Source organism: Doryrhamphus excisus, chromosome 11 (assembly GCF_030265055.1).
Source record: "Doryrhamphus excisus isolate RoL2022-K1 chromosome 11, RoL_Dexc_1.0, whole genome shotgun sequence".
In the NCBI taxonomy this organism is placed as follows: domain Eukaryota; kingdom Metazoa; phylum Chordata; class Actinopteri; order Syngnathiformes; family Syngnathidae; genus Doryrhamphus; species Doryrhamphus excisus.
In genome coordinates this window covers 19,615,086-19,687,174 of record NC_080476.1, presented here as the reverse complement: position 1 = coordinate 19,687,174, position 72,089 = coordinate 19,615,086, and the positions used below count along the sequence as shown (strand labels likewise).

The 72,089-nt window shown below is 37.7% G+C and overlaps 2 protein-coding genes and 1 long non-coding RNA gene across 9 annotated transcripts in view; 2 read left to right on the top strand and 1 right to left on the bottom strand.

The window, feature by feature from the left end:
- lonp2 (lon peptidase 2, peroxisomal) overlaps positions 1 to 14,288 on the top strand; it is a 28,201-nt gene extending 13,913 nt beyond the window's left edge. The window contains exons 8-17 of one of the 3 annotated variants that reach the window (XM_058088150.1): positions 3,227 to 3,345; positions 3,449 to 3,588; positions 8,869 to 9,010; positions 9,096 to 9,246; positions 10,174 to 10,300; positions 10,770 to 10,909; positions 12,418 to 12,503; positions 12,790 to 12,997; positions 13,063 to 13,253; positions 13,882 to 14,288. In XM_058088150.1, coding sequence (XP_057944133.1) covers positions 3,227 to 3,345; positions 3,449 to 3,588; positions 8,869 to 9,010; positions 9,096 to 9,246; positions 10,174 to 10,300; positions 10,770 to 10,909; positions 12,418 to 12,503; positions 12,790 to 12,997; positions 13,063 to 13,253; positions 13,882 to 14,112 — 1,535 coding nt within the window. In that variant the 3' untranslated portion in view covers positions 14,113 to 14,288. The remainder of the gene's footprint in view (positions 1 to 3,226; positions 3,346 to 3,448; positions 3,589 to 8,868; positions 9,011 to 9,095; positions 9,247 to 10,173; positions 10,301 to 10,769; positions 10,910 to 12,417; positions 12,504 to 12,789; positions 12,998 to 13,062; positions 13,254 to 13,881) is intronic. The other 2 variants (XM_058088149.1, XM_058088151.1) reach the window with 2 other exon arrangements.
- On the bottom strand, positions 7,838 to 16,346 carry LOC131138872 (uncharacterized). Of its 4 annotated transcripts, none has more exons than XR_009132146.1 (5): positions 16,304 to 16,346; positions 15,877 to 15,968; positions 14,476 to 14,566; positions 13,850 to 14,152; positions 7,838 to 13,004 (listed from the first exon to the last, which is right to left on the bottom strand). It is a non-coding gene; the product is annotated as an uncharacterized LOC131138872 (long non-coding RNA). The 4 variants fall into 4 exon arrangements; XR_009132143.1 differs by having other exon boundaries at positions 15,877 to 15,965; XR_009132144.1 differs by having other exon boundaries at positions 16,242 to 16,333.
- Positions 16,347 to 18,989: 2,643 nt separating this feature from the next.
- On the top strand, positions 18,990 to 68,459 carry btbd11b (BTB (POZ) domain containing 11b). 2 transcript variants are annotated; one of them, XM_058088146.1, is made up of 17 exons: positions 18,990 to 19,975; positions 45,352 to 45,495; positions 48,685 to 48,889; positions 53,030 to 53,182; positions 53,253 to 53,418; positions 54,789 to 54,878; positions 56,399 to 56,500; positions 57,953 to 58,046; positions 58,147 to 58,282; positions 59,575 to 59,795; positions 59,878 to 60,056; positions 62,389 to 62,494; positions 62,687 to 62,789; positions 65,426 to 65,507; positions 65,595 to 65,663; positions 68,051 to 68,164; positions 68,233 to 68,459. In XM_058088146.1, the coding sequence occupies exons 1-17, from the start codon at positions 19,108 to 19,110 to the stop codon at positions 68,440 to 68,442; spliced, it is 3,042 nt and encodes a 1,013-aa protein (XP_057944129.1). In that variant the 5' UTR covers positions 18,990 to 19,107; the 3' UTR covers positions 68,443 to 68,459. The 2 variants fall into 2 exon arrangements, with proteins under 2 accessions (XP_057944129.1, XP_057944130.1); XM_058088147.1 differs by lacking the exon at positions 56,399 to 56,500.
- Positions 68,460 to 72,089: the final 3,630 nt, after the last annotated feature.

The following is a 72,089-nucleotide window of genomic DNA, read 5'->3' as shown; positions in this document are numbered from 1 at the left end:
TCAATAAGAATTCCTACTTTGCTGAAATTCACTTATCACTGTTGGGTCTTGAGCAAAATAAGCACAATTAACTCTTGTTACTAAATTGTGGATTATGTATGATACAGTTAACAAGATGTCCTCATCACAGATGAGAAGTACTTATATAAGTATATATAAGTATAAAATATAAGATTTGTGTATTAACGGAGATAAAAGAAAATACAAAGGAGAAAAAAAAATAGCCGTCTCAGATGAAAAGCCCGACATTGCAATGAAGTCCACAACCCGACCTCTGACCCTGACTTCATGACCCCCCCTTGTCATGAGGTTTTACTGGGACTGAGAACAACAGCTGTCTCGGAGATGTGAGGCCGCGTCCAAAAATTAGAGCAGTAATGTCATATTGAACAAGCCTGTTGACGTTTTCATATTTCATAAATGTCCGTTTTCCAAGAAACACTTAACGGGTCTTCTGGGCGCTATTGTGTTTTCTACACCATTACCCAATGCCCAGTGCAAGCGTTTTTGCACCATGTGGAAAAAGTTGATTCATGTCATTGGAGAGTTACTGCAGTGTTGAAGTATTTGGCTGCGTTGTTTGTAGTTCTCACTACTGTTAAACATGTGGTTCTCTAGAGTGTGACTGCGGGGGCCGATGGAAGCCTTCAAATTTCATAAAAACATGTCCGGATTTCCTGACCTCATCTGTCATTCCGCATGGCCGTGAGTGGCTGCTGACATGTGATTCATAGATACGTACATTAGTATCAATGTTCCATATTGATGCAGTATATGCATATATTCATATATATCGTACTTGCCTGTAGAAAAAAGTTACCATATTTTCCGGACTATAAATCACACTTTTTTTATAGGTTGGCTGTTCCAGCAACTTATACTCCAGAGCGACTTATAAATGAAAAAAAAAAATATATATATATATATATATATATACTGTATTTTCCGGACTATAAATCGCACTTTTTTTATAGGTTGGCTGTTCCAGCAACTTATACTCCAGAGCGACTTATAAATGAATAAATAAATAATATATACGATATTTTCCAGACTATAAATCACACTTTTTTTCATAGGTTGGCTGTTCCTGTGACTTATACTCCAGAGCGACTTATGTTTTTTTCTACCTAATTATGCATTTTTGGCCTTGTGCGACTTATACTCCAGTATGACTAAAATAAAAGAATAAATTAAAAAAAAGAGAATAAAAGAAAATAAACCATCAATTTTCTTTTTTTGTGGTTAAAAAAAGAAATCAATAAATTAAAAAAATAAAAAAATAAAAAATCCATCATTTTTTTTTTGTGGTTAAAAAAATAAATACATTTAAAAAAGAGGGGGTAAAAAAAGAAAAAAATCCATCAAGTTTCTTTTTTTCGGGTTTTTTGTGGTTAAAAAAATAAAACAATAAATAAAAAAAGAGAAAAAAAGAAAAAAATCCATCAATTTTCTTTTTTTTGTGGTTAAAAAAAATCAATAAATTAAAAAAAGAGAAAAAAAATCCATCAATTTTCTTTTTTGTGGTTAAAAAAAGAAATCAATAAATTAAAAAAAGAGAAAAAAATCCATCAATTTTCTTTTTTTGTGGTTAAAAAAATAAATAAATTTTAAAAAGAGGGGGAAAAAAAGAAAAAAATCCATCAAGTTTCTTTTTTGGGGGGGTTTTGTGGTTACAAAAAAATAAAACAATAAATAAAAAAGAGGAAAAAAGAAAATAAACCATCAATTTTCTTTTTTTGTGGTTAAAAAAAGAAATCAATAAATTAAAAAAGAGAAAAAAAATCCATCAATTTTCTTTTTTTGTGGTTAAAAAAATGAATTTTAAAAAGAGGGGGGAAAAAAGAAAAAAATCCATCAAGTTTCTTTTTTGGGTTTTTTTTGTGGTTAAAAAAATAAAACAATAAATAAAAAAAAGAGGAAAAAAGAAAATAAAGCATCAATTTTCTTTTTTTGTGGTTAAAAAAAGAAATCATTTAATTAAAAAAAGAGAAAAAAATGCATACATTTTCTTTTTTGTGGTTAAAAAAAGAAATCAATAAATTAAAAAAAGAGAAAAAAATCCATCAATTTTCTTTTTTGTGGTTAAAAAAATAAATACATTTTAAAAAAAGGGGGAAAAAAAGAAAAAAATCCATCAAGTTTCTTTTTTGGGGGGTTTTTGTGGTTACAAAAAAATAAAACAATAAATAAAAAAAGAGGAAAAAAAGAAATCAAACCATCAATTTTCTTTTTTTGTGGTTAAAAAAAGAAATCAATAAATTAAAAAAAGAAAAAAAATCCATCAATTTTCTTTTTTTGTGGTTAAAAAAATAAATAAATTTTTAAAAGAGGGGAAAAAAAGAAAAAATCCATCAAGTTTCTTTTTTGGGGGGTTTTTGTGGTTAAAAAAATAAAACAATAAATAAAAAAAGAGGAAAAAAAGAAAATAAACCATCATTTTCTTTTTTTGTGGTTAAAAAAAGAAATCAATAAATTAAAAAAAGAGAAAAAAATCCATCAATTTTCTTTTTTTGTGGTTAAAAAAATAAAAAAAATTTTAAAAAGAGGGGAAAAAAGAAAAAAAAATCCATCAAGTTTCTTTTTTGGGGTTTTTTTGTGGTTAAAAAAATAAAAAAATAAATAAAAAAAGAGGAAAAAAAGAAAATAAGCCATCAATTTTCTTTTTTTGTGGTTAAAAAAGAAATCAATAAATTAAAAAAAGAGGAAAAAAATCCATCAATTTTCTTTTTTCGTGGTTAAAAAAAATAATTAAAAAAGAAAAAAATCCATCAATTTTCTTTTTTTGTGGTTAAAAAAAGAAATCAATAAATAAAAAAAGAGAAAAACAATCCATTAATTTTCTTTTTTCGTGGTTAAAAAAAATAATTAAAAAAGAAAAAAAATCCATCAATTTTCTTTTTTTGTGGTTAAAAAAATAAAACAATAAATAAAAAAAAAGGAGAAAAAAAAGGAAATAATCCATCAATCTTCTTTTTTTTTTAATATTACAGCAAAGAGAGCTCTGATATTCCCATTTCTTGTTCCGGCATTCCTACATAGAACTTCCTTAAGGTCCAACAGTGCAAAATGGGAATTGAAATTTTGATCAGGAATGGATACCTGTTCAGCTGTACGGTGGAAGTTCTACTCATTCATTCGCCGTCATTCATTCATTCATTCATTCATTCCAATTGGAATGATGACATCATAGTGTGATGCTATTTATAGCTTTGTCTGCACCTTTCAGACTGCTTGGATATCCGAGCTGCCCGGACTTTAATGGATAATGACCACTACGCGCTGGACAAGCTGAAGAGACGCGTTCTGGAGTACTTGGCCGTTCGACAGCTCAAAGCTTCACTAAAGGTTCCACTTTGTTTATTATTATTATTATTATTATTATTATTATTATTATTATTATTATGATTTGGATGTTACAGTTTTTTAAAGACTTTATGCGTGTTGCTAGGGTCCCATCCTTTGCTTTGTGGGACCACCAGGAGTTGGTAAGACCAGTGTTGGGCGTTCCATCGCTAAGACTCTCGGTAGAGAGTTCCACCGTATTGCCCTCGGCGGCGTGTGCGACCAGTCTGACATTCGGGGTCACAGGTATGTGTTTTTTTAAATAGTAACAATACAAACCCAATTCAAGACTACATTGCTACGTTGGGGGATATCGAATAAGCGCCATAAAATAGGAGAAAGTAACAAACAAAAGGTCTTTAGGCCACATGTTTGGCCGTCATATAAACGTCTGAGAGGACCATAAAAAACAAACATGGCCATCATTTGGGTCACGCCGACCGTCTTTGTAGCTCTGCCAAATCAGCTGTTAGCTTGACAGGCTTTTGAATGGAACCATCGACATGGCAGCACTATTGGACCATAGCGTTTAACAATGACAGTCGTTCTATCCATCTATCCATCTATCCATCTATCGTTCTATCTATCTATCCATCCATCCATCTATGCATCTATCTATCTATCTATCTATCCATCTATCGTTCTATCTATCTATCCATCCATCCATCTATGCATCTATCTATCTATCTATCCATCTATCGTTCTATCTATCTATCCATCCATCCATCTATGCATCTATCTATCTATCTATCCATCTATCGTTCTTTCTATCCATCCATCCATCCATCCATCTAGCTATCGTTCTATCTATATCTATCATTCTATCTATCTATCTATCCATCCATCTATCCATCTATCGTTCTTTCTATCTATCCATCCATCTATCGTTCTATCTATCTATCCATCCATCTATCCATCTATCGTTCTTTCTATCTATCCATCCATCGTTCTATCTATCTATCCATCCATCTATCCATCTATCGTTCTTTCTATCTATCCATCCATCTATCCATCTATCCATCTATCGTTCTTTCTATCTATCCATCCATCTATCGTTCTATCTATCTATCCATCCATCCATCCATCTATCCATCTATCGTTCTTTCTATCTATCCATCCATCTATCGTTCTATCTATCTATCCATCCATCTATCCTTCTTTCTATCTATCCATCCATCTATCGTTCTTTCTATCTATCCATCCATCTATCGTTCTATCCATCTATCGTTCTATCTATCCATCCATCCATCCATCTATCTATCGTTCTATCTATATCTATCGTTCTATCTATCTATCTATCATTCTATCCATCCATCCATCTATCCATCTATCGTTCTTTCTATCATCCATCCATCCATCTATCGTTCTATCTATATCTATCGTTCTATCTATCTATCATTCTATCCATCCATCCATCTATCGTTCTATCTATCATTCTATCTATCGTTCTATCTATCTATCATCCATCATTCTATCTATGTCCATCGTTCTATCTATCCATCCATCTATCGTTCTATCTATATCTATCGTTCTATCATTCTATCCATCCATCCATCTATCGTTCTATCTATCCATCCATCATTCTATCTATGTCCATCATTCTATCTATCCAGCCATCTATCGTTCTATCTATATCTTTCGTTCTATCTATCATTCTATCTATCTATCTATCCATCCATCTATCCATCTATCGTTCTTTCTATCTATCCATCCATCTATCGTTCTATCTATCTATCCATCCATCTATCCATCTATCGTTCTTTCTATCTATCCATCCATCGTTCTATCTATCTATCCATCCATCTATCCATCTATCGTTCTTTCTATCTATCCATCCATCTATCCATCTATCCATCTATCCATCTATCGTTCTTTCTATCTATCCATCCATCTATCGTTCTATCTATCCATCCATCCATCCATCTATCCATCTATCGTTCTTTCTATCTATCCATCCATCTATCGTTCTATCTATCTATCCATCCATCTATCCTTCTTTCTATCTATCCATCCATCTATCGTTCTTTCTATCTATCCATCCATCTATCGTTCTATCCATCTATCGTTCTATCTATCCATCCATCTATCTATCGTTCTATCTATCCATCCATCTATCGTTCTATCCATCTATCGTTCTATCTATCCATCCATCTATCTATCGTTCTATCTATCCATCCATCTATCTATCGTTCTATCTATATCTATCTATCTATCATTCTATCCATCCATCCATCTATCCATCTATCGTTCTTTCTATCATCCATCCATCCATCTATCGTTCTATCTATATCTATCGTTCTATCTATCTATCATTCTATCCATCCATCCATCTATCGTTCTATCTATCATTCTATCTATCGTTCTATCTATCTATCATCCATCATTCTATCTATGTCCATCGTTCTATCTATCCATCCATCTATCGTTCTATCTATATCTATCGTTCTATCATTCTATCCATCCATCCATCTATCGTTCTATCTATCCATCCATCATTCTATCTATGTCCATCATTCTATCTATCCATCCATCTATCGTTCTATCTATATCTTTCGTTCTATCTATCATTCTATCTATCTATCTATCCATCCATCTATCGTTCTATCTATATCTATCGTTCTATCTATCTATCGATCTATCATTCTATCCATCCATCCATCCATCTATCGTTCTATCTATCCATCCATCATTCTATCTATGTCCATCGTTCTATCTATCCATCCATCTATCGTTCTATCTATGTCTATCGTTCTATCTATCATTCTATCTATCTATCCATCCATCCATCTATCGTTCTATCTATCCATCAATCTATTGTTCTATCTATGTCTATCGTTCTGTCTATATCTATCGTTCTATCTATATTTATCGTTCTATCTATCCATCCATCTATCGTTCTATCTATGTCTATCGTTCTGTCTATATCTATTGTTCTATCGTTCTATCTATCCATCCATCCATCCATCATTCTATCTATATCTATCATTCTATCCATCCATCCATCATTCTATCTATATCTATCGTTCTATCTATATCTATCGTTCTATCTATCCATCCATCTATTGTTCTATGTCTATCGTTCTGTCTAAATCTATCGTTCTATCTATATCCATCGTTCTATCTAGCCATCCATCTATCCATCCATCGTTCTATCTATCTATCTATCTATGATTAGAATAAAGAGGATGAGAATGTCACTCATCATTAATGTCCTCAAACACCTAAAAAAAAGTAAGAACACCAAAAAACACCAAAAGAAATGTAGAAAATATAAAATAGTCATGGAAAGCCTGCGTCTCTGTCATCCAGGTTGACCGTAATGAAGACTAGAAAGCACCTCTTGCTTCAGAAAGCATAATTGTAATTGTAATAATAAAAAATGTCATCCCATATCTCATTGCTAGCTACCGCTTTGCTAGCCAAGGCTTAAAGAAATCAAAGAGAAGCTGAGGTAGTCTGCCCACGTCTGCTTTAGACGTCTTCCGTACTTGAAAGCAACGTGAAGGAGACTAGTTCCAAATGGAAACCATGTGTGGAGCACACCAACCGTGTGTGACATGAACTTCCAAGATCTTGCAGGAATCAAGCGTGGATTTATAGGACCTTTAAATGCCATCTTACTCGGCCTTCGTCAAATAAAATTTGACACTTATGAACGGTTTCTCAACACAGAATGTGGTCTTCACTCGCCTATTATTAAGGGTATCTCTTAATATTACCGTTGAAAGCAGGGGTGTCAAAACTACCGCCCGCAGGCCAAATGCGGTACACCGTGCATTTTTTACTGGCCCGTATTCAAGTGTAAAATTAGAATAGACTATGCCGCACACATAACATGTGCTTCTCAGTTCAAACACTAGGTGGAGCTAGCGTCTCCACGAAGAATGCGATCACAGAATAAATAATAAAATAATAAAATAATAAAATAATAAAATAATAAAATAATAAAATAATAAAATAATAAAATAATAAAATAATAAAATAATAAAATAATAAAATTAAATGATTAGATCATTAAATACAAATAAAATAAATAAAATAATTAAATGATTAAATAAGATAATTAAATACAAAGAAAAGAAAATAAATAAATAAAAAAAGAAAATTGATTTTTCTCTTTTTAAAATTAATTTTAACCACAAAAAAGAAAATTGATGGATTTAAAAAAAAAATCCTCTTTATTTATTGTTTTATTTCTTTAACCACAAAAAAAAACAAAGAAAACTGATGGATTTCTTCTTTTTTTCTACTCTTTTTTAATTAATTTTATTAACCACAAAAAAGAAAATTTATGGATTTGTAATTTTTTTTCTCTTTTTTTATTTATTGATTTATTTTTTTAACCACAAAAAAAGAAAATTGATGGAGTTTTTTTTCTCTTTTTTTTAATTTATTGTTTTATTTTTTTAACCACAAAAAACAAAAAAAAGACAACTGATGGATTTTTTCTTTTTCTTCTCTTTTTTAATTAATTGTTTTTAACCACAAAAAAATATAATTGATGGATTTTTAATTTTTTTTCTCTTTTTTTATTTATTGATTTATTTTTTTAACCACAAAAAAGAAAATTGATGGATTTTTTTTCTCTTTTTTAAAAATTTATTGTTTTATTTTTTTAACCACAAAAAAAACAAAAAAAAGACAACTGATGGATTTTTTCTTTTTCTTCTCCTCTTTTTTAATTAATAGTTTTTAACCACAAAAAAATATAATTGATGGATTTTTTATTTTTTTTTCTCTTTATTTATTGATTTCTTTTTTTAACCACAAAAAAGAAAATTGATGGATTTTTTTTCTCTTTTTTTTTAAATTTATTGTTTTATTTTTTAACCACAAAAAAAACAAAAAAAAGACAATTGATGGATTTTTTCTTTTTCTTCTCCTCTTTAATTAATTGTTTTTAACCACAAAAAATATAATTGATGGATTTTTTATTTTTTTTTCTCTTTTTTTATTTATTGATTCCTTTTTTTTACCACAAAAAAGAAAATTGATGGATTTTTTCCTCTTTTTTTTAATTTATTGTTTTATTTATTTAACCACAAAAAACAAAAAAAAGACAATTGATGGATTTTTTCTTTTTCTTCTTCTCTTTTTTAATTAATAGTTTTTAACCACAAAAAATATAATTGATGGATTTAAAAAAAAAATTTCCTCTTTTTTTATTTATTGATTTCTTTTTTTAACCACAAAAAAAGAAAAAAAGACAACTGATGGATTTTTTCTTTTTCTTCTCCTCTTTTTTAATTAATTGTTTTTAACCACAAAAAATATAATTGATGGATTTTTAATTTTTTTTTCTCTTTATTTATTGATTTTTTTTAACGACAAAAAATAAAAAAAATTTTCTCTTTTTAAAATTTATTGTTTTATTTTTTTAACCACAAAAAACAAAAAAAAGACAACTGATGGATTTTTTCTTTTTCCCCTCCTCTTTTTTTAATTGATTTATTTTTTTAAACCAGAAAAAAAAGAAAAATCTGTCTTCATCCTCTTATTGGAGTCAACCCATCCTTGTGTCTCCAGACGTACGTACGTTGGCAGCATGCCGGGCCGCATCATCAACGGCTTGAAGACAGTGGGGGTCAATAATCCAGTTTTCCTCCTGGATGAAGTGGACAAACTGGGGAAAAGCCTCCAAGGCGATCCTGCAGCTGCACTGCTCGAGGTCAGATTCCTTTTCATCACCTGAACCTAACCCTGAGATGACCTTTTCTGGAAAAGCTAAGCTTCGGATCTGGATCTCCCCGTAGGTGCTAGACCCGGAGCAGAACCACAGCTTCACAGACCACTATCTCAACGTGGCGTTTGATCTCTCTCAAGTTCTTTTTATCGCCACTGCCAACACCACGGCGACTATTCCCCCCGCCCTCCTGGACAGGATGGAAGTGCTGCAGGTGCCGGGTGAGTTCAGCGTTGGGGAGGGGGGGGGGGGGGTCGCGCCGCTCACAACGTTAGCACGAACATCAAACGTGTACTGCGAGTGTGTTGTCCAGCTGTGTGTCCAATCACGATTCGATACGCCGATGTTGCGTACGTTATGCAACGTGATGTGCTGCAAGGTCAGATTTGGAACCGGTCGGTGGTAAAGTGTTGATTAGGATTTGATTAGGATCAGTAACTGTTACATTTGTTCACTTCCTGCTTTCCATAATATAGTTTTTTTTTTATTAAATTAAATTAAATTAATTAAATCCTACCCCTCCATCTGGTACTTTTACAATCAGTAACTGTTACATTTGTTCACTTCCTGCTTTCCATATTATAGTTTAATTTTGTTTTATTAAATTAAATTAAATTTTTTTGGTTTGTTTGTTTTGGACCTCTGAACCCAGCAGCTTATTAAATTAAATTAAGCTTATTAAATCCTACCCCTCCTTCTGGTACTAACTGTTACATTTGTTCACTTCCTGCTTTCTTAATACAATTTGAGTTTTTTTTTTTTAATTTTTATTTTTTTTGTCCCATACCGAAGTACGAGGTGATATGACATTTTTAGCTAATTGTTTATTTTTAGCCTTATGCATTATTTTAGCTGTTTGAAGATGAACTATATCAGCAAGTTGAAGGATTTGTGATTTTAGAAACAAGTTAGTATGTTCTCTGTAGGCGGCATTATGAATTATCCTTACTGGCCTTTTTTTGCAGTACATTTAGCGAGTGAAGATTGCTTTTACAGTTATTTTTATAGTTATCCGTCACACTTTCAATGTCTACACCGTCTATTAGTATTCTTAGTCTTTTCTGCTGTTACTAAACAACATGATTTTAGTTTTACTTAAGTTCAAGGACAAAATTCATGCGAATGAAATGACGGGATTTGTGTTCCAGGCTACACCCAGGAAGAGAAGGTGGAGATAACTCACCGGCACCTGATCCCAAACCAACTGGAGCAGCACGGACTAACGGATAAACAACTGCATATCCCGGCAGACACTACAAAGGAAATCATAAACAGGTACACGCTAACTTCAGGAAGACGTCCGGGACACCTGTCTATTCCCGAAACGTATCAGGATATTGGGTTGGAAGAGTCTGTGTGAGGCCTCGCTTCCATGCGAGCACAGCTGGTAGCTCGCATTGGAATTCCGCAGAGTCGTTATCGGAGGCCGTCATTAAGTTGTCAAGGGCTTGATTGACTACTTGTATCTCGCTGGCACGGAGCGAGAACATCTGTCAAACTAATACGCAACCTTCATCCATTAGACAGGTGGTCTTCCCGTTTATGGCGTTCCCTGGTTCCAAACGCACGCCCATGAATTCATTAGAGACTTCATTTTGGTTTGGAAGCACTCGACTGACTTGGGAATTAGCTACTAGCATGCGTAGCGGGTGGCTGCACGAGCGACGATTACAGGGGTGTCCAAAATGCAGCTCCGGGCGCCATTTGTGTCCGGTGCTCCTATTGATGTTGTTTATCCCGACAGGTACACGCGTGAGGCGGGCGTGCGCTCCCTGGAAAGGAAGATGGGAGCGATCTGTCGAGCCGTGGCCGTGAAGATCGCTGAAAACCAGAGAGATTCCAAGAGCGAGGATTTGACCTCTGAGAGTCAAACACAGCAAGGAGGTAAGATGCCGCAGATGAAGATGATGACCTCCGCTACTTGATAGGGTAGACTTCCACCCACTACTTGATAGGGTAGACTTCCACCCACTACTTGATAGGGTAGACTTCCACCCACTACTTGATAGGGTAGACTTCCACCCACTACTTGATAGGGTAGACTTCCACCCACTACTTGATAGGATGGACCTCCGCTACTTGATAGGGTGGACCTCCGCTACTTGGTAGGGTGGACCTCCGCTACTTGGTAGGGTGGACCTCCGCTACTTGATAGGGTGGACCTCCGCTACTTGGTAGGGTGGACCTCCGCTACTTGATAGGGTTTACTTCCGCTACTTGATAGGGTGGACCTCCGCTACTTGATAGGGTGGACCTCCGCTACTTGATAGGGTGGACCTCCGCTACTTGGTAGGGTAGACCTCCACTACTTGATAGGGTAGACCTCCACTACTTGATAGGGTAGACCTCCACTACTTGATAGGGTAGACCTCCACTACTTGATAGGATAGACCTCCTCCTCCTCTACTTGATAGGGTATACTTCCGCTACTTGATAGGGTATACTTCCGCTACTTGATAGGGTATACTTCCGCTACTTGATAGGGTATACTTCCGCTACTTGATAGGATGGACCTCCGCTACTTGATAGGGTGGACCTCCGCTACTTGGTAGGGTAGACCTCCGCTACTTGATAGGGTAGACCTCCACTACTTGATAGGGTAGACCTCCACTACTTGATAGGGTAGACCTCCACTACTTGATAGGATAGACCTCCTCCTCCTCTACTTGATAGGATAGACCTCCGCTACTTGATAGGGTGGACCTCCGCTGCTTGATAGGGTAGACTACTTGATAGGATAGACCTCCTCCTCCTCTACTTGATAGGGTGGACCTCCGCTACTTGATAGGGTATACTTCCGCTACTTGATAGGGTATACTTCCGCTACTTGATAGGATGGACCTCCGCTACTTGATAGGGTGGACCTCCGCTACTTGGTAGGGTAGACCTCCGCTACTTGATAGGGTAGACCTCCACTACTTGATAGGGTAGACCTCCACTACTTGATAGGGTAGACCTCCACTACTTGATAGGGTAGACCTCCTCCTCCTCTACTTGATAGGATAGACCTCCGCTACTTGATAGGGTGGACCTCCGCTGCTTGATAGGGTAGACTACTTGATAGGATAGACCTCCTCTACTTGATAGGATAGACCTCCACTACTTGATAGGATAATATCAGGTGAGTTTAAACAGACCATTTTCTTGGTTAGCATGAGAGCCGAGGAAATACTGCTGGATTAGGTGCACATTCTAGAAGATCTAGAAAGCTTTGTGTGCTTGGTTATTTTGTGTAGCTGCTCTATAGGAGTCCACAACTCAATACAAAGCATCATAGGTCCCCTTGAACTGGAACCATGTGCTTCAGATAACGTTCTTCTTGGTTCAGCTTTGTTGAAGTTCCTGTCTGTGAGGGGGGGGTGGAAGCTGATGCGTTATTATTTACTGAACAGATAAGACGGCACCCCCGGAGATGCCCATCGTGATCGACCATGCGGCCCTCAAAGACATCCTTGGAGCGCCGATCTTCGACATGGAGGTAATCGGATCATTCGGGTTAAGTTCGTAAATCCTCGGACATGATTGAAAGTCGATCTCCAAATGTTGTAATCCCCCCCCCCCAAAAAAAAAAAAAACAATTGTTGTTGTGAGTCTTTGAGCTCGACATCTGCTCTAAATCATTTTTATTTCGATGCGCCTCCTGTTATGTCACTCTTTTTTACACATTTATGACCTCATTTGGAAAAGAGGACTTCTTTTATTGAGGTCTGCCCCCCCCCCCTCATAAAATGTATGTGTGGGTCCTATATGTGTATGTGGTTTAGGTGTCGGAGCGTCTCACCCTACCCGGCGTGGCCCTCGGTCTTGCCTGGACCCCTTTTGGCGGGGAGATCATGTTCGTGGAGGCCAGTCGCACGGAGGGCGAAGGTCAGCTGACGCTCACGGGGCAGCTCGGAGACGTCATGAAGGAATCGGCGCATCTGTCAATCAGCTGGCTCCGAGCCAACGCCAAAACCTACCAGCTCACCAACAGTGAGTCCTGTAACGACACACGACATGCGGCGATACGAGTGTGGACGTTTGTTTGTCGCCGACAGTGGCGGGGGGGCCGGACCCGCTAGAAGGCACAGACATCCATCTCCACTTCCCCGCCGGAGCCGTCACCAAGGACGGCCCCTCTGCCGGGGTTACCATAGTAACCTGCCTGGCCTCTCTGTTTAGTGGGCGACTGGTGCGATCCGATGTGGCCATGACCGGAGAGATCACGCTTCGAGGGTTGGTGCTGCCGGTGGGTCACCACACACACACACACACACGCATGATGATGTACGGTCACCCCTCGCCGCACCGCAGTTTGAGGATCGCCGCCACATTCCGTCGCTCTTTTTCAAAAAAGAATGCATAAACGATTGCGGTTGTCGATGGAATCGGGAGTCACGGCGTGCCAAATCCTAGCTCACAACTATGGTGCGTTCAAGGACCACCAATTGAAGTGGGGAAAAAGGATCATCAGACATACACATGTAAAAATGGCGGCCATTACAGCAGTGGGAAATTACATTTTTAACATATTTATACATTTTATACATTTTCATAGACTTATGGTAATTGTGATGTTTTCTATTTTTTTTTAAAATAATTATATTTTTAACAAAAATATGCATATTTTCGTAATCCTGTATGCTGTATGTCGCCTACTTTATTCTCTTCTTTGAACGTTCCAAACAGAAGCGACCTTTCAACCAATCAAAAGACTGCTGTGCGTAGCTCCACCCCTTAAGTGCAGTACCCATGCCGTCCACCGACAGAGGGAGCCAAACATTCGCTTTGTTTCACTACGTTGCTTTTAACAACCCGGAAACGTCACAGAATGCGTGTCAATACCTCGACCAATCAGACGTCTCTGCCTTCCTCAGGTGGGCGGGATCAAAGACAAGGTCCTGGCGGCGCACAGGGCGGGCGTGAAGCGAGTCATCCTCCCCAAACGCAACGAAAAGGACCTGGACGAGCTGCCGGCGAACGTGCGGGCCGACCTCGACTTCGTCACCGCCGGCGACCTGGATCAGGTGCTGAACGCCGCCTTCGACGGAGGCTTCCCGGGGACGGTCGGCACGCAAGCGCTGCCTCAGCTGAGTAGCAAGTTGTAAACGCAGCCGCTGGTGCTGCGCGCCACCTAGCGGCCGACGGCTGTAATGACACACATGTAAATCTGACTAGGGATAAAGAGCATATAAAAGATGAGTCAAATGGAATCAAATAAAAAATGTTTTAGAGGTTTGTGACGAAAATAAAGACGTTTGAACTTCTTATATTTCCTGATGAGTCTGTCAGCGGAAGTGTTTTTGTTTTCCCATAAAACACACACAGTAATGTCAACCATGTGTAGTCGGGGTGTTTTTAAGAGAATATTTTATATCAAAAGTTTATTGGACTAAACAATGTAGTGGTGTAGAAATATGAAAAACAAATGTCATTTTATGGGAATAACAATATAAAGAAAATGTACATACATATGTGCGGTGATTGGCTGGCCACCAGTCCAGGGTGTACCCCGCCTCTCGCCCGAAGACAGCTGGGATAGGCTCCAGCACCCCCGCAACCCTTGTGAGGAAAAGCGGTAGAAAATGAATGAATGAATGTACATACATATACATACATACACACATAAATATATACACACACATGTTCACATCTACTCTTAAACACACACACACATATATATGTATATGTGCACATACAATACATACATACACAAACACACATAGTACATATATATGTTCATATCTACACACATCTATATATGTATGTATGTATATATATACACATACAGATATGTTCAAATCTACACACACACACACATATATATATATATACACACAACATACATACATATATATGTTCAAATCTACACATACATAAATGCATCCATATATAAACATATATACCTACATATACATACATACACACACATATCTATATATCTATATATGTATGTATATATATATACATACATATATCTATATATGTATGTGTATATATATATACATACATATATCTATATATGTATGTATATATATATACATACATATATCTATATATGTATGTATATATATATACATACATATATCTATATATGTATGTATATATATATACATACATATATCTATATATGTATGTATATATATACATACATATATCTATATATGTATGTATATATATATACATACATATATCTATATATGTCTATATATGTATATATATACATACATATATCTATATATGTATGTATATATATATACATACATATATCTATATATGTATGTATATATATATACATACATATATCTATATATGTATGTATATATATATACATACATATATCTATATATGTATGTATATATATATACATACATATATCTATATATGTATGTGTATATATATACATACATATATCTATATATGTATGTGTATATATATACATACATATATCTATATATGTATGTATATATATATACACACATATCTATATATGTATGTATATATATATATATACACATATCTATATATGTATGTATATATATATACACATACACATATCTATATATGTATGTATATATATATACACATATATCTATATATGTATATATATATATATACACATATCTATATATGTATGTATATATATATACACATATATCTATATATGTATGTATATATATATACATCTATATATGTATGTATATATATATACATCTATATATGTATGTATATATATATATACACATATGTCTATATATGTATGTATATATACATACACATATATATATATATAGTACATACATACATACATATATAAATACACACACATACATACGTAGGTATATATAGGTCGTATGTGTATGTGTCTCCACCTGTTGATGCCGATCAGAGACGGCTTGTCGTGCTGCCTCAGTCCCTTCCGGAACCAGCGGATGGTGTTGACCATGACCATGTTGCCAGCCTGCTTTAAATTAGGAGGACAGAGAAAGTACCCATAAATAAACCTCAGAAACAAAGAAGTCTTCTATGTTGTTTCGGTGATATCGTCAATCTATGTATTCACTGAACAAGTGGAGTTTTCAGGCTAATGTTAGCGCCAGGGCTAAAGTTAGCCTAGCTTCATGAATTTAGCCTTACACTTATAAGCCTCTTGACCAGCCGTGATTACATGTGTGGCCAGCGGGTAACCACGGCCTGTAAAGGGAACACACACGAAAACGAAGCGTATCCAAGTCACCTTCGGAAGGCGTGGATAAATCAGCAATCTTCCCAAAATAAGGCTTGTCTAAATCAACGTACCCCAGACGGACGTCCATTAGCACAGAAGCTAATACCGGTCGGCTGTGCAAGACTTCCTGTTGCTCGTCAAAATTCCCGCCCACTCCAAGACTGGAGAAGAAACGGAGCGCCGTGATTGGTCAGCACGCGTCATGTGCTTTTTGGCCGCCATTGAATGGCTAGCTGTCATTGGCCATCCCACCGCGTGGGAACGTACACAACTTTAGCTCGGCTAAAAGAAGCTAATGGCTAAAAGAAGCTAATCAGAGTTTTGGAGTTGAGTTCCGGCTGGAGTTCCGTACCAGTTACACCCAGGGGTGCTGACGGGAATTCTGGGTCTCATGAAAAAATAGTTTTTTAATAATGGTATATTATTCGTACATACATGGAATTGCACTAACTTGTTCCTGGTTCTACAAGGTACCCGGATGAGCACGTACCTCTGCGCCGATTTATCGATACTGTTTACGAAGTATGGCCACTGTTTTACTTGCTTAGTTCCAACACAGTTTGTGTATCTAAATACAGTACTGATGTACTGATTTGCGTAAACTTTTTATAACCTTTTAAATGTGCTTTTTTTTCCTACCGTTATTAGAGCCCTGCAGACATGAAATTGTTGTTCAACCTTCCAACACCAGGGGTCACTGTTACTCCAGAATGATCATGGCGTGGACTGCAGTGGTGCTGCATGCATCAGGGACATCAACAAAGGTGAGTGAGCAATCTGCTATGATGTGACTGTTTTACCATCAATTTAACTGTTTTCACTATCCATGTCTTTTGTAAAAGAGCCTACTAAAACTCAAATTACATGTGTTTTCATAAAAAAGTCACTGTACATAACCAATCAATGAAAAGTTAGTATGTTATGGTGTTATACAATGTGTTTACTCATTTCAATTATTTATTTCTCCTCGTGCTGCCCAGTTGAATAATTTCTCATTTATTCAGGGTGATCAAGTTTGTGGTCAAGTTTGGGATCATAACAAAGCGGAAAGACCCTTTCGACGTGCCGTGAGATCAGAGGTTAGACGCAGCAAATGTCTTGAATTCACATCTTCCTGGTGGGTCACCCAGCAATGCAAATCAATGACACTTTATGCCTGTCATATATTATTAATGGTCATGAGTCATGTTACGATGACACGTGGCCATGAAAAACGTATTGGGAAAGGCCTGATCCTCATGGGAAATACGTGTTCTATTCAAGTACTTTAAATAATCTATAGCGGGGGGGGTGTCTGGCTGCATACTAACTAGCGGATTAAAAGGTAAAAGAAGTTGTAAGAATATATGCAGTGTATATATATATATATATATATATATATATAAGTTTGATATGTATGCTGTATGGTATCATGTACCCAGAAAAAAATATTACGTTTGATTAATGTTCATGTTAAAGGTTAAATAACTGTTAATAGTTGTCCTCCCTATCCGTGTGGAAGTGGTAAGTTTTTGGCTATTTAAGTTGAAAGGAAATAACTTGAAGGCTACCGTTTAGGTCGCTAGCGCTCTAGTTTGCGAGTTAGCATGTGTCTCAAGACCCCGCAGTTGCGCAATATGTTGTAAATAAAAAAAGTATAAATGTGACTATAGTCGTGTTTTGTCATGTCTACAGGGCTCTAATAATGCTTTGTTCATTTTAATGTGCAAAAAAATAATTTGTCTACCCACCAACTATATGTGGTTTATTAAGTTTTTATTATTTGCCGTTTTATTATTATTATTATTATTATATTTATTTATTTATTACTGATTGATTGATTTTCTTTATTCTTGATTTGTTTATTTACTTTTCATCTTATTTTGTGTAGAAAAACGTCATAATCTTCTCCAGTGGTCCCTGTTTTTCACAAAAATAAGAGCGCAGAACAGGAAGTATGGATTGAAATGGTTGGAAAATTAAAAAAAATATTAATTTTTGTATAATATACAAAATAATAATGTATAATTGTATAATAATATTATTGTATAATAATATAAATTATTTTGATAAAAAAATTAATTCATGATATTATGATGAAATATGATTATTTTGGTAGAATAAAAAAAAAGAAAATATTAGATATTATGATAAACATTCTTTCATTTTCTATCGCTTATACTCATGAGGGTCACGGGGGTGCTGGAACCTATCCCAGCTGTCTTGGGGAGAGGCGGGGTCCACCCAAATAACCCCCCCACCCCCCACACACACACATTCATACCTATGGACAATTTGGAGTAGCTAATGAAGCTAACATGTTTTTGGAATGGGGGGTCGGGGGTGAGGGGGGCATCGAACCTGTGTCTCTTAGCTATGTGAGACATATTTCCACACCTCAGATTGGGTGGGGGGGGGGGGGGGGGTAGCTCTCAAGCAAAAAGAAAAATGACTGCTTCCAGATGAAACCAATCATCTTCTGCCTTCTCCTGCTCTGGGTCACGGGGTCATGGGGTCACGGGGTCACACCGCCTGGCCCGACCACCCATCAGAACGGGGGGGGGGCACACATAGACTTAAAAGCATCTACAATGTCGTCTACGTGACATTTTCTTTTTATTAATACCTGCTTCCTATCGATCACTAAGAACGGTCCAATCAGGCAGCGTCACTGCTTCATCCTCAATGCGGATTGGCTGTCTCCCTGGCGCCTAGTCCCGCCCCCGACTGTCAGGCTGCTGGTGCACCGAGCTGGTCCTCTTAACTTTACATCACATCATCGGATGCCACTGACGTGTAAAAGTCCACAGCGTCGCGTTCAGACGTGCATGGAGTCCGCATATCCACTCCGAGGCGTCGTCACTTTTGCTTTCGCTTTCCGCGATGAAGCGCAGTCATGGCGAGGAGTAGCAAGTCAGCAGCGGCGAGGACCCTGGAGGATTTGACTCTGGACTCGGGTTATGGTGGAGCCGCGGACTCCTTCAGGTCTTCCAGCGCGTCGCTGTGCTGCTCGGAGGCTCATGGGGGGAACTGCTGGCAACTGACGGACTCCATGCACAGCCGGAACAACAGCCTGGATACCGTCAACACGGTCCTGGTGGAGGACGCCGAGATCCTGGAGTGCACCGGTGCACAGTGCGCTAAACTACCCGAGCTTGACGATGTGCCGTGGAGCCTCGCGGAGGTGGCCAGAGCCCTGAGCAGGGACGAGGGCTCCAGCCCGCCGAGCTCGCAGAGCCCGCCTCAGGACGTCCTGCTTCGGCTCTCGGTTCTGGTCAGCCGGGCCCTCGTCAGGGTCGCGAAGGAGGCGCAGCGTTTGAGTTTGCGCTACGCTAAATGCACCAAATACGAGATCCAAAGTGCCGTCAAGATGGTCCTGTCGTGGGCCGTGTCCGTGAACTGCATCGGGGCTGCACTCGGAGCTCTGTCCCTCTACAACATGACCACGGAGGAGGACAAGTTCAGCCGCGGCAAGTCGGTGCGCTGCGGGCTCGTCTTTAACGTGGGTAAATTCTTCAGGTGGATGGTGGACGGCAGGATCGCGGTACGGATCCACGACCACGCAGCCATCTACCTGGCCGCCTGCGCGGAGAGCCTCTTCCGGGAGATCCACGCGAGGTTGCTCCGCAGTGCGCTGCTGGAGAAGGACAACGGCGTCCCCAAGTTGAGCGTGGAGAGCCTGGAGCAGGCCGTGGGCGGCGATGCTGAGCTGTGGGGGTCACTGCAGCCCTGGCAGCACCTCATCTGCGGGAAGAATGCCAGTGGTGAGTACCAGCCAATCACAGGGCACATATAGTCAAACAACCATTCACACTCACATTCATATTTGGAGTCAAAGCTAATTAACCTAGCATGTTTTTGGAATGTGGGAGGAAACCGGAGTACCCGGAGAAAACCCACGCATGCACGGGGAGAACATGCAAACTCCACACAGACATAGCCGAGGGGGGAATTGAACCCTGGTCTCCTAGCTGTGAGGTCTGCGCGCTAACCACACGACCGCCATAATAATCATAATATTATTATATTATTCATTAGCCTATTATTATTACTATCATTCTTCTTCTTCTTCTGATTATTACTACTACTAGTAGTACTAGTACTAGATGCTGGTCTAGATGCTGGTCTCGATGCTGGTCTAGATGCTGGTCTAGAAGCTGGTCTAGATGCTGGTGTAGACACTGGTGTCGACGCTGGTCTAGATGCTGGTCTAGATGCTGGTCTAGATGCTGGTCTATATGCTAGTCTAGATGCTGGTCTATATGCTGGTCTAGATGTTGGTCGAGATGCTGGTCTAGATGCTGGTCTCGACGCTGGTCTAGATGCTGGTCTATATGCTGGTCGAGATGCTGGTGTAGATACTGGTGTCGATGCTGGTCTAGATGCTGGTGTCGACGCTGGTCTAGATGCTGGTCTAGATGCTGGTGTCGACGCCTGTGTCGACGCTGGTCTAGATGCTGGTCTAGATGCTGGTCTAGATGCTGGTGTCGACGCTGGTCTAGATGCTGGTCTAGATGCTGGTGTCGATGCTGGTGTCGATGCTGGTCTAGATGCTGGTCTAGATGCTGGTCTAGATGCTGGTCTAGATGCTGGTGTCAACGCTGGTCTAGATGCTGGTGTCGATGCTGGTGTCGATGCTGGTCTAGATGCTGGTCTAGATGCTGGTGTCGACGCTGGTCTAGATGCGGGTCTAGATGCTGGTCCAGACGCTGGTGTCGAAGCTGGTGTCGACGCTGGTCTAGATGCTGGTCTAGATGCTGGTCTAGATGCTGGTCTAGATGCTGGTCTAGATGCTGGTCTAGATGCTGGTCTAGATGCTCGTCTAGACCAGCGTCTAGACCAGCGTCTAGACCAGCCTCTAGATGAGCATCGACACCAGGTCTAGATGCTGGTCTAGATGCTGGTCTAGATGCTGGTCTAGATGCTGGTCTAGATGCTGGTCTAGATGCTGGTGTCGATGCTGGTGTCGATGCTGGTGTCGACGCTGGTGTCGACGCTGGTCTAGACGCTGGTCTAGACGCTGGTGTCAATGCTGGTGTCGACGCTGGTGTCGACGCTGGTCTAGATGCTGGTGTCAACACTGGTCTAGATGCTGGTCTTAACGCTGGTGTTGATGGTGGTCTAGATGCTGGTGTCGATGCTGGTCTAGATGCTGGTCTAGATGCTGGTGTCGATGCTGGTCTAGATGCTGGTCTAGATGCTGGTGTCGATGCTGGTCTAGATGCTGGTGTCGATGCTACAAATGCTGATTCTGCCGCCGCTAACCCCCCCCCTCCTTTTATACTTTTCACCCCCCCTCCCCGGTTCTACTTTTCCCTCCCGTGCTTTGGAAGTAATTGTGTTCAGGCTTTAGGGCTGCTTTACTGGCAATACATCACACAGCTCTCTAATACTCTAATACTCTAATACTCTAATACTCTAATACTCTAATACTCTAATACTCTAATACTCTAATACACGCTTGTTGGGTTGATGGATGGAGCAAAACCGCTGCTGTGGCTCTTCTTGCAACAGGTTTACATAATGGAAGGGCCCCGGGGGGACCCATGGGGCCGTCATCCATTATGCAGAACAGCGTTAAAAAAAAAAAACAAGCCGGTTCTCAAGTGAGGCAGATAAACCGAGAGAAAGTTTGAGGGTCTGGACTGAATCCATGCGTCATCAAACCACGTTTGTTTGTTTGGTCCGAGTCTCCAAAGCTTTGCTTGCGTTTGCATCTTTCTTCCCCGCGTACGACGTTCCCACTTCACTTCACTTTCCCACCGGGATGCATCCTTCAGTCCGGCTGAGTGGCAGGATATGCTGCCGGGTGTCCGACCGGGTCAGAACTGTCACCCTGCAGGCTTTGGTTTGTGACGGGGCAAAGAGGGCAGATGTAATATTTGGGGATTGGATGTGGTTGATGACTGTGGCTTTTTTGTTGGGCTGGTGGTCTAGATGCTGGTCTAGATGCTGGTCTAGATGCTGGTCTAGATGCTGGTGATCTTCACGTCTGACTCGTTGTTCCTGTGCGACGTGAACAAACCCGACAATATCGTCGGTACCTTACGTTATAATGTCTGCTCTCACCTGCTGCATCGTTTTCCGTAATGCCTCATGGAGCATATGGTGGGCCTCCTACGCACACACACACACACACACACACACACACACACACACACACACACATCAAGATGTCAGTGGCTCCTCTCCCCACATGAGTCAGTGTTAGTTGCAGGTGGGTGTTGGGTTTCCCTTCTATGGCGGTGGTGTCAGAGTCAGAACAGGAAACGTAGAAAAGTATTAGTATTAGCATAGCGACTCTTTAATATAATATACGGGAAAAATGTAGCATAATGTTGAAATATTATATTATATTATATCATGCCGTTCACATTTTTAACTTATCTTTTATACATTTTAAGAAATTTTAGTTTTTGTGTTACTACCCCAACCTTCCATAAGTGGGTCAAAAATGACCCGGTCAGGTTGTTTTCTTGAAATATCTTTGTAATGAAAATTTTCATCATTTCATATTCCAGGTATTCCTCAAAAATCATATTTTTGATATCATGCCATTCACATTTTTAACTTATTTTTTTATAGATTTTAAGAATTTTTTGTTTTTGTGTTACTACCCCAACCTTCCATAAGTGGGTCAAAAATGACCCGGTCAGGTTGTTTTCTTGAAATATCTTTGTAATGAAAAATGTTTATAATTTTATATTCCAGGTATTCCTCAAAAATCATATTTTTGATATCATGCCGTTCACATTTTTAAGAAATTTTAAGAAATTTTAGTTTTTGTGTTACTACCCCAACCTTCCATAAGTAGGTCAAAAATGACCCGGTCGGGTTGTTTTCTTAAAATATCTTTGTAATAATTTTTTTTTATAATTTCATATTCCAGGTATTCCTCAAAAAACATGTTTTTGATATCATGCCGTTCACATTTTTAAGAAATTTTAGTTTTTGTGTTACTACCCCAACCTTCCATAAGTGGGTCAAAAATGACCCGGTCAGGTTGTTTTCTTGAAATATTTTTGTAATGAAAATTTTTTTATCATTTCATATTCCAGGTATTCCTCAAAAAACATATTTTTGATATCATGCCATTCACATTTTTAAGAAATTTTAGGAAATTTTAGTTTTTGTGTTACTACCCCAACCTTCCATAAGTGGGTCAAAAATGACCCGGTCAGGTTGTTTTCTTGAAATATCTTCATAATGAAAATTTTCATCATTTCATATTCCAGGTATTCCTCAAAAATCATATTTTTGATATCATGCCATTCACATTTTTAACTTATTTATTTTATAGATTTTAAGAATTTTTTGTTTTTGTGTTACTACCCCAACCTTCCATAAGTGGGTCAAAAATGACCCGGTCAGGTTGTTTTCTTGAAATATCTTCATAATGAAAAATTGTTATCATTTCATATTCCAGGTATTCCTCAAAAAACATGTTTTTGATATCATGCCGTTCACATTTTAAAGAAATTTTAAGAAATTTTAGTTTTTGTGTTACTACCCCAACCTTCCATAAGTGGGTCAAAAATGACCCGGTCAGGTTGTTTTCTTGAAATATCTTCATAATGAAAATTTTTTATCATTTCATATTCCAGGTATTCCTCAAAAAACATATTTTTGATATCATGCCGTTCACATTTTAAAGAAATTTTAAGAAATTTTTGTTTTTGTGTTACTACCCCAACCTTCCATAAGTGGGTCAAAAATGACCCGGTCAGGTGGTTTTCTTAAAATAACTTTGTAATAAATTTTTTTTATAATTTCATATTCCAGGTATTCCTCAAAAAACATGTTTTTGATATCATGCTGTTCACATTTTTAAGAAATTTTAAGAAATTTTAGTTTTTGTGTTACTACCCCAACCTTCCATAAGTGGGTCAAAAATGACCCGGTCAGGTTGTTTTCTTGAAATATCTTTGTAATGAAAATTTTTTATAATTTCATATTCCAGGTATTCCTCAAAAAACATGTTTTTGATGTCATGCCATTCACATTTTTAACTTGTTTTTTTATAGATTTTAAGAAATTTTAGTTTTTGTGTTACTACCCCAACCTTCCATAAGTGGGTCAAAAATGACCCGGTCAGGTTGTTCTCTTAAAATATCTTTGTAATAAATTTTTTTTATAATTTCATATTCCAGGTATTCCTCAAAAAACATGTTTTTGATATCATGCCGTTCACATTTTTAAGAAATTTTAAGAAATTTTAGTTTTTGTGTTACTACCCCAACCTTCCACAAGTGGGTCAAAAATGACCCGGTCAGGTTGTTTTCTTGAAATATCTTCGTAATGAAAAATTGTTATCATTTCATATTCCAGGTATTCCTCAAAAAACATATTTTTGATATCATGCTGTTCACATTTTTAAGAAATTTTAAGAAATTTTAGTTTTTGTGTTACTACCCCAACCTTCCATAAGTGGGTCAAAAATGACCCGGTCAGGTTGTTTTCTTAAAATATTTTTGTAATGAAAATTTTTTATAATTTCATATTCCAGGTATTCCTCAAAAAACATGTTTTTGATATCATGCCGTTCACATTTTTAAGAAATTTTAAGAAATTTTGAGAAATTTTGAGAAATTTTAAGAAATTTTAAGAAATTTTTGTTTTTGTGTTACTACCCCAACCTTCCATAAGTGGGTCAAAAATGACCCGGTCAGGTTGTTTTCTTGAAATATTTTTGTAATGAAAATTTTTTTTATAATTTCATATTCCAGGTATTCCTCAAAAAACATATTTTTGATATCATGCCATTCACATTTTAAACTTGTTTTTTTTATAGATTTTAAGAAATTTTGTTTTTGTGTTACTACCCCAACCTTCCATAAGTGGGTCAAAAATGACCCGGTCAGGTTGTTTTCTTGAAATATCTTTGTAATGAAAATTTTTAAATAATTTCATATTCCACGTATTCCTCAAAAAACATGTTTTTGATATCATGCCGTTCACATTTTTAAGAAATTTTAAGAAATTTTAGTTTTTGTGTTACTACCCCAACCTTCCATAAGTGGGTCAAAAATGACCCGGTCAGGTTGTTTTCTTGAAATATCTTCATAATGAAAATTTTTTATCATTTCATATTCCAGGTATTCCTCAAAAAACATATTTTTGATATCATGCCGTTCACATTTTTTACTTGTTTTTTTTTTATAGATTTTAAGAAATTTTAGTTTTTGTGTTACTACCCCAACCTTCCATAAGTGGGTCAAAAATGACCCGGTCAGGTTGTTTTCTTGAAATATCTTTGTAATAAATTTTTTTTATAATTTCATAATCCAGGTATTCCTCAAAAAACATGTTTTTGATATCATGCCATTCACATTTTTAACTTGTTTTTTATAGATTTTAAGAAATTTTAGTTTTTGTGTTACTACCCCAACCTTCCATAAGTGGGTCAAAAATGACCCGGTCAGGTTGTTTTCTTGAAATATTTTTGTAATGAAAATTTTTTTTATAATTTCATATTCCAGGTATTCCTCAAAAAACATGTTTTGATATCATGCCATTCACATTTTTAACTTATTTTTTATAGATTTTAAGAAATTTTAGTTTTTGTGTTACTACCCCAACCTTCCATAAGTGGGTCAAAAATGACCCGGTCAGGTTGTTTTCTTGAAATATCTTCATAATGAAAAATTGTTATCATTTCATATTCCAGGTATTCCTCAAAAAACATGTTTTTGATATCATGCCGTTCACATTTTTAAGAAATTTTTGTTTTTGTGTTACTACCCCAACCTTCCATAAGTAGGTCAAAAATGACCCGGTCGGGTTGTTTTCTTAAAATATCTTTGTAATAATTTTTTTTTATAATTTCATATTCCAGGTATTCCTCAAAAAACATGTTTTTGATATCATGCCGTTCACATTTTTAAGAAATTTTAAGAAATTTTAGTTTTTGTGTTACTACCCCAACCTTCCATAAGTGGGTCAAAAATGACCCGGTCAGGTTGTTTTCTTGAAATATTTTTGTAATGAAAATTTTTTTATCATTTCATATTCCAGGTATTCCTCAAAAAACATATTTTTGATATCATGCCATTCACATTTTTAAGAAATTTTAGGAAATTTTTGTTTTTGTGTTACTACCCCAACCTTCCATAAGTGGGTCAAAAATGACCCGGTCAGGTTGTTTTCTTGAAATATCTTTGTAATAAATTTTTTTTATAATTTCATATTCCAGGTATTCCTCAAAAAACATGTTTTTGATATCATGCCATTCACATTTTTAACTTGTTTTTTATAGATTTTAAGAAATTTTAGTTTTTGTGTTACTACCCCAACCTTCCATAAGTGGGTCAAAAATGACCCGGTCAGGTTGTTTTCTTAAAATATTTTTGTAATGAAAAATTTTTATAATTTCATATTCCAGGTATTCCTCAAAAAACATGTTTTTGATATCATGCCGTTCACATTTTTAAGAAATTTTAAGAAATTTTAGTTTTTGTGTTACTACCCCAACCTTCCATAAGTGGGTCAAAAATGACCCGGTCAGGTTGTTTTCTTGAAATATTTTTGTAATGAAAATTTTTTTATCATTTCATATTCCAGGTATTCCTCAAAAAACATATTTTTGATATCATGCCATTCACATTTTTAAGAAATTTTAGGAAATTTTTGTTTTTGTGTTACTACCCCAACCTTCCATAAGTGGGTCAAAAATGACCCGGTCAGGTTGTTTTCTTGAAATATCTTCATAATGAAAAATTGTTATCATTTCATATTCCAGGTATTCCTCAAAAAACATGTTTTTTGATATCATGCTGTTCACATTTTTAAGAAATTTTAAGAAATTTTAGTTTTTGTGTTACTACCCCAACCTTCCATAAGTGGGTCAAAAATGACCCGGTCAGGTTGTTTTCTTAAAATATTTTTGTAATGAAAATTTTTTATAATTTCATATTCCAAGTATTCCTCAAAAAACATGTTTTTGATGTCATGCCATTCACATTTTTAAGAAATTTTAAGAAATTTTAGTTTTTGTGTTACTACCCCAACCTTCCATAAGTGGGTCAAAAATGACCCGGTCAGGTTGTTTTCTTAAAATATTTTTGTAATGAAAATTTTTTATAATTTCATATTCCAGGTATTCCTCAAAAAACATGTTTTTGATATCATGCCGTTCACATTTTTAAGAAATTTTAAGAAATTTTAGTTTTTGTGTTACTACCCCAACCTTCCATAAGTGGGTCAAAAATGACCCGGTCAGGTTGTTTTCTTAAAATATTTTTGTAATGAAAATTTTTTATAATTTCATATTCCAAGTATTCCTCAAAAAACATGTTTTTGATGTCATGCCATTCACATTTTTAAGAAATTTTAAGAAATTTTAGTTTTTGTGTTACTACCCCAACCTTCCATAAGTGGGTCAAAAATGACCCGGTCAGGTTGTTTTCTTAAAATATTTTTGTAATGAAAATTTTTTATAATTTCATATTCCAGGTATTCCTCAAAAAACATGTTTTTGATATCATGCCGTTCACATTTTTAACTTATTTTTTATAGATTTTAAGAAATTTTAGTTTTTGTGTTACTACCCCAACCTTCCATAAGTGGGTCAAAAATGACCCGGTCAGGATGTTTTCTTGAAATACCTTTGTAATAAATTTTTTTCATAATTTCATATTCCAGTTATTCCTCAAAAAACATATTTTTGATATCATGCACTATAAATACACACCCGACACATGTTTGAAGGTCATGGCGGTGAAGTCTCAGTGGAGGTAATGAGATCTCGCTCCGGTGGAAAAGAAATCACGAGCACTTCAGCGCATCCACAGTCTCTTGGAGCTCTGATAAGGATAGGCAAGAATAAAGAAAATCAATCAGTAATAAATAAATATAATAATAATAATAATAATAAAATGGCAAATAATAAAAAATTAAGAAACCACATATAGTTGGTGGGTAGACAAATTATTTTTTTCACATTAAAATGAACAAAGCATTATTAGAGCCCTGTAGACATGACAAAACACGACTATAGTCACATTTATACTTTTTTTATTTACAACATATTGCGCAACTGCAGCATCTTGAGACACATGCTAACTCGCAAACTAGACCGCTAGCGACCTAAACGGTAGCCTTCAAGTTATTTCCTTTCAACTTAAATCGCCAAAAAATTACCACTTCCACACGGATAGGGAGGATAACTATTAAGTTATTTAACCTTTAACATGAACATTAATCAAACGTAATAATTTTTTATCTGGGTACATGATACCATACAGCATACATATCAAACATTAATCTTTCATATCAAGGCAGGGGGCCTCAAAGTGGTGTCCCGCGGGCCAAATGTGGCCGAGCTGCAAGGCTTTGCCGGAGTATTCAACCGTCGATTTAGGCAACGTTTCCTTTGAAAATAGCTCTACTGGGTTTTTATGTGAGTTTTTGCAACCCTCTTGTGAGCTTAGCATGTGGTACAGATTACAACCGGAGAAGGTATAAGGCGGAGGCTCATGACAGTTTTTATTGCTAACATATGCTGCCGGGATGGAGACCCAAAACCGGCATGGTCGCCCCCCCCCCCCCCCCCCCCCCCCCCCACGGGGTGAAAAGATGGATTCACGTTTAGAATCATGAATGTCCAATACCTGAAATCTACGTTGAACATCAAGCCACGCCAAAGTACACGATACAGTAGTACTTTGTAGTTCATCAGTTCCAGAACTTGGTCAACCGTGGACTCCAAGTTGGAGTCCATGAAATACTTAAGAGGACAGACAACCTGATTATGACATTCATAACACGTATTAATAATATTATTATAGCCTTCACCGCATGAAATGAAAAACAACGGTGTCTGGTGCTTGTGTGTCTCCCCCAACATTAATAACACATATAATGTAATGCAGAGCTCACATCTTTCATTATATTTCAATGAATTTCAAATATTTGTCACCTTGGTTAGCATCGTGGATTTGTTCCGGAAAGGTCCAACTCTAACTGAAACGGATGCTAACTGAATAGATTTTTTTTTTTTCCCGCATCAGAAGTCCGGAATGCAGCACGCAGATGACTTCTATCTGTTTCCAATTGACGAGTAATCCTCGTCGTCCTCGAGGAAAAAAAAAAATCTAAGCCGAGGGCGGCTTTGAGCACCTCATCTCCTCGGCTGATCTCACTTTATGAGCTGCTGACTTTCTTAAGGACAAGGTGATGCCAGTCAAATACTGTAGTACACCGGGGGGGGGGGGGGGTCTCAAACACGCGGCCCGCGGGCCAAATGTGGCCCGCAGGACACTACTTTGAGGCCCCCGCCTTGATATGAAAGTTTAAGTTTGATATGGATGCTGTATGGTATCATGTACCCAGAAAAAATTATTACGTTTTAATTAATGTTCATGTTAAAGGTTAAATAACTGTTAATAGTTATCCTCCCTATCCGTGTGGAAGTGGTATTTTTTTTGGCGATTTAAGTTGAAGGAAATAACTCGGAGGCTACCGTTTAGGTCGCTAGCGGTCTAGTTTGCGAGTTAGCATGTGTCTCAAGACGCTGCAGTTGCGCAATATGTTGTAAATAAAGAGTATAAATGTGACTATAGTCGTGTTTTGTCATGTCTACAGGGCTCTAATAATGCTTTGTTCATTTTAATGTGAAAAAAAATAATTTGTCTACCCACCAACTATATGTGGTTTCTTAAGTTTTTATTATTTGCCGTTTTATTATTATTATTATTATTATTTATTACTGATTGATTGATTTTCTTTATTCTTGATTTATTTATTTTTCATCTTATTTTGTGTAGAAAAATAAAAAGTAAGATATTTGAGAACAGTGGAATGTTTTATCAGAGCTTTTATTGTAGAAAATTGGAACCAAAACAAAGTTTTTTAATTTTTTTTTGTTTTTAATAAATGCATTTTTTTTTTTTTTTTGGGAAAACCTGATGCGGCCCAGTGTCACCCAGACCCGAGCTCGAAATTATTACGTTTGATTAATGTTCATGTTAAAGGTTAAATAACTGTTAATAGTTATCCTCCCTATCCGTGTGGAAGTGGTAAGTTTTGGGCTATTTAAGTTTTAAGTTTTATTGTAGAAAATCGGAACCAAAGCACTGAAAAAGTTTGTTTATTTTTAATAATTGCGTTTTTTTTTTTTTAAATGTACGTATGTGTCTGATCCCTCACCCCGCATGCACTCGCCGCCGATGCTGCGTTGCCGTTACCCACAGTCGCAGCCCATTTGAATAGACTTGGCTCGCATCGTGCGTTGGCACCGGAGTTCGACTCCTCCAAGCGACATAACTTTTACCACATGTGATTTAAAATAGAACGTTCTCATTCATTCTTTTTTTTATTCCATTTTGGACTCGTAGTAGTTAGAATGTACAATGTAGTTCTATAAGTACTCAATCCCAGTACATAATGTAGTTCTATAAGTACTCAATCCCAGTACATAATGTAGTTCTATAAGTACTCAATCCCAGTACATAATGTAGTTCTATAAGTAATCAATCCCAGTACATAATGTAGTTCTATAAGTAATCAATCCCAGTACATAATGTAGTTCTATAAGTAAACAATCCCAGTACATAATGTAGTTCTATAAGTACTCAATCCCAGTACATAATGTAGTTCTATAAGTAATCAATCCCAGTACATAATGTAGTTCTATAAGTACTCAATCCCAGTACATAATGTAGTTCTATAAGTAAACAATCCCAGTACATAATGTAGTTCTATAAGTAATCAATCCCAGTACATAATGTAGTTCTATAAGTACTCAATCCCAGTACATAATGTAGTTCTATAAGTACTCAATCCCAGTACATAATGTAGTTCTATAAGTAATCAATCCCAGTACATAATGTAGTTCTATAAGTAATCAATCCCAGTACATAATGTAGTTCTATAAGTAAACAATCCCAGTACATAATGTAGTTCTATAAGTACTCAATCCCAGTACATAATATAGTTCTATAAGTAAACAATCCCAGTACATAATGTAGTTCTATAAGTAATCAATCCCAGTACATAATGTAGTTCTATAAGTAAACAATCCCAGTACATAATGTAGTTCTATAAGTACTCAATCCCAGTACATAATGTAGTTCTATAAGTAAACAATCCCAGTACATAATGTAGTTCTATAAGTAATCAATCCCAGTACATAATGTAGTTCTATAAGTAATCAATCCCAGTACATAATGTAGTTCTATAAGTAAACAATCCCAGTACATAATGTAGTTCTATAAGTAATCAATCCCAGTACATAATGTAGTTCTATAAGTAAACAATCCCAGTACATAATGTAGTTCTATAAGTACTCAATCCCAGTACATAATGTAGTTCTATAAGTAATCAATCCCAGTACATAATGTAGTTCTATAAGTACTCAATCCCAGTACATAATGTAGTTCTATAAGTACTCAATCCCAGTACATAATGTAGTTCTATAAGTACTCAATCCCATTGGGTTTAATGATGTATTTTCCCCAATGAAAATCCTGGTATTGTTGATGTTGGCTGTTATTTGTTTCTTTGTGCTGAGTTGATGGCAGACTATTTGTTATTGTCGGTGGGCGGGGGTGGGGGGCGAGGGGTGGGGGGGGGGCGCTGAGAAGTGCAGAGTGGCTCATTCTCGCTAACAATTAGCTTTCTCTCAGCACACAATCTTTTTTGGCTTTGAATGTGCGGAATAAAAGAAGTGATTAAAAATACGTCAGTACGGTGGATTAGTGATGGCCGCACGGAGGATGAGTGGTTAGCATGCAGGGCACACAGTCAGGAGTTAAGATTAAATTAAATTAAATTAAATTAAATTAAATTAAATTAAATTAAATTAAATTAAATTAAATTAGATTAGATTAGATTAGATTAGATTAGACTAGATTAGATTAGATTAGATTAGATTAGATTAGATTTGATTAGATTTGATTAGATTTGATTAGATTAGATTTGATTAGACTAGATTAGATTAAATTAGACTAGATTAGATTAAATTAGACTAGATTAGATTAAATTAGACTAGATCAGAATAAATTAAATTAGATTATTTTAGATTAAAATAGATTATCTTAGATTAATTAGATTAGATTAATTTAGATCATTTTAGATTAATTCAGATCGGATTAATTTAGAGTAATTAGATTATTTTAGATTAATTCGGATTAGATTAATTTAGATTAATTCAGATTAGATTAATTCAGATTAGATTTAATTTATTCATTCAGAGATAGCCGAGGGTGGGATTGAACTCGGGTCTCCTAGCTGTGAGGTCTGCGTGCTAACCACTCGAACACCGTGCAGCCCACATCATCATTATTATTATTATTATTATTATTATTTTTCATTCATTCATTTTCTACCGCTTTTCCTTACGAGGGTCGGAGGGGGGGGTGCTGGAGCCTATCCCAGCTGTCTTCGGGCGTGAGGCGGGGTACACCCTGGACTGGTCGCCAGCCAATCACAGGGCACATATAGACAAACAACCATTCACACTCACAATCATATCTATGGACAATTTGGAGTGGCTATTTAACCTAGCATGTTTTTTTTGGAATGTGGGAAAATTTAATTTAATTTAATTTAATTTAATTTAATTTAATTTTTAAAAAATAAATAAAAACAACTTAAACCATATTAGGAAAGCAGGAAGTGAACAAATGTAACAGTTACTGATTGTAAAAGTACCAGATGGAGGGGTAGGATTTAATAAGCTTTGTGATGATTTCTTAGTGAAACACGGTTATTGACCTTCGACCCCCCCCCCCTCCCCCCCCCACGTCCTGTAGAAAAGCCAAGGTCATGTGCTCCATTCACCTCCGTTTAAGATGGCGTGACTCACACAGCCTTGGCTTTAGCAACACCCCGATGGCGTTGAGTGACATCCGTCTCCGTCGCGGTTTCTGGACCCCCTGACATCCATCCGTCACTTTGACATACGCCGGTAAAGGTAGCTAACGTGACATGACGCGATGGCGTGATTCATATATAGACGACTACCACGTGATACGAACGACTCAAAGGCTGGTTTCCAGTCTTGTGTGCAAACAGGCTAATGCGGCTAACACGGACGGGAATGCTCATGGAGGCAGATCACATGCTTTGGGCGCTTCGTCGCCGCCGCACGCACAGATACCAAACATACACTTAGGAGCTTAAATTGTTGCAGGAAAGGAAAAAGAAAAAAAGGCGGAGCTTACAAATGACGGGAACACGTTGATCCACCTGATGGGACAGGAAGTCGAATGTTTTGGAAAAATCCACAGGGCGGATTCCAGAGTCGGAGGCGGAAGGCCTCGGTGCTCATGCCCTCTATCGAGACCTTGACTGTAATACGACTGGCAACCGAGTCAGCATTATATAATGCATAGAAAAGCGTCTATTGTCCAAACACAAGAGGCCGCTATTAGCTTCAGGGCGCTAAGCAACGTAAACAACATTTCTCACACATAAAACGAGGAACAGGAGGAACACATTCGGAGCAAAATTATGAGTTTATTAAAAAGATGCAGCGATGTAGACAGGACCATATTAAACATCGATTTGCATAAAAGATCCAAGCAAAGATCAGCAAATATTAGCAATATTTTTTACAAGCATAAAGTCAAGATATCATCAAAGCATAAATACCTCAAATAAATACAATCAAACCTAATATAACAAGAACAGGTTGGATTTGTTTATTATATTATAATAATAATAATGTCATAATCTTCTCCAGTGGTCCCTGGTTTTCATTGACCGTTTTCGAAGGTACGCAAAAATAAGAGCGCAGAACAGGAAGTATGGATTAACACTGACTATGGTACCCATTATGTCATTGGATGGTCATATCAACTAATTTAATTTAATTTAATTTAATTTTGATTAATTTAATTTTGTTTAATTTATTAAATTTAGTTTGATTTAATTTTGTTTACTTTAGTTTAATTTTGTTTAATTTATTAAATTAAATTAAATTTAGTTTAATTTAGTTTAGTTTAGTTTAATTTAGTTTAATTTATTAAATTTAGTTTAATTTAATTTAGTTTAGTTTAATTTAGTTTAGTTTAATTTAGTTTAATTTACTAAATTTAATTTAATTTAGTTTAATTTAGTTTACTTTAGTTTAATTTTGTTTAATTTATTAAATTGAATTTAATTTAGTTTAGTTTAGTTTAGTTTAGTTTAGTTTAGTTTAGTTTAGTTTAGTTTAGTTTAGTTTAGTTTAGTTTAGTTTAGTTTAGTTTAGTTTAGTTTAGTTTAGTTTTGTTTAGTTTAGTTTAGTTTTGTTTAGTTTTGTTTAGTTTTGTTTAGTTTAGTTTAATTTAGTTTAATGTAGTTTACTTTAGTTTAATTTTGTTTAATTTATTAAATTAAATTTAATTTAGTTTAATTAAATTTAGTTTAGTTTAGTTTAGTTTAATTTTGTTTAATTTATTAAATTTAATTTAGTTTAGTTTAGTTTAATTTAGTTTAATTTAGTTTAGTTTAATTTAGTTTAATTTAGTTTAATTTACTAAATGTAATTTAATTTAGTTTACTTTAGTTTACTTTAGTTTAATTTTGTTTAATTTATTAAATCTAATTCATTGAATTTAATTTAATTTAGTTTAATTTAATTTAGTTTAATTTAGTTTTGTTTAGTTTAATTTTGTTTAATTTATTAAATTTAGTTTAATTTAGTTTAGTTTAATTTTGTTTAGTTTAATTTAGTTTAATTTAGTTTATTCATTCATTTTTCATTTTCTACCGCTTTTCCTCACGAGGGTCGCAGGGGTGCTGGAGCCTATCCCAGCTGTCTTCGGGCGAGAGGCGAGGTACACCCTGGACTGGTCGCCAGCCAGCCAATCACAGGGCACATATAGACAAACAACCATTCACACTCACATTCATACCTATGGACAATTTGGAGTGGCTAATTAACCTAGCATGTTTTTTTTTTTTGGAATGTGGGAGGAAACCGGAGTACCCGGAGAAAAACCCACGCATGAGATGGAAACCGAGGGTGGAATTGAACCCTTGGTCTCTTAGCTGTGAGGTCTGCGTGCTAACCACTCGAGTCATTGGTGCTGTGGAGGAACACTGGCTCGGCTGTGACAGCACAGTGGGTGGGGAAAGGCTGGCAGGCGGGCTGGGTGTGGAACCCCTGCATAATCCACACACACACACACACACACACACACACACTAAAGCACACGTAACGAAGTAAAGCGGCCAAAACGTTCCCTCCGCATGAATCCGTGGAGTTGTGAGGTCACAGTCAATAAGGGAGTCGTTGTTCAAACAGCCAAGGAGGTGGGCTTCACTTCCGTCTTAAAAAAAAAAAAAAAAAAGTAATACTGAAGACCTTTTCAAAGACCAAAATGTCTGACGTCATGAAGCAGCCAACATCTGGCAACCAGCAAATTCAGTGTTTTATTCTGCATCTTCACGGTTCAAGGAGCCACATGTTCCATAGAACAATTACTTGATCAGAGTGAGACCTGTCTGACTGTGAGACTGGGCCACATCAGGTTTTCCAAAAAAAAACAAAAAAAAATAATATTATTTATGTCTTAAATAACTTATTTACTCTTATTATGTCTGCTATATTGGGTAATACCAATGTAAATGTCATTATAGGGGTGCTATTTCATGTCTACAGGGCTCTAAAATTGTCAAAAATTGTATTTAGGGAGGCGGTAAACAGGTTTCCTGTGCTCTAAATATGAGAATATACCATAAATAAATAGGGAATCCTACTTTTCAGGTTTTCTAAAAATAAAATAAATAAATAAATAAATGCATTTATTAAAAACATTTAAAAAAAAAAAAACTTTGCTTTGGTTGCAATTTTCTACAATAAAAGCTCTGATAAAACATTCCACTGTTCTCAAATATCTTAATTTTTATTTTTACTACTTACCACTTCCACACGGATAGGGAGGATAACTATTAACAGTTATTTAACCTTTAACATGAACATTAATTAAAACGTAATAATTTTTTCCGGGTACATGATACCATCCATATCAAACTCAAATATCTTCATTTTTATTTTTCTGCACAAAATAAGATGAAAAATAAATAAATAAATCAAGAATAAAGAAAATCAATCAATCAAAATAAATAAATATAATAATAATAAAACAAAAAAAAATATTTTTATTTATTATTATTATTATATTATTATTTTATTTTTTTTTACATTAAAATGAACAAAGCATTATTAGAGCCCTGTACACATAACAAAAACACGACTATAGTCACATTTATACTTTTTATTCACAACATATTGCGCAACTGCAGGGTCTTGAGACACATGCTAACTCGCAAACTAGCGCGCTAGCGACCTAAACGGTAGCCTTCGAGTTATTTCCTTTCAACTTAAAACGCCAAAAACTTACCACTTCCACACGGATAGGGAGGATAACTATTAACAATTATTTAACCTTTAACATGAACATGAATCAAACGTAATAATTTTTTCTGGGTACATGATACCATACAGCATCCATATCAAACATTAAACTTTCATATCAAGGCGGGGGAGATGTTCAAAGTGGGGGGGGGGGGCACGGGGGTGTCAGCAAAATAAGACGCATTGAGCTTTAAATTGCTCAGTAATTGTTGAAGTCACCTGGCGTCATCGATCATCCCGACTGCAGCCGTGTGTCGCCCCCCCCCCCCCCCCCCCCCAAAACAGACTGGAAGTGGGCCACGCCTGGCAGAGACTGATGAGGCTACCCATCCCATTCACCCCCCCCACCCTCACCTAGCACCTCCTCCGAGGAAAGACCCTCATTGTTAGGGCGAGTGTTAGCAAATATCCCTGTCACGTTCATAATGCGGAAACACCGATATAGACGACCTAAGCTGTACATCTCATCTTACATCAGGGGTCTCAAACACGCGGCCTGCGGGCCAAATGTGGCCCGCAGGACACTACTTTGAGGCCCCCGCCTTGATATGAAAGTTTAATGTCAGTGCGGCCCGCGCAAGTTTGATATGGATGCTGTATGGCAGGGGTCTCAAACACGCGGCCTGTGGGCCAAATGTGGCACGCAGGACGCTACTTTGAGGCCCCCGCCTTGATATGAAATTTTAATGTTAGTGCGGCCCGCGCAAGTTTGATATGGATGCTGTATGGCAGGGGTCTCAAACACGCGGCCCGCGGGCCAAATGTGGCCCGCAGGAGACTAGTTTAAGGCCCCCGCCTTGATATGAAAGTTTAATGTTAGTGTGGCCCCGCGCAAGTTTGATATGGATGCTGTATGGCAGGGGTCTCAAACACGCGGCCTGCGGGCCAAATGTGGCACGCAGGACGCTACTTTGAGGCCCCCGCCTTGATATGAAAGTTTAATGTCAGTGCGGCCCGTGCAAGTTTGATATGGATGCTGTATGGCAGGGGTCTCAAACACGCGGCCCGCGGGCCAAATGTGGCACGCAGGACGCTACTTTGAGGCCCCCGCCTTGATATGAAAGTTTAATGTTAGTGCGGCCCGCGCAAGTTTGATATGGATGCTGTATGGCAGGGGTCTCAAACACGTGGCCCGTGGGCCAAATGTGGCCCGCAGGAGACTAGTTTGAGGCCCCCGCCTTGATATGAAAGTTTAATGTTAGTGCGGCCCCGCGCAAGTTTGATATGGATGCTGTATGGCAGTGGTCTCAAACACGCGGCCCGCGGGCCAAATGTGGCCCGCAGGAGACTAGTTTGAGGCCCCCGCCTCGATATGACAGTTTAATATTAGTGCGGCCCACGCAAGTTTGATACGGATGCTGTATGGCATCGGTCTCAAACACGCGGCCTGCGGGCCAAATGTGGCACGCAGGACGCTACTTTGAGGCCCCCGCCTTGATATGAAAGTTTAATGTCAGTGCGGCCCCGCGCAAGTTTGATATGGATGCTGTATGGCAGGGGTCTCAAACACGCGGCCCGCGGGCCAAATGTGGCCCGCAGGCACTATTTTGATACAGTATAAATGTGACTATAGTCGTGTTTTGTCATGTCTACAGGGCTCTAATAATGATTTGTTCATTTTAATCGGAAAAAAATAATTTATCTACCCACCAACTATATGTGTTTTTTTAAGTTTTCATTATTATTATTATTATTATATTTATTTATTACTGATTGATTGATTTTCTTTATTCTTGATTTGTTTATTATTATGAGAAATGGTGAAATAGTTGTCATTTTTGGATAGCTTTCTTTCGTCCAGTAAGACGACAGGAAAAAGGCAAGCGTACGGACACGAAGGGGTTAACCACGTTATTCCGGCACGTGGATCTGCACGGTGCTGGTCTCAGTTTCTCCATGGTGCCAGGCCAGATGGCTACCATATGTATCTGAGCGGGTGATCATGGAGCGAAACGTAGCGAGACCAAAAGCTGACATGTGGTGTCAGAATTCCTTTTCCTACTTTATGGAAGCTTGAAATATTCCTGGTCATTCGTGTCCGGCTTCCAGTGGAAGGAATAACGTGTGAAAAGCAAAGAGGGGATCCCATGAAAGAGAAAATGTTGGTTTTGATTATTTTGGTCTGGGAAGTTTTATGTGATGGTGCCACAACCCTGAAGGCCCGAGTCTTGGGGGCGGGTCTTCCTCCTAGTCCTTTCACACTAGCGTCAAAATGTCAATCACTGCTTTCCAATATTTTGTTTTGCCTAAAAGAAAGGTTTCCTCCCACATTCCAAAAAAAAAAACATGCTAGGTTAATTAGCCACTCCAAATTGTCCATAGGTATGAATGTGAGTGTGAATGGTTGTTTGTCTATATGTGCCCTGGGATTGGCTGGCCACCAGTCCAGGGTGTACCCCGCCTCTTGCCCAAAGACGACGACGAATCAAAATATTCATCCTTGCGGGGTTGTATGTTGAATTCCAAATGAACATCCGGCAACTTTTGCCTCATGAGGAAAAGCGGTAAAAAATGAAAAATGAATTAAATTAAATAAAATTAAATAAAATTAAATAAAATTAAATAAAATTAAATAAAATTAAATTGAATTGAATTGAATTGAATTGAATTGAATTCAATTCAATTCAATTCAATTACATAAAATTACATAAAATTACATAAAATTACATAAAATTACATAAAATTACATAAAATTACATAAAATTAAATTAAATTAAATTACATAAAATTGAATTGAATTGAATTGAATTAAATTGAATTAAATTGAATTACATAAAATTTTATTACATAAAATTAAATTACATAAAATTAAATTACATAAAATTGAATTAAATTGAATTAAATTGAATTAAATTGAATTAAATTGAATTACATAAAATTGCATAAAATAAAATTACATAAAATAAAATTACATTAAATAAAATTACATAAAATAAAATTACATTAAATAAAATTACATTAAATAATATTACATTAAATAAAATTACATTAAATAAAATTACATAAAATTAAATTACATAAAATAAATTAAATTACATAAAATAAATTAAATTACATAAAATAAATTACATAAAATAAATTACATAAAATAAATTAAATTACATAAAATAAATTACATAAAATAAATTAAATTACATAAAATAAATTAAATTACATAAAATAAATTAAATTACATAAATTAAATTAAATTAAATTAACAAGGTGATATGACCATCCAATGGGTACCATAGTAAGTGTCAATCCATACTTCCTGTTCTGCGCTCTTATTTTTGTGCACCTTCGACAGCTGTGATAGGCTACTACAGCAATTAGACATGTTCAATCCTCTTAGGAAACGAGATTGCGTCATCGTTGTTTATGCACTTTGATGCAACCCAAAGAATGTGAAAACTAAAAAAAAAAGCAAAAATAGCAAAAAATACACACTGTGGACCAAAAGCTCCTCCTCCCACAATAGAGTGAGGGAACACACAGATGACTTGTGACGGGTGACCGGCGCACAACAAGGGCACAACTATTACGTAATCATGTCCAATCACAGGGAAAACCAGCTTCCCTCTCGGCTGTGAGCGTTATTCCGCCTTTTGTTATTGCTTCAGCGTCAAATAAATAGCAAACATGGACATTTGGAGAGCTATGTACAAAAAAAAAAAAACATCCCTTGCACTCCAGCTAAACGCAACAATGTTTGATGTAATTGCTCATTTAGCACTGAGGGCACTCGAGTAATTAAAGGATATGACTAATGCCGTGAAATGAGATTTTGCTACAAGGGGACGTTTTTTGTCCTCTGGGCCAGAGATGACATCATACGCCGCTGCTTGTAAACACAGGCTGCTTTTAAGCTAAAGCACTCGTGGACATAAAAAAAAAAAAAAAGCACAAACGCCAACCTAGCAAAGTAAAGATGGAGGCAGGGAAAACGTGCAGGGTTCTTATGTCTGCATCACTTTATGTCGGGATGATGGACCTGCGTCGGAATTCCAAATAGGGACGCATAATCCGGCTGCAATCGGGAAAAACTAATAGTGAATAATCAGTCAAAAAGTCGCTTCACTAATGACCTTGACAAACGACCTTTCACTGCATAGCAAAATGTACCGTACATGTTTCACATCAGGATACAAATTATTTAGAGCAGGGGTCTCAAACTCAATTTACCTGGGGGCCACTGGAGCTCGGGACTGGGTGAGACTGGTTTTCCCAAAAAAAAAAAAAAAAAAAAAAAAAAAAACGAAAAAAACGCATTTATTAAAAACAAAAAAATTAAAAAAACTTTGCTTTGGTTCCAATTTTCTACAATAAAAGCTCTGATAAAATATTCCACTGTTCTCAAATATCTTAATTATTATTTTTCTGCACAAAATAAGATGAAAAATAAATAAATCAAGAATAAAGAAAATCAATCAATCAAAATAAATAAATATAATAAATATAATAAATATAATAATAATAATAAAACAGCAAATAATAAAAACTTAAGAAACCACATATAGTTGGTGGGTAGACAAATTATTTTTTTCACATTAAAATTAACAAAGCATTATTAGCATTAGCATTATTATACTTTTTTTTATTTACAACATATTGCGCAACTGCAGGGTCTTGAGACACATGCTAACTAGACCGCTAGCGACCTAAACGATATCCTTCAAGTTATTTCCTTTAAACTTAAATAGCCAAAAACTTACCACTTCCACACGGATAGGGAGGATAACTATTAACAGTTATTTAAGCTTTAACATGAACATTAATTAAAACGTAATATTTTTTTCTGGGTACATGATACCACACAGCAGGGGTCTCAAACTCAATTTACCTGGGGGCCACTGGAGCTTGGGTCTGGGTGAGACTGGGCCGTATCATGTTTTCCAAAAAAAAAAAAAACAACCAAAAAAACGCATTTATTAAAAACAAAAAAATTAAAAAAAACTTCGCTTTGGTTCCAATTTTCTACAATAAAAGCTCTGATAAAACATTCCACTGTTCTCAAATATCTTAATTTTTATTTTTACTACTTACCACTTCCACACGGATAGGGAGGATAACTATTAACAGTTATTTAACCTTTAACATGAACATTAATTAAAACTTAATATTTTTTTCTGGGTACATGATACCATACAGCATCCATATCAAACTTTCATATCAAGGCGGGGGCCTCAAATGAGTGTCCTGCGGACCACATTTGGCCCACGGGCCGCATGTTTGAGACCCCTGTCTAAGTGGTCTCAAGTCAGGTCAAACTCAAGTTAGTCGAGAGCAGCGGTGCATTCGAGGATGCGAGTCCTTCCAAAATAGATTTTAAGTGGAGGGCAGGAGCCCGCACGGAGGAGGTCGGCGTTCCCGCTCTACTGCTCCAGTGAATCCAAACGCTCCAAGCGTGGCGGCTGGCTCGGGAACCACAAATATGGGACCGATCGTATGGCTCATTACCCGATGTACGCTAAACGAACGGCGTATTGGAGTATATAAGCGTAGGAAGGCGAAGGAAATCGGGAGCGCAATCTTCTCCTTGCCGACTTTCCCCGCCCACCACGGGGACTAACGGACTCCCGGAGATCCTTTGAGTGACATTTTAATGGGAGCTCCTGTACGTGTTATTTCTTCTTCAGTGATGATGTCTCGCCAGGAGCGTCCACTCCTCTTATGGAGCGGCGGCGTAAACACTCAATGTCTTCCATTTCAAAATCATAACAGGAATACCAGGAATACTCATTGTTTGATTTGGCGGTGGCGTTTTTGTTTAAATGTTGACCTTTGCATCAATAGATGCAATATTTCTAGCCTTCTTTTCTATTGACGTCCACGTTGAGCAAGTTACTTTAAAAATATGCTAATTAGTTGGATTCCTACTTGAGAAATAAAATATATTTGTGGTTTATTTATGGTTATGGCATTAAAAAAACATTCTAAACAAGTTTCTAAATACATTAAAAAAAAATAAAATAAAAAATAAAAAAATAAATACATTTTTAAAAATTATTAGAGCCCTCTGGACATTTTTTAATTTAATTAATTTAATTTTTTTAATCACCAAAATATTAATTATTAATTATTTTATTATTTATTAATTATTTTTCTTCACAAAATAAGATGAAAAATAAATAAACAAATCAAGAATAAATAAAATCAATCAATCAGTAATAAATAAATAAATATAATAATAATAATAATAATAATAATAATAAAACGGCAAATAATAAAAACTTAAGAAACCACATATAGTTGGTGGGTAGACAAATTATTTTTTTTTTTCACATTAAAATGAACAAAGCATTATTAGCATTAGCATTATTATACTTTTTTTTCATTTACAACATATTGCGCAACTGCAGCGTCTTGAGACACATGCTAACTAGACCGCTAGCGACCTAAACGATATCCTTCAAGTTATTTCCTTTCAACTTAAATAGCCCAAAACTTACCACTTCCACACGGATAGGGAGGATAACTATTAACAGTTATTTAACCTTTAACATGAACATTAATCAAACGTAATAATTTTTTCTGGGTACATGATACCATACAGCAGGGGTCTCAAACTCAATTTACCTGGGGGCCACTGGAGCTAGGGTCTGGGTGAGACTCGGCCGCATCATGTTTTCCAAAAAAAAAAAAAAAACGTATTTATTAAAAACAAAAAAATAAAAAAAAACGTCGCTTTGGTTCCAATTTTCTACAATAAAAGCTCTGATAAAACATTCCACTGTTCTCAAATATCTTAATTTTTATTTTTACTACTTACCACTTCCACACGGATAGGGAGGATAACTATTAACAGTTATTTAACCTTTAACATGAACATGAATCAAACGTAATAATTTTTTCCGGGTACATGATACCATACAGCATCCATATCAAACTTGCGCGGGGCCGCGCTAACATTAAATTTTCATATCAAGGCGGGGGCCTCAAAGTAGTGTCCTGTGGACCACATTTGGCCCGCGGGCCGCGTGTTTGAGACCCCTGCTCTAAAAAGCTTATAAGCGGGTTATTGTGTGTAGCTGCTCTATCGGAGTGCACTGCTATTTCCTTTATAAATTGCGAGGGCAATTAACTCCCCGACGTTCTCCACAAAAAGGACAACGTCGAGAAACAGCAAGATAATAATTTGAAAGGTTGGGCTGAGTGCAAGAGTTTGCTGTTTTGCAATCAGTAAATTGTGTTGGGAATGTCAGCTTTTTCCAGATCGCCGGAGTCAAAAGTGCTGACTTGGTGATCCTAAAGTGCTGCTGTTGCTACAGGAAGCCATCTCAGATAAGACAAAGTCATGCTGAAGGCTATACATTTTTTTTTTCCTTCTTTTTGTCGCCTAATATTTCTTAGCCGCTGACCACAGTGACTTGTAGCGAGACCCCACCCACCGTGGAAAGGTTGTGGTTTGAATCTTAAAGACGCTTTTTCCACGTTTCTGACCTACAAATGTAGTTAGAATGTTCTATTCTGGTGTTCATGAGATCATGATTTCAAGGCGGGGGCCTCAAAATAGTGTCCTGCGGGCCACATTTGGCCCGCGGGCCGCGTGTTTGAGACCCCTGCCATACAGCATCCATATCAAACTTGCGCGGGGCCGCACTAACATTAAACTTTCATATCAAGGCGGGGGCCTCAAAGTAGTGTCCTGCGGGCCACATTTGGCCCACGGGCCGCGTGTTTGAGACCCCTGCCATACAGCATCCATATCAAACTTGCGCAGGGCCGCACTGACATTAAACTTTCATATCAAGGCGGGGGCCTCAAAGTAGTGTCCTGCGGGCCACATTTGGCCCGCGGGCCGCGTGTTTGAGACCCCTGCCATACAGCATCCATATCAAACTTGCGCGGGGCCGCACTAACATTAAACTTTCATATCAAGGCGGGGGGCCTCAAAATAGTGTCTTGCGGGCCACATTTGGCCCGCGGGCCGCGTGTTTGAGACCCCTGCCATACAGCATCCATATCAAACTTGCGCGGGACCGCACTAACATTAAACTTTCATATCATGGCGGGGGGCCTCAAAATAGTGTCCTGCGGACCACATTTGGCCCGCGGGCCGCATGTTTCAGACCCCCGCCATACAGCATCCATATCAAACTTGCGCGGGGCCGCACTAACATTAAACTTTCATATCAAGGCGGGGGGCCTCAAAATAGTGTCTTGCGGGCCACATTTGGCCCGCGGGCCGCGTGTTTGAGACCCCTGCCATACAGCATCCATATCAAACTTGCGCGGGGCCGCACTAACAATAAATTTTCATATCAAGGCGGGGGCCTCAAAGTAGTGTCCTGTGGGCCACATTTGGCCCGCGGGCCGCGTTCTTGAGACCCCTGCCATACAGCATCCATATCAAACTTGCGTGGGCCGCACTAACAATAAATTTTCATATCAAGGCGGGGGCCTCAAAGTAGTGTCCTGCGGGCCACATTTGGCCCGCGGGCCGCGTGTTTGAGACCCCTGCTATACAGCATCCATATCAAACTTGCGCGGGGCCGCACTAACATTAAACTTTCATATCAAGGCGGGGGCCTCAAAGTAGTGTCCTGCGGGCCACATTTGGCCCGCGGGCCGCGTGTTTGTGACCCCCGCCATACAGCATCCATATCAAACTTGCGCGGGGTCGCACTAACATTAAACTTTCATATCAAGGCGGGGGCCTCAAAATAGTGTCCTGCGGACCACATTTGGCCCGCGGGCCGCATGTTTGAGACCCATGGTCTAGTTTATCATACATCTAGACGTGAAAATGAATTAATATGTTCTGTTTAACCTTTTCATTTACGTTTTTTTATTTTTTTTCTCTTCTCGTTTTCTCAGGTGTGCTTTGCTTACCCGAGGGTTTGATTCCGCAGCATCGAGCGGCGGGAAAGAGCGCCGAAGGGAACGCCTACAGCCAGTCGGAACTGCGCTCCATGGAACAGTGCTTACTGGCCACGCGGGTGGGCGGCATCTCGGAGCTCAGTGAGTGACGCGAGTGCGAGTCTGCGTTGCCAAGGTGCCCTTGAGTCGGGCAGTTAAGTCGCTAACACTTCAAGTGGAGCCGAAATTGATGACGGAGAGGTCGATAACGTTGCAGCCAGCCAGGTCCTCAGATCCACCCCGCAATGTTGACGGCTAGGGTGTCCAAAGTGTGGCCTCGGGGGCCATTTCTGGTCCGTAGTTAATTATCTCTCGGTATATTCTACAAATCAGATTAATCAGATTAATTCTGTAGTTTTTTTTCTTTGTCTAAGTCTAAGTCCAAGACAAGACTAAGATACCCACGTGTTCTGGGACTGGTTTTGGGTTTTCATATTGTCGACGACTAAAGCATGTGACGGTGGTTGCCATGACGACGACAGAGCCACTCTTCCCCTTATTGCAAGAAAGCCTGGGTACCGTCTCCGTGATTGTCAAGCTTCTATTTTCAGACAAATGGACTCCATGATGATGATGATGAAGATGATGAAGTTATGACCAAAATATTGTCCCGCTACATTAGTAAATCTGTCTCTAATAACCCCCCCCCCCCCGTGCGTGCGTGTAAATATGCATATTAAGCGGAATGAATCATCAGGAGTTGCTGTGTCATTAAATAGAATCCTTCAGCGCCTCAGCTGATAAATGAAAGCCTTTCCAAGTCTGAATATTAATAATAATAATAATAATAATGTGTTCATTATTTCAATGATAATGAGTTTCAGATGACTTTGCCAATGCGACCTTCACACATAATAACCGAGAGGTAACCTTTATATGAGGGAACGTCTCAGGCCAAACGTGCTCCAAACCATTGACGACGTGATAGACGGATTAATCAGAGACCGTAGACTTGGTGTACTGGTCTACTGGTCTACTGGTCTACTGGTCTACCGGTCTACTGGTCTACCGGTCTACTGGTCTTCATAATCCGTACCAAGAATTAGACAGAAACCAACAAAAGGAAATAACACATATGAATAATCAGAGAGAAACACACTAAGGCTTTCTAAGTTCTGGATTTACGTTACGTGATGATTTGTCACGATGATTTGTCATGGATGGATGGATGGGAGAGTAATAGATGGGTGGATGGATGGATGGATGGATGGGAGAGGGATGGATGGATGGATGGATGGGAGAGGAATGGATGGATGAATGGATGGATGGATGGATGGATGGATGGATGGATGGGAGAGTAATAGATGGGTGGATGGATGGATGGATGGATGGATGGATGGGAGAGTAATAGATGGGTGGATGGATGGATGGATGGATGGATGGGAGAGTAATAGATGGGTGGATGGATGGATGGATGGGAGAGGGATGGATGGATGGATGGATGGATGGATGGATGGGAGAGGAATGGATGGATGGATGGGAGAGGGATGGATGGATGGATGGATGGATGGGAGAGGAATGGATGGATGGATGGATGGATGGGAGAGGGATGGATGGATGGATGGGAGAGGAATGGATGGATGAATGGATGGATGGATGGGCGAGGAATGGATGGATGGATGGGAAAGGAATGGATGGATGGATGGAAGAGGGATGGATGGGAGAGGAATGGATGGATGGGAGAGGGGTGGATTGATGGATGGATGGATGGGAGAGGAATGGATGGATGGATGGATGGATGGGAGAGGAATGGATGGATGGTTGGATAGGAGAGGAATGGATGGATGGATGGGAGAGGGATGGATGGATGGATGGATGGGAGAGGAATGGATGGATGGATGGATGGATGGATGGATGGGAGGGGAACGGATGGATGGATGGATGGATGGGAGGGGAATGGATGGATGGATGGATGGATGGGAGAGGGATGAATGGATGGATGAGAGAGGAATGGATGGATGGATGGATGGATGGATGGATGGATGGGAGAAGAATGGATGGATGGATGGATGGATGGGAGGGGAATGGATGGATGGATGGATGGATGGATGGGAGGGGAATGGATGGATAGATGGGAGAGGGATGAATGGATGGATGGATGAGAGAGGAATGGATGGATGGATGGATGGATGGATGGATGGATGGGAGAAGAATGGATGAATGGGAGAGTGATGGATGGATGGATGGATGGATGGATGGATGGATGGATGGGAGAAGAATGGATGAATGGGAGAGTGATGGATGGATGGATGGATGGATGGATGGATGGGAGAGGAATGGATGGATGGATGGGAGAGGGATGGATTAATGGATGGATGATGGATGGAAGAGGGATGGATGAATGGATGGATGGATGGGAGAGGAATGGATGGATGGATGGATGGAAGAGGGATGGATGAATGGATGGATGGATGGATGGATGGAAGAGGGATGGATGAATGGATGGATGGATAGAAGAGGGATGGATGAATGGATGGATGGATGGATGGAAAAGGGATGGATGAATGGATGGATGGATGGAAGAGGGATGGATGAATGGATGGATGGATGGATGGATGGATGGAAGAGGGATGGATGGATGGATGGATAGAAGAGGGATGGATGGATGAATGGATGGACGGATGGGAGAGGGATGGATTAATGGATGGATGATGGATAGAAGAGGGATGGATGATGGATAGAAGAGGGATGGATGGATGGATAGAAGAGGGAAGGATGAATGGATGGATGAACGGCGCCCTTTATTGAAAATGCCATTCCTCATTTTGAGTGTTATAAAAACGTAGTCATCATCCTACAAAAGCCGGTGTGAAAGTAATACTTCCTGAGTATTTGCAGTCTGTAGTGTTTCCCAGTACGCATCCACCATGTTGACTTTTAATACCACCAAATAACCAAATAACCAAATAACCAAATAACCAGACGTCAGATGGAGGCGGCGGCCTCTCAAAGGAAATTGCTCTGAATGATGATGTTTTTCTTTGGGATGGGATTGTACTGTCAAAAATAATAATATATCAAAAAGTAATAATTTCATGAAAATGTACACGATACTTCAAATGAAGTGTGAAAAGTTACATAGTATTATTTTATCTTTTATTTTTGTATTCCATTATTGACTAATAATAGGCTGTAGTCAACCACCAAGGTTTTGGTCCAAAGTCCAAACCTAAATAAAACCAAAATAAAGCAAAAAAAAAAAAAAATAGTACTACAAAATAAAGGCCTGAAAACCGGAACTAAGGCTTAAAGACTTATTTGTTCATGTTCTTACGACTCTTTTCCTTGTAGGTGACATGGTGTCCAGGGCGATGCACTACCTGCAGCCCCTGTACACCAAGAACCACAGCAACGGGACGCCCATCCACCAGAGGAGCGCCCCCATGCACTGGGCCCCAGAGGCCATCTACACGCTGTGTTACTTCATGCACTGCCCCCGGATGGAGTGGGACAACCCCAACGTGGAACCGTCCAAAGTTACCTTCCAGACTGAGAGGTAAGACGTAAACGTGTATGCTAGCCGCCAACTTTTGTTGTTGTTGTTTTGACTTGCTGGCCAGTGTACTACTTTCAAGAGTATACTAGTTGGTAATAGCCCAGTAAGAACTTCATAGTAAAGTGGATAGGTTCCTATCATTAACAAGTCATGGAGAAACTCAGACAGGAACCCAGACAGGAACTCTGGTTAGCCCTGAACATGAGATGCCCTCCGCTCCCCTCAGCGTACGTATAGCATAGGTACATACGAATACGTATAGCATATAGGTACATACAGATACATATAGGTACATACAGATACATATAGCATATAGGTACATACAGATACATATAGGTACATACAGATACATATAGGTACATACAGATACATATAGCATATAGGTACATACGGATACATATAGCATATAGGTACATACAGATACATATAGCATATAGGTACATACAGATACATATAGGTACATACATATAGCATATAGGTACATACAGATACATATAGGTACATACGGATACATATAGCATATAGGTACATACGGATACATATAGCATATAGGTACATACAGATACATATAGCATATAGGTACATACAGATACATATAGGTACATACAGATACATATAGGTACATACAGATACATACGTATAGCATAGGTACATACAGATACATATAGGTACATACAGATACATATAGCATAGGTACATACAGATACATATAGCATTTAGGTACATACAGATACATATAGGTACATACAGATACATATAGCATTTAGGTACATACAGATACATATAGGTACATACAGATACATATAGGTACATACAGATACATATAGCATATAGGTACATACAGATACATATAGCATATAGGTACATACAGATACATATAGGTACATACATATACATGTAGCATATGTATACTAGGTACATACATATACATATAGCATATACTAGGTACATACAGATACATATAGCATATAGGTACATACAGATACATATAGCTACATACAGATAATATACATATAGGTACATACAGATGCATATAGGTACATACAGATACATATAGCACATACTAGGTATATACATATAGTATATACTAGGTATACATATAGTATATACTAGGTACATACATATACATATAGCATATAGTAGGTACATACAGATACATATAGGTACATACATACACATCTAGCATATACTAGGTACATACAGATGCATATAGGTACATACATATACATACAGCATATACTAGGTACATACATATACATCTACCATATGCTAAGTACATACATATACATATAGGTACATACATATACATACAGCATATACTAGGTACATACATATACATCTAGCATATGCTAGGTACATACATATACATCTACCATATGCTAAGTACATACATATACATGTAGTATATGCTAGGTACATACATATACATGTAGCATATGCTAGGTACATGCATATACATCTAGCATATACTAGGTACATACAGATACATATAGGTACATACATATACATACAGCATCTACTAGGTACATACATATACATCTACCATATGCTAAGTACATACATATACATGTAGCATATGCTAGGTACATGCATATACATGTAGCATATGCTAGGTACATGCATATACATCTAGCATATACTAGGTACATACAGATACATATAGGTACATACAGATACATATAGGTACATACATATACATACAGCATCTACTAGGTACATACATATACATCTACCATATGCTAAGTACATACATATACATGTAGCATATGCTAGGTACATGCATATACATGTAGCATATGCTAGGTACATGCATATACATCTAGCATATACTAGGTACATACAGATACATATAGGTACATACATATACATCTAGCATATACTAGGTACATACATATACATATAGGTACATACAGATACATCTAGCATATACTAGGTACACACAGATACATATAGGTACATACAGATACATCTAGCTAGCATATACTAGGTACATACAGATACATATAGGTACATACAGATACATCTAGCATATGCTAGGTACATACATATACATATAGTAGCATATGCTAGGTCCATACATATACATCTAGCATATGCTAGGTACATACATATACATATAGGTACATACATATACATCTAGGTACATACAGATAGGTCCATACATATACATCTAGCATAGGAGTAGGTGTAGATCCACGGCTAATTCCAGGTTCCGACTCCAGAGCGCTCCTGCACCTCTCTCTTCCCGCTGTGCTTTTATTCCATTTGTCCTTCTCCCGCTGAGGCGCCCCACATGTTCTCCCTGGGAGGGCTTTATAAAAGTAACATATTCCATGCCAATAAAGTCCTCTAAGTGACCCGAGGAGCTGCAGGAAGGAGGCGTAGCGGCAGGAAGGAGGCGTAGCGGCTATTGATTGGCGCCGCGGGAGGAGGAGCATCCCTGGATGTTTTCCATTCTTTCAACGAGGTCCGTGTGACGCGGCTCTCGTTTACCTTAACGATGGATAAATGATACACCGCCAGATCCGTCATTAAATCCCCGGGGAGCTACAAGAATATATAAGAACTATAAATAACATAAATATCTAGCGATATCAAATATGATTGTTGCTGTATGCTTTTGCCTTTGCAAGGAAGAGTGGCTTATGGGAAGAATATGCGTTATTATATTTGTCATCAGTAGTTATGACAGGCGAGAGAAGATGCATATTTGTATGCATAACATGATGTCAGTGCATCAGCGAAGGTCAAATTGCAGCATCATGCATATGCATATGGATATGGATATTCATGCATTCGCTTGGGCTCAGGACCCACGATGTGTCAACACACGATGAGTAGGCAAAGGAAACGGTACGTTTTTTTAGGAATGCTTTTCCGTCCCACAACACGACATCACATGCCACTTCCTGCTTATTATTATTAAAATTATATTTATATTATATTTATATCATTATATAATTTATTATATTTTATAATATATATATGTATTATATATTATATTATATTATTATTATATAATTTATTAAAATTAATAATATTAGTATTATTTTCTATTATCATTATTTGTTGTCATATTATGACGTTTTTTTTCTCCTTATAATCTGACTTTTTTCCTTTTTCATATTTGGACTTTATTCTTGGAAATTTCTGGAATTTTTTTTTCTGTTTTCTTCGGTTTTCCAACCTTTTTTCTTGTACATTTTCTTCATGTAATTATGACCGTCTATTCTCTGAAATATTTGTGGTTTATTATAAAACATTGTATTTTTTATTTAAAAAAATTAATTGAAATAATTAATTCAATTAATTTTTATATAATAATATAAGAATATATAATATTAATTAATATAAAATTATTTTATTAATTGTTTTTGTAATATTATATTATATAACATTAATATTATATAATAATATTAATATTATAATATTATATTATTATATATTTTTCTTTAATATTTCAGTTTCATGGTACAAAAAATGACCTTATTGTTCCTCATAATACTGCAACAGTATTTATTTATTTATAATTTATTCATAATTTATTTATAATTTATTTATTATTTATTTATTATTTATTTATTTATTTATTTATTTATTTATTTATTTATTTATTTATTTATTTATTATTTATTATTTATTATTTATTATTTATTTGTTTGTTTATTTATTAGCATTTATTATTTATTTATTTATTATTTATTCATTTTAATTTTTTTGGTTCATCTTAAAATTTGGAATTTAGAAATTATTTAAATTTCTAAATTATTTCCTTTTGTTGTTTTTTTCTTCTTCTTTCTTTCTTGTGGTGGAACCGATTGTCAAAAGCGGCCATTTTTACGGCGGTCTTAATTCCCCCTCCCTAATTTACGACTGTTCGCTGGCCGTTTCCGGAGCGGATCCCACCCATCCAGAGCGGGGGGATCTGCTGTACTTCAGTTCTTCAATGGAGTCCAAGTGAAATTTCCTCAATGGGTTCTGCTGATGAAGAACATGATGACAAATCTTTCTATCCACAGATTGGATGCTCAGCACCAATTTTCCCACATCAGCATGTCCCCATCTTGGAATTTTAGCCTCTTTGATTGGATATTCCTGGCAGGGGTCATCCTTATGGAACACCTCTATCCCCCCCTACAGGCCCTTCATGGTCCTGCCGCCGTTGATGGAGTGGCTGCGGGTGTCTGTCGCTCACACCGAACACCGGCGGAGCTTCTCCGTGGATAGCGATGATGTTCGGCAGGCTGCTAGGTTGCTGCTTCCTGGAGTGGACTGCGAGCCCCGTCAGCTCCGGTACTGAACACACACACATTCAAAGTTGCCAGATGTTTTGGTTTTACGGTTTGGTGCGTCCGCCCTGCAGAACCGATGACTGCTTCTGCGCTTCAAGGAAACTGGACGCCGCCTCCACTGAGGCCAAGTTCCTGCAGAACTTAGGCTTCCATATGCTCAGCTGTGGACGCACGGACCTGGTGAAGCAGGCCGTGAACCTGCTGGGACCCGATGGCGTCAACGGCATGAGTGAGCAGGTTAGAGACGCAGTTTTTACGACGGCCAAACCGCCCCTGAACGCCTCACAATTTAAATTAAATTAAATTTAATTAAATTTAATTAAATTTAAATAAATTTAATTTAATTTAATTTAATTTAATTTAATTTAATTTAATTTAATTTAATTTAATTTAATTTAATTTAATTTAATTTAATTTAATTTAAAAACAAATAAAACGTAAACTATATTATGGAAAGCAGGAAGTGAACAAATGTAACAGTTAGTGATTGTAAAAGTACCAGATGGAGGGGTAGGATTTACTAAGCTTTGCTTCTTCCTACTCCTTTTGGACATGTGGAACTGGGAACTGATTATGGGATGCACTAATTAAATTAAATTAAATTAAATTAAATTAAATTAAATTAAATTAAATTAAATTAAATTAAATTAAACTAAATTAAATTAAATTAAATTAAATTAAATTAAATTAAATTAAATTAAATTAAATTAAATTAAATTAAATTAAATTAAATTAAATTAAATTAAATTAAAACAAAACATAAACTATATTATGGAAAGCAGGAAGTGAACAAATGTAACAGTTACTGATTGTAAAAGTACCAAATGGAGGGGTAGGATTTAATAAGCTTTGCTTCTTCCTACTCCTTTTGGACATGTGGAACTGGGAAGTGATTATGGGATGCACTAATTAAATTAAATTAAATTAAATTAAATTAAATTAAATTAAATTAAATTAAATTAAATTAAATTAAATTAAATTAAATTAAATTAAATTAAATTAAATTAAATTAAATTAAATTAAATTAAATTAAATTAAATTAAATTAAATTAAATTAAATTAAAACTAAAAACAAATAAAACGTAAACTATATTATGGAAAGCAGGAAGTGAACAAATGTAACAGTTACTGATTGTAAAAGTACCAGACGGAGGGGTAGGATTTAATAAGCTTTGCTTCTTCCTACTCCTTTTGGACATGTGGAACTGGGAACTGATTATGGGATGCACTAATTTAATTTAATTTAATTTAATTTAATTTAATTTAATTTAATTTAATTTAATTTAATTTAATTTAATTTAATTTAATTTAATTTAATTTAATTTAATTTAATTTAATTTAATTTAATTTAATTTAATTTAATTTAATTTAATTTAATTTAATTTAATTTAATTTAATTTAATTTAATTTAATTTAATTTAATTTAATTTAAAAACAAATAAAACGTAAACTATATAATGGAAAGCAGGAAGTGAACAAATGTAACAGTTACTGATCTAGAAAGCTTTCTGTGCTGGTTATGGATGGAAAATGAACAAAATTTCGAGTTATTCCAACGCATGGCTTTTAAAATGTAATTCTACGTCCTTTTGTGTCTTCTCACGCAGGGCATGACCCCACTCATGTACGCTTGCGTCCGTGGAGACGAGGCCATGGTTCAGATGTTGCTGGATGCTGGAGCTGATATCAACAACGAGGTTAGTGTGGAATTGGTCCGGGGTATCTGCAGTCCATACAAATATATCATCATCATGTCACATGGTGTCTTCTTCTCCATGTCCCATTCAAGTGACCAGGATCACGAGGCAACGTAGTCATGGTTCTACTGCTAGGGGGGGTTCATCTAACAAAATGGCCGTCACGGTGGGGTCCTCTTCAAACCAACAGCAAACGTTTTTGAATCAGCTATAAGTTTATAAGACATAAAGTCCAAATATGAATAGATTGAAGTTTGGGGTTTGGGTCAGGGTTAGGTTTGGGTCAGGGTTAGGGTCAGGTTTAGGGTTGGGTTTGGGTCGAGTTGGGTTTGGGTTGGGTTGGAGGGGCTTTGGATTAGGGTTGGGTTGGGTTGGGTTGGGTTGGGTCAGGGTTAGGGTTCGGGTCAGGTTTAGGGTTGGGTCCGGGTTAGGGTCAGGTTTAGGGTTGGGTTTGGGTCGAGTTGGGTTTGGGTTGGGTTGGAGGGGCTTTGGGTTAGGGTTGGGTTGGGTTGGGTTGGGTCAGGGTTAGGGTTAGGGTTAGGGTCAGGTTTAGGGTTGGGTCCGGGTTAGGGTCAGGTTTAGGGTTGGGTTTGGGTTTGGGTCGAGTTGGGTTTGGGTTGGGTTGGAGGGGCTTTGGGTTAGGGTTGGGTTGGGTTGGGTTGGGTTGGGTTGGGTTGGGTTGGGTTGGGTTGGGTCAGGGTCAGGGTCAGGGTTAGGGTTAGGGTCAGGTTTAGGGTTGGGTCCGGGTTAGGGTCAGGTTTAGGGTTGGGTTTGGGTCCGGGTTGGGGTCAGGTTTAGGGTTGGGTTTGGGTCAGGCTCAAGGTCAGGGTTGTGTTTGGGTTGGGTTGGGTTGGAGGAGCTTTGGGTTAGGTTTGGGTCAGGGTCAGGTTTAGGGTTGGGTCCCAGTAAGGGTCAGGTTTAGGGTTGGGTTTGGGTCAGGCTCAAGGTCAGGGTTAGGGATGGGTTTGGGTTGGGTTGGGTTAGAGGGGCTCTGGGTTAGGGTTGAGTCAGGGTTAGGGTCGGGTTTGGGTCAGGGTTAGGGTCAGGTTTGGGTCAGGGTTAGGGTCAGGTTTAGGGTTGGGTTTGGGTCAGGCTCAAGGTCAGGGTTGGGTTTGGGTTGGGTCGGGTTGGTGGGGCTTTGGGTTAGGGTTGGGTTGGGTCAGGGTTAGGGTTGGGTCAGGGTTAGGGTCAGGTTTAGGGTTGGGTTTGGTTTGGTTTGGGTTGGGTCGGGTTGGAGGGGCTTTGGGTTGGGTCAGGGTTAGGGTTGGGTCAGGGTCAGGGTCAGGTTTAGGGTTGGGTGTGGGCCAGGCTCCAGGTCAGGGTCAGGTTTCGGTTTGAGTTTGGGTCAGGGTTGGGTTTGGGCATCGGACACGCCTGCCGCCGAGTCCTGTCTTGTGCCGGCTTGGCCATGTTGTAGTTTTTAATGTCTCCATGTCTCTCTCCCTCATCTCCCTCTCACGCCCCCCTCCCCCCCTCCCTCCGGCTGTCCAACCCACCCCCCCCCTATGTCCCTTCCTTAGGTGCCAAACTCAGTGCACAAGCACCACTCAGTCTTTCCCGAAACGCGGCAGGCGACGCCCCTCACCTTTGCCGTGTCACATGGACATGTGCCTGTGGTGCAGGTAGTCACTCACGTCCTCTAACATCTGTCCGTGTTGTCATCACTTGTCATCATTCATCGTCGGTCCGTGTCTTTATTTCCACTTCCACCCGGTCCACCGTGTTTCTGGCATAGTGGTTTTTTTGTGAGCAACGGGGACGGTGGATTTGATGTAGCACATGGATCAGACTCCATGAAGTCAATCAGAAGGTGAAACTGTGGACTATTTGTAATGGAAGTCATTGAAGTACTGCAGTGTGTAGTACTCTAAATGATATTTGGCATGGATGGTCTTATCACCTTGTACTTCGGTACGAGGTACATTATTAAAAAAAAAACAAAAAAAAAACCTTAAACTATATTATGGAAAGCAGGAAGTGAACAAATGTAACAGTTACTGATTGTAAAAGTACCAGATGGAGGGGTAGGATTTAATAAGCTTTGCTTCTTCCTACTCCTTTTGGACATGTGGAACTGGGAACTGATTATGGGATGCACTCATTAAATTAAATTAAATTAAATTAAATTAAATTAAATTAAATTAAATTAAATTAAATTAAATTAAATTAAATTAAATTAAATTAAATTACATTACATTACATTACATTACATTACATTACATTACATTACATTACATTACATTACATTAAATTACATTAAATTACATTAAATTAAATTAAATTAAACTATATTTTGGAAAGCAGGAAGTGAACAAATGTAACAGTTACTGATTGTAAAATTAAATTAAATTAAATTAAATTAAATTAAATTAAATTAAATTAAATTAAATTAAATTAAATTAAATTAAATTAAATTAAATTAAATTAAATTAATCAAGTCATTTCAAATTACAATTGAGTGCATCCCATAATCAGTTCCCAGTTCCACATGTCCAAAAGGAGTAGGAAGAAGCAAAGCTTATTAAATCCTACCCCTCCATCTGGTACTTTTACAATCAGAAACTGTTACATTTGTTCACTTCCTGCTTTCCTAACATTCTTAACAATTAAATTAAATTAAATTAAATTAAATTAAATTAAATTAAATTAAATTAAATTAAATTAAATTAAATTAAATTAAATTAAATTAAATTAAATTAAATTAAATTAAATTAAATTAAATTAAAAAATATATTAGATATCTTTATATTTTAAAGATATATTTTAAAGATATTTCGGGACTCAAAAAAGAGAAAAATTGATGTCTTGATTGTCTTTGTAAAGAAAAAGCAACGCAGGATGCGGATTCGAATGTGGACAGGAGCAATCCACTCGTCTGTAGACGTTCTTCCAGCTCGGCTTTTCTTCCTAGTTTGTGTGCTTAGCTAAAGATAGTCATGGCAGCTGGCTGCAGCTCCCATTAATTCCAAGGCAGCCTGTATCCTAAATGAGGAATCAAACATTCATTAACTGAGTCTTAGGTGAGACACACTAAGTCACCACGCTAAGTCTCCCGCCTTCCACTTCCTGTGTAGCTGCTGCTGGATGCCAAAGCCAATGTGGAGGGATCCCTGCAAGACGGCATGGAGAACTACACCGAGACCCCGTTGCAGTTGGCCGCCGCCGCAGGTACCCGCCTCCGGAACCAGGTCCAAGCCTCGCCTTCTTGGACTCGAGTCTTCCAGAGCCCGCATTGCACGACGTGTGCGTGATTGCTTTTCATGCGCAGGTGACTTGGAACTGGTGAGCCTGCTGCTGGAGCGGGGGGCCGACCCCATGGTGGGCACCATGTACCGCAATGGCATATCCACCGCCCCGCGGGGGGACATGAACTCCTACAGCCTGGCAGCTGCCCACGGACACAGGTGATGCTCGATTAGACGTACGGGAAGGGGGGTTGGGGGAGGGGGGCGCCGGGGGGTCTTATTATACTTAGAGGAAAGTATGTACTTGGCTCTTCAATATATATTTTTGGGGGGGGTCTCTTATTATACTTAGAGGAAAGCATGTACATGGCTCATTAACATACTTTTTTTTTAGGGGGGTCTCTTATTATACTTTTAGGAAAGCATGTACACGGGTCTTCAATATACTTTTTTTTAGGGGGGTCTCTTATTATACTTATATGAAAGCATGTACATGGCTCTTCAATATACTTTTTTAGGGGGGTCTCTTACTATACTTATAGGAAAGCATGTAGACAGCTCTTCAATATATTTTTTTAGGGGGGTCTCTTATTATACTTTTAGGAAAGCATGTACACGGGTCTTCAATATACTTTTTTTTAGGGGGGTCTCTTATTATACTTATAGGAAAGCATGTATACAGCTCTTCAATATACTTTTTTTAGGGGGGGCTCTTATTATACTTATAGGAAAGCATGTACATGGCTCTTCAATATATTTTTTGGGGGGGTTCTCTTATACTTCGAGGAAAGCATGTACACAGCTCTTCAATCTATCAATATACTTTTTTTAGGGGGGTCTCTTATTATACTTATAGGAAAGCATGTACACAGCTCTTCAATATACTTTTTTTAGGGGGGTTTCTTATTATACTTATAGGAAAGCATGTACACGGCTCTTCAATGTAGTTTTTTTAGGGGTGTCTCTTATTATACTTATAGGAAAGCATGTACACAGCTCTTCAATATACTTTTTTTGGGGGGGGGTTCTCTTATTATACTTCAAGGAAAGCATGTACATGGCTCTTCAATATATTTTTTTGGGGGGGTTCTCTTATACTTATAGGAAAGCATGTACACAGCTCTTCAATATACTTTTTTTTAGGGGGGGCTCTTATTATACTTATAGGAAAGCATGTATACAGCTCTTCAATATACTTTTTTTGGGGGGGGGGGCGCTTATTATACTTAGAGGAAAGCATGTACATGGCTCTTCAATATACTTTTTTTGGGGGGGGGCTATCATTATACTTATAGGAAAGCATGTACACGGCTCTTCAATATACTTTTTTTTGGGGGGGCTCTTATCATACTTATAGGAAAGCATGTACACGGCTCTTCAATATACTTTTGGGGGGGGGGGCTCTTATTATACTTATAGGAAAGCATGTCCTTCAATATACTTTCTTTTTGGGGGGGGGGGGGGGGGTTCTCTTATTATACTTACTTTTTTGGCCGGGGGGTCTCTTTCAGAACTGTTTTTCGTAAGCTGCTGTCCCACACGGAAAAGGGCAAAGGAGACGTCTTATCCCTGGAAGAGATCCTGGCAGAAGGCTCGGAGCTGGAGGGGGGGTGCTCCTCGGAGCCGGACCTGCTGAGAACGGGGAAGGCCAGACTGAAAGCTCTGAAGGAAGCCATGTACCACAGCTCGGAGCACGGCCACGTGGACATCACCATAGACATCCGGAGCCTGGGTTGGTCCCTCAAGCTTTCTTCTTCTTCTTCATCTTCTTGCTCATCTGCGGTGTGGTTCCACTCCCTCTCCTTCCACTCCAGGGGTGCCGTGGACGTTACACACCTGGTTGGAGTCTCTGCGTACGTCTTTCTGCCAGCACCGCCGACCGCTAATCCAGGGTCTGCTGAAAGAATTCATCTGCATTGAAGAGGAAGAGTACACGGAGGAACTCATCACCCATGGCCTTCCTCTCATGTTCCAGATCCTCAGAGCCAGCAAGGTACGCTATTGGTTCCCATTTTCTACAAGAAAAGCTCTGATAAAACATTCCACTGTTCTCAAATATCTTAATTTTTATTTTTCTTCACAAAATAAGATGAAAAATAAATAAACAAATCAAGAATAAAGAATAAAGAAAATCAATCAATCAGTAATAAATAAATAAATATAATAATAATAAACGGCAAATAATACTAACATTAAAACTAACATTAAACTTTCATATCAAGGTGGGGGGCCTCAAAATTGTGTCCTGCGGGCCACATTTGGCCCGCGGGCCGCGTGTTTGAGACCCCTGCCATACAGCATCCATATCAAACTTGCGCGGGCCGCATAACATTAAACTTTCCTATCAAGGCGGGGGCCTCAAAATTGTGTCCTGCGCGCCACATTTGGCCCGTGGGCCGCATGTTTGTGACCCCTGCCATACAGCATCCATATCAAACTTGCGCCGGCCGCACTGACATTAAACTTTCATATCAAGGCGGGGGCCTCAAACTAGTGTCCTGCGCGCCACATTTGGCCCGCGGACCGCGTGTTTGACACCCCTGCCATACAGCATCCATATCAAACTTGCGCGAACCGCACTAATATTAAACTTTCATATCAAGGCGGGGGGCCTCAAATTAGTGTCCTGCGTGCCACATTTGGCCCGCGGGCCGCGTGTTTGAGACCCCTGCCATACAGCATCCATATCAAACTTGCGCGGGCGGCACTAACATTAAACTTTCATATCAAGGCGGGGGGCCTCAAATTAGTGTCCTGCGCGCCACATTTGGCCCGCGGGCCGTGTGTTTGAGACCCCTGCCATACAGCATCCATATCAAACTTGCGCGGGGCGCGCTAACATTAAACTTTCATATCAAGGCGGGGGGCCTCAAAATTGTGTCCTACGGGCCACATTTGGCCCGCGGGCCGCATGTTTGAGACCCCTGCCATACAGCATCCATATCAAACTTGCGCGAGCCGCACTAATATTAAACTTTCATATCAAGGCGGGGGGCCTCAAAATTGTGTACTGCGGGCCACATTTGGCCCGCGTGCCGCGTGTTTGAGACCCCTGCCATACAGCATCCATATCAAACTTGCGCGGGGCGACTAACATTAAACTTTCATATCAAGGCGGGGGGCCTCAAAATTGTGTCCTGCGCGCCACATTTGGCCCGCGGGCCGCGTGTTTGAGACCCCTGCCTTACAGCATCCATATCAAACTTGCGCGGGGCCGCACTAACATTAAACTTTCATATCAAGGCGGGGGCCTCAAAATAGTGTCCTGCGCACCACATTTGGCCCGCGGGCCGCGTGTTTGAGACCCCTGCCATACAGCATCCATATCAAACTTGCGCGGGCCGCACTAACATTAAACTTTCATATCAAGGCGGGGGGCCTCAAAATAGTGTCCTGCGTACCACATTTGGCCCGCGTGCCACGTGTTTGAGACCCCTGCCATATATTATCCATATCAAACTTGTGCTTGCCGCACTAACATTAAACTTTCATATCAAGGCGGGGCCTCAAAATAGTGTCCTGCGGGCCACATTTGGCCCGCGTGCCGCGTTTTTGAGACCCCTGCCATACAGCATCCATATTAAACTTGCGCGGGCCGCACTAACATTAAACTTTTATATCAAGGTGGGGGGCCTCAAATTATGTAGTGTCCTGCGCGCCACATTTGGCCCACGGGCCGCGTGTTTGAGACCCCTGCCATACAGCATCCATATCAAACTTGCGCCAGCCGCACTAACATTAAACTTTCATATCAAGGCGGGGGCCTCAAACTAGTGTCCTGCGCGCCACATTTGGCCCGCGCGCCGCGTGTTTGAGACCCCTGCCATACAGCATCCATATCAAACTTGCGCGGGCGGCACTAACATTAAACTTTCATATCAAGGCGGGGGCCTCAAAATAGTGCCCTGCGGGCCACATTTGGCCCGCGGGCCGCGTGTTGGAGACCAGATGCACCATGTGGACTTCTTCCGAGCAGTCAGGAAGTCGGAGGTCCAATAAAAAAATGGCCGACGTACGCCGGCGTTCAGGGACGCTAGTTGGCGCGGTGAAGCGCACCAAACGTGCTGCGCTTCGGGTGTGCCGCTCCATCCTCTCCAGTATTTAGTCCTGGTGGATGGGTCACGCTTCATTCATCTGCTTTGGCAACACAATCACACACATGGGGGGAATTGGGAATAACTGTCACAGCATTCCTTTTCACAACTTTTCCGCTTTTCCACTCATCTCCGAGGAATCATAGGTGGAAAAATATCCCCTCGGCATTTTGACGCTATTTCTGCGTGTGAAATTGAAACGCTCAATGTGTGTGTTTTTTTTCTCGTTAGAATGAAGTGATCAGCCAGCAGCTGTCGGCCATCTTCACGCAGTGTTACGGACCGTACCCAATTCCCAAACTGGCTGAGCTCAAGCGGAAGCAGTCGGCACGTCTCGGTGAGATGAGACCGCATCCGAGGAGACGTTACTTGATGATGTTAATTTGACAATTTAAAGAGGGTGCAAGTCCAAATCCAGTATGAACATATGAAGGCTAAATGAGAAGGAGAGGGCGCCCTCTTGTGGTGTTCGATAGGCAAAGCGTTCACAGTTGTGGGTGTTCTTCTGAAGAACGTTTGTATCTTCTAGATCCTCACTTCCTCAACAACAAAGACATGTCAGATGTGACTTTCTTGGTGGAGGGGAAACCCTTTTATGGTCACAAAGTCCTGCTCTTCACAGCCTCCAACAGGTACGCTTCACCGAGCCTTCCTATTGGACGGATTTATAGGTACATTATTTCTATTGGTTGGCTCAGATTGGGTTATTCCTTGCATATGATGGTATTGAATTATTTATTATTATTTCTATTATTTTTTTTTCCGGGTATTCCGGTTTCCTACCACATTCCAAAAATATGAATGTGAGTGAGAATGGTTGTTTTGACTGTATTTATTTATTTATTATTAATGTATTTATTTATTTATTATTTATGTTTTTAAATTTTTTGCAGTGCAATGTTCTTTATTTGCTGTTGTTTTTTTCACAATATTTTAACATTTAAAAATTGCGTCTTTTTTAATATTTTTAAAAGTTTAGGTCATTAAAATAATGTTATTTTTTTCTTATATTATTTACATTATTCTCTTAATATTTTGACTATTTTTACTATACTAATATTATACTTTTATTTGCAGTGTAATTTTGTAATTTTGTAAAATAATTTATGATTTATTCAGAATATTTTGACATTAAAAAAAAATTTTTTTTAAGTTTTTTTAAGTTTATGGTGCTCGAATGGTCACATTCCAAAAACATGCTAGGTTAATTAGCAATTCCAAATTGCCCATAGGTATGAATGTTAGTGGGAATTTTTTTTTTCTGTATTTATTATTAATGTATTTATTTATGTATTATTTATGTTTTTTAATTTTTTTGCAGTGCAATGTTCTTTATTTGCTGTTGTTTTTTTTCACAATATTTTAACATTTAAAAATTGCGTCTTTTTTAATATTTTTAAAAGTTTAGGTCATTAAAATAATGTTATTTTTTTCTTATATTATTTACATTATTCTCTTAATATTTTGACTATTTTTACTATACTAATATTATACTTTTATTCGCAGTGTAATTTTGTAATTTTGTAAAATAATTTATGATTTATTCAGAATATTTTGACATTAAAAAAAAAAAAAATTTAAGTTTTTTTAAGTTTATGGTGCTCGAATGGTCACATTCCAAAAACATGCTAGGTTAATTAGCAATTCCAAATTGCCCATAGGTATGAATGTGAGTGGGAATGTTTTTTTTACTGTATATATTATTAATGTATTTATTTATGTATTATTCATGTTTTTTAATTTTTTTGCAGTGCAATGTTCTTTATTTGCTGTTTTTTTTCACAATATTTTAACATTTAAAAATTGCGTCTTTTTTAATATTTTTATAAGTTTAGGTCATTCAAATAATGTTATTTTTTTCTTATATAATTTACATTATTCTCTTAATATTTTGACTTTACTATACTAATATTATACTTTTATTCGCAGTGTAATTTTGTAATTTTTGTAAAATAATTTATGATTTATTCAGAATATTTTGACATTAAAAAAAATTTTTTTTTTAAGTTTTTTTAAGTTTATGGTGCTCGAATGGTCACATTCCAAAAACATGCTAGGTTAATTAGCAATTCCAAATTGTCCATAGGTATGAATGTGGGTGGGAATGGTTGTTTTGACTGTATTTATTTATTATTAATGTATTTATATTTATTTATTATTTATGTTTCTAACGTTTTTGCAGTGCAATGTTCTTTATTTGCTGTTTTTTTTCACAATATTTTAACATTTAAATTTTTTTTAACATTTTAAGTTTAGGTCATTAAAATAATGTTATTTTTTTCTTATTTACATTATTTATCTTATTTACATTATTTTCTTAATATTTTGACTTTACTATACTAATATTATACTTTTATTCACAGTGTAATTTTGTAAAATAATGTGATACAAAATACAACTTTATTTGCTGTTTTTTTTGTTTTTCACAGTATTTTAACATTTAAAAAAAATGGCGACTTTTTTAATATTTTAGGTTTCTGTCATTAAAATAATGTTATTTTGTTTTTACATTATTTACATTGTTATTATGTTAATATTTTGACTTTACTATAATAATATTATAGTAAAGTATAGTATTTTATTATTATTTTTTTTTTGCAGTATAATTTTGTTTTGTAAATTTCTTATATTATTTACGTTGTTAGTTTTTTAATTTTTTGACTTTATTATAATAATATTATCATAATAATATTTGTTATGTTGTTATAATGTTTCTAACTTTTTTTGCAGTGCAATGTTCTTTATTTGCTGTTTTTTTTGTTTTTCACAGTATTTTAACATTTAAAAATTGCGTTGTCGTTGTCGTTAAAATAATGTTATTTTTTTATTTTTAATATTTTTAATATTTTTTATTTTTAAAATATTTTTTCATATTTTGACTTTGCTATAATAATATTATACTTTTATTTGCAGTGTAATTTTGTAAAATAATTTATGATTTGCTGGTTTTTTTTGTTATTCAGAATATTTTACATTAAATATTTTATATATTATATATTTTATTTAAATTAAATTTAAATATAAATATATTTTAAAAATTAAAAAAACACTTTTTTTTTTAAATGGTGCTAAAATAAGATTATTTTTACACATAATACTACAATGTTATTGTTTCATGATAGCTTTTTCTGTACCTAATTCTCAACAAATTACAAGTCTATGTGCTGCTTTGTGGCCGCATCTTGGACACCCATGCTTCATGTGAATTCATCACATTGTTCTGCCTCTTCCTCTTCGTCTTCCCGTCACAAATGTCTTTTTTGTGAAGGTTCAAGACCCTGCTAGCAAACCGGCCGTGTGGCGAGAACACCTGCATAGAAATAAGCCATGTGAAATACCACATCTTCCAGGTAAACTGAATGCAACTTGAATTCTCATGCCATTCCTCGGAACGCCGTGCCGGCTGTGTCCATAAGCTGTGCCAATCTCCTTCTCAGCTGGTGATGCAGTATCTCTACTTCGGGGGAACAGAAGCGCTGCACATTAGGAACCCTGATGTGATGGAGGTTTGTTTAATTTTCCGGAAAATTGGATTTTAACAGTTTGGAGAAATCCCGCTTTTGTGAGTGGGAATAGCGAGGGTTTCCAAGCGTTCATGGACAGGGAAGCCAGACTAGACGGAAAACTGGCTCACCTGGTCGACACCCACTTTTATTTATTTATTGAATTTTTTTTTGTTTTGGATTATTTTTAACACTTATTTTTAATAATTTTCATATTTTTATTGAAGTCATTTTAATTTAAATAATTAGTTATTTTTTTACATTTTATTTAGTGATTTAATTCTGATTTCTTTATGTTTTCATATATTCATTCATCTATTTAATTTATGGATATACTTTTGCACACAGAACAACAAAGAACTTCATGCTTCGTTCTCCGTGAGGCGTTCAGGCGCACTTGTAATTTCTAATTGTTTTTCATCTCTTTTTAATTTTTGACGTTAATGTTCGGTGAGACGAGTGCCAGATTTAACCGCCGGGGCAACAGGCTTTTCTTGCGGTTTTAAATGATCTCACGACAGACGCAATAATAATATTAATAATAATAATAATAATAATAATAATTAAAAACATAACAATGGTAACATTCATAATCATAATAATAACAACATGGCTCCTGGAAGTTGGACTCATGTTCAATGTCTGTTTTTCTCGGCTGATTTACTGAGTTGGGTAATTGGTTAAGTGTTCAGGTGTGTGTTACATCTAATATTGTTATTGTTATTATATCCATAATTCATAACATAACTGTTTTTTATGCCCTAATTCACAAAATACTCAATTCTAAAATAAGGAATCGGACTTCTCTTATCACGCTGTGGTCTGGAACCAATTCCCTGTGATAAACGAATGATTAAACGCACCTCGTACATTATAAAAAAACAAACAAAAAAAACCCCTTAAACTATATTATGAAAGCAGGAAGTGAACAAATGTAATAAAATTAAATTAAATTAAATTAAATTAAATTAAATTAAATTAAATTAAATTAAATTAAATTAAATTAAATTAAATTAAATTAAATTAAATTAAATTAAATTAAATTAAATTAAATTAAATTAAATTAAATTAAATTACGAAAGCAGGAAGTGAACAAATGTGACCTTTACTGATTGTAAAAAGTACCAGATGGAGGGGTAGGATTTATTAAGCTTTGCTTCTTCCTACTCCTTTCGGACATGTGGAACTGGGAACTGATTATGGGATGCATTCAATTGTAATCTGATGCATGTTCAAATGAAATAAAACCATTACCATTACTTTTATGGACAAAATGCAGCTAAATTAAATTAAATTAAATTAAATTAAATTAAATTAAATTAAATTAAATTAAATTAAATTAAATTAAATTAAATTAAATTAAATTAAATTAAATTAAATTAAATTAAATTAAATTAAATTAAATTAAATTAAATTAAATTAAATTAAGAAAGCAGGAAGTGAACAAATGTGACATTTACTGATTGTAAAAAGTACCAGATGGAGGGGTAGGATTTAATAAGCTTTGCTTCTTCCTACTCCTTTCAGACATGTGGAACTGGGAACTGATTATGGGATGCATTCAATTGTAATCTGATAAAACCATTACCATTACCATTACTTTTATGGACAAAATGCAGCTTAATTTAATTTAATTTAATTTAATTTAATTTAATTTAATTTAATTTAATTTAATTTAATTTAATTTAATTTAATTTAATTTAATTTAATTTAATTTAATTTAATTTAATTTAATTTAATTTAATTTAATTTAATTTAATTTAATTTAATTTAATTTAATTTAATTTAATTTAATTTAAGCAGGAAGTGAACAAATGTAACAGTTACTGATTGTAAAAGTACCAGATGGAGGGGTAGGATTTATTAAGCTTTGCTTCTTCCTACTCCTTTTGGACATGTGGAACTGGGAACTGATTATGGGATGCACTCAATTGTAATCTGATGCATGTTCAAATGAAATAAAACCATTACCATTACCATTACCATTACTTTTATGGATTAAATTAAATTTAATGAAATTTAATTACATTTAATTTCATTTCATTTCATTTCATTTCATTTCATTTAACTGATGCATGTTCAGATTAAATAAAACCATTACCATTACCATTACCATTACCATTACTTTTATGGATTTAATTTAATTTAATTTAATTTAATTTAATTTAATTTAATTTAATTTAATTTAATTTAATTTAATTTAATTTAATTTAATTTAATTTAATTTAATTTAATTTAATTTAATTTAATTTAACTGATGCATGTTCAAATTAAATAAAACCATTACCATTACCATTACCATTACCATTACCATTACCATTACCATGATTAGGATATTCCAATTGTCCAGCGTTCCTCCATCCTGATCACGTCCTAACTTTCCATGGCAGCTTCTCTCCGCATCCAAGTTCTTCCAGTTGGAGGCCCTGCAGAGGCACTGTGAGATCATCTGCTCCAAGAACATCAACACGGAGACCTGCGTGGAGATCTACAACCACACCAAGGTAGAAACCAAGACGCCGGCTTTGTCCGGTAGCCATTTTGAAACACGTCTCACTGTCGCCCAACGCAGTTCCTGGACGCTCCCGACTTGGCGTCCTACATCGAGGGCTACTTCCTGAAGAACATGGTCGTGCTCATAGAAGTCGAGCCTTTCAAACAGCTGCTGTACGACGTACCACCAGATAGCCCCAGCGGGGACATCCTGCAGAGCTTGGAGAAGACCTTGGCCGTCCGCATCCAGTCCATCCACCTGTCCTCCTCCAAGGGATCCATCGTCTAAACCAAGCGGAGTGGAGAACCTTTGCAATAAAACTAACCGGAAGGGCTGAGACACGCATGGCGGCCATGTTGGTACATCAAATACCTACTAATCGCTAACGTAGACCTTTTATCGGAACTTTAGGACCACGTTCTTCATTTTGCACTCTTGGATCTAGATGTTCAGATGTTCTTAGTAGGACCTGGTGTCCGTTTTTGTTAACGTTCCTTGTCATCCACCCACGAAAAGACCACGAACGAGGTCCTTCACTCATGAGGGACGCCCCAAAGCAACGGTACCATTAGACGCCCCTGCACAAGCTGAGGCTTGTTCCATGTACCGTGTGGGAAAACATCTCAGGTTGGAATGTTGGAAGCCACCAGGAACTTTTTTTTCCATCTTTGAAGGACATTGAAGGACATCAGGCCTCTGAAGAAGATGTTCTCGCTTCTTCTCATGGAGGCCGTCTGATCATTATGGTCCTGATGGTTCCTGTGTCCATATGAGGATGGTTCCTGGGTCCATATGGGGATGGTTCCTCTGTCCATATGAGGATGGTTCCTGTGTCCATATGAGGATGGTTCCTCAGTCCATATGAGGATGGTTCCTGTGTCCATACGAGGATGGTTCCTCTGTCCATATGAGGATGGTTCCTCTGTCCATATGAGGATGGTTCCTGTGTCCATATGAGGATGTTCCTGTGTCCATACGAGGATGGTTCCTCTGTCCATATGACGATGGTTCCTCTGTCCATATGACGATGGTTCCTCTGTCCATATGACGATGGTTCCTGGTGGTTCCCATGTCTGAAGAAGATGTTCTTGCCGAGTTCAACCAAGGCTTTGCTCGTGTGCAGCTCAACAATCCCTCGGTGGAGCTTTCTTGCCTTTGCCGTCAATGAAGATCATGAAGATCATAAAGATCATGAAGATCATGAAAATCATGAAGATCATGAAGATCATGAAGATCATGAAGATCATGAAAATCATGAACATCATGAAAATCATGAAGATCATGAAAATCATGAAGATCATGAAGATCATGAAAATCATGAAGATCATGAAGATCGTGAAAATCGTGAAAATCGTGAAGATCATGAAAATCATCAAGATCATGAAGATCATGAAAATCATGAAGATCATGAAGATCATGAAGATCATGGAAATCCTGAAGATCATGAAGATCATGAAAATCGTGAAAATCGTGAAGATCGTGAAAATCGTGAAAGTCATGAAAATCATGAAGATCATGAAGATCATCAAGATCATCAAGATCATCAAGATCATGAAAATCATGAAGATCATGAAAATCATGAACATCATGGAAATCCTGAAGATCATGAAGATCATGAAAATCATGAAGATCATGAAGATCATGAAGATCATGAAGATCATCAAGATCATCAAGATCATCAAGATCATCAAGATCATGAAGATCATGAAGATCATGAAGATCATGAAGATCATGAAGATGACAGTGTGAATACCTCTGGTCTTAAACCTGCGGTCCGTGATCAGCGTAAAGCTCTACTTCAATAGGAACCTCCTGAGATCCAACAGTGCAAAACCTTCATGTTTCCCGTTTTTCCCAACAATCCTTAAACAATGTTTAAGGAATTTTCCAATCCGGAATCATCCTTCCCGGGTAGCGAGAAGAAGTCGTTCGTATCTCCAACGTAATCATCACCGCAACCATCATCGTTGAATTGCTACGTAACGCCAAATAATCCGTAAATACCGAATGGCCGCCATGTTGTTTTTGCGGAAAATTCCGGATTCGGTTTCTTCCGTGTAAATATTGTTCATAAAACAACAAATTGATCCATAATGTAATTCGTTGTATATATCACATGTTTTCTCATGTGTCTTAATGTTGCCGTAATGCATGTCAAAGGGAACGCCAATGGCGGCGGCGTTCCACGGAAAAGGCGTGTTGGATCCTTAAGGAATTGTGAAGCTACATGCCGTGTATGTGTGACTTGTTATCCTTCCTCCATAAAGAATATTCCGAATCTACGTATACTTTTATTATGATTCATGTTGGCTGTTCGGTGGTTGAGTGGTTAGCGTGCAGACCTCGCAGCTAGGAGGCCAGGGTTCGATTCCATCCTCGGCTATCTCTGTGTGGAGTTTGCATGTTCTTCCATGTGTGGGTTTTATCCGGGTATTCCGGTTTCTTCTGGATCTGTCCCATCCAACCATGTCTTCTGGAAATGTCCCGTCCAACCATGTCTTCTGGATCTGTCCCATCCAACCATGTCTTCTGGAAATGTCCCATCCAACCATGTCTTCATCAAATGTCCCATCCAACTATGTCTTCTGCAAATGTCCCATCCAACCATGTCTTCATCAAATGTCCCATCCAACTATGTCTTCTGCAAATGTCCCATCCAACCATGTCTTCTGGAAATGTCCCATCCAACCATGTCTTCTACAAATGTCCCATCAACCATGTCTTCTGGAAATGTCCCATCCAACCATGTCTTCTGCAAATGTCCCATCCAACCATGTCTTCTAAAAATGTCCCATCCAACCGTGTCTTCTGCAAATGTCCCATCCAACCATGTTTTCTGCAAATGTCCCATCCAACCATGTCTTCTGCAAATGTCCCATCCAACCATGTCTTCTGGAAATGTCCCATCCAACCATGTCTTCTTCAAATGTCCCATCCAACCATGTCTTCTTCAAATGTCCCATCCAACCGTGTCTTCTGGAAATGTCCCATCCAACCGTGTCTTCTGCAAATGTCCCATCCAACCATGACTTCTGCTTCAGTCCCATCCAACCATGTCTTCTGCAAATGTCCCATCCAACCATGTCTTCTGCAAATGTCCCATCCAACCATGTCTTCTTCAAATGTCCCATCCAACCATGTCTTCTTCAAATGTCCCATCCAACCGTGTCTTCTGGAAATGTCCCATCCAACCGTGTCTTCTGGAAATGTCCCATCCAACCATGACTTCTGCTTCAGTCCCATCCAACCATGTCTTCTGAAAATGTCCCATCCAACCATCCATGTCTTCTGGAAATGTCCCATCCAACCATGTCTTCTGCAAATGTCCTATCCAACCATGTCTTCTGGAAATGTCCCATCCAACCATGTCTTCTGAAAATGTCCCATCCAACCATGTCTTCTGGAAATGTCCCATCCAACCATGTCTTCATCAAATGTCCCATCCAACTATGTCTTCTGCAAATGTCCCATCCAACCATGTCTTCTGGAAATGTCCCATCCAACCATGTCTTCATCAAATGTCCCATCCAACCATGTCTTCTGCAAATGTCCCATCCAACCATGTCTTCTGGAAATGTCCCATCCAACCATGTCTTCTGGAAATGTCCCATCCAACCATGTCTTCTTCAAATGTCCCATCCAACCGTGTCTTCTGGAAATGTCCCATCCAACCGTGTCTTCTGCAAATGTCCCATCCAACCATGTCTTCTGCATCAGTCCCGTCCAACCATGTCTTCTGAAAATGTCCCATCCAACCATGTCAGATACCGTGCAGAAGGTCTCAGAGAAGCAATGCGCTCCACAGGTTGGGATCCCAATGATACACGAGTGCAACATCACTGATTTCCTGTCCTGTGTTGGAACCAGGGAGTCCCAGCAGGAAGCTGTTATTAAGTGTAGGGGGACCAGATAGAGACAATCAGGAACTGGGGCAG

Coding starts and splice junctions, on each gene's coding strand:
- btbd11b (XM_058088146.1), top strand. CDS start 19,108: ATGGCGAGGAGTAGCAAGTCAGCAGCGGCGAGGACCCTGGAGGATTTG. Junction 54,879..56,398: donor GAGCTGATATCAACAACGAG/GTTAGTGTGGAA, acceptor TCCCTTCCTTAG/GTGCCAAACTCAGTGCACAA. Junction 58,047..58,146: donor GCAGTTGGCCGCCGCCGCAG/GTACCCGCCTCC, acceptor TTTCATGCGCAG/GTGACTTGGAACTGGTGAGC.